The sequence below is a fragment of the Schistocerca gregaria genome, chromosome 8, assembly GCF_023897955.1.
Source record: "Schistocerca gregaria isolate iqSchGreg1 chromosome 8, iqSchGreg1.2, whole genome shotgun sequence".
In the NCBI taxonomy this organism is placed as follows: domain Eukaryota; kingdom Metazoa; phylum Arthropoda; class Insecta; order Orthoptera; family Acrididae; genus Schistocerca; species Schistocerca gregaria.
In genome coordinates this window covers 41655962-41728050 of record NC_064927.1, presented here as the reverse complement: position 1 = coordinate 41728050, position 72089 = coordinate 41655962, and the positions used below count along the sequence as shown (strand labels likewise).

The window sequence follows — 72089 nt, the reverse complement described above, 5'->3', positions numbered from 1 at the left end:
CCTTACGGTCGTCTGCATCATCAGACTTTAGCTGACAACACTTCATATTACCGGCTAATATTTGCAGCTATGGCGACAAATTACTGCTTGGCTACACATCTGACACGTAACCGATGTGCTCTCCAAACCACAACACTTGCATTTCAGATCATGTCTTTCACACATGTCTACAAAATCACCTTCACCTTCAAAAACAGTTTCCTTGCGACTGACAGAGACGTAGGCAAAGTTTAAAGTTGCTATTTCCATTAAATCTCGTTAATCAGAAAAACGGTAATTTACACCTGCAGCGGAACAAAATTCCGTTCTGCCCAGCGTCTGGCTCGAACCCACGACCCTGGGATTAAGAGTCTGACGCTCTACCGACTGAGCTAGCCGGCTACCTCGGTGAATACTTGCAGGGTAGCACAGTACTCGTTTGGGTTGGGTGGTCCCATACAGAATCTCTCCATGCTGCCTAATGTTTTCCTAACGCCACACTCGTCACGTACTTCACTTTTATGTCATAATCATTTCTGTGGGGCAAAGAAATTGCATGACAACAAGCAGAGCTAGTGGCGTCAAAATTAACACACATACTTTATGTGACTCAAAAGCCGAACGAGTTACTTTCCGACGTTGTTTTAGATGTGCAAGTGCCAGTCAAAACTCGCGGTGTCTGCACTCTGCCGACCATTTCGCTAGTTAACACCGGTCTTGCTGTGTGTGTTTCAAGCTCAAGAGCATCTCCAAGCAAAAAATGGTCAACAGCAACATTCAGACGGTTTCGTACTGCTCAATTGCTACATTAAAACGGTATGTTTCATTTTCAGAACTGGAAAAACACAAGCGTGACAGCATTCGAACCTGTAATCTTCAGATACGAAGTCCGACGCCTTATCCATTAGGCCACACTTTCACTGACGACCAACATTTACATGTATACGACTCATCTCGAAACGCTCACACCCCTGAGGATTTGTGTTTTCGTTCTACACAGCCGCTGCCCCTTGCTCTTTCCCACCCATCGCGAGAGGCTCTGAGATATGTGAGATATGTGAGAAATACATCTATAAAATGTAATTCAGACTGCCTCGTCCCACCTTATGCTGTACCGCTTTGGCAAATGCTTTATCTGCGCCATTCGCCTTAATCACATCTGAGAGTAATTCTTAAAAAAACGCCTGTCGCTAATTGTTCGTCATCACAGGTACTGTTTGTTATACGGCCACGACGCGCAACTGATTTCCAAAATTCATCTTTCTTCTGTGAGGATGGAACTTACGACCCCTGGTTTATTAGACCAGTGCTCTACCACTGAGCTAAAGAGGCGCGGCCTAGCGGTACTCTTGGGTACTTCGTCCTTACGGTCGTCTGCATCATCAGACTTTAGCTGACAACACTTCATATTACCGGTTAATATTTGCAGCTATGGCGACAAATTACTGCTTGGCTACACATCTGACACGTAACCGATGTGCTCTCCAAAAAACAAAACTTGCATTTCAGAACATGTCTTTCACACATGTCTACAAAATCACCTTCACCTTCAAATACAGTTTCCTTGCGACTGACAGAGACGTAGGCAAAGTTTAAAGTTGCTATTTCCATTAAATCTCATTAATCAGAAAAACGGTAATTTACTCATGCAGCGGAACAAAATTCCGCTCTGCCCAGCGTCTGGCTCGAACCCACGACCGTGGGATTAAGAGTCTGACGGTCTACCGACTGAGCTAGCCGGCTACCTCGGTGAATACTTGCAGGGTAGCACAGTACTCGTTTGGGTTGGGTGGTCCCATACAGAATCTCTCCATGCTGCCTAATGTTTTCCTAACGTCACACTCGTCACGTACTTCACTTTTATGTCACAATCATTTCTGTGAGGCAAAGAAATTGCATGACAACAAGCAGAGCTAGTGGCGTCAAAATTAACACACATTCTTTATGTGACTCAAAAGCCGAACGAGTTACTTTCCGACGTTGTTTTAGATGTGCAAGTGCCAGTCAAAACTCGCGGTGTCTGCACTCTGCCGACCATTTCGCTAGTTAACACCGGTCTTGCTGTGTGTGTTTCAAGCTCAAGAGCATCTCCAAGCAAAAAATGGTCAACAGCAACATTCAGACGGTTTCGTACTGCTCAATTGCTACATTAAAACGGTATGTTTCATTTTCAGAACTGGAAAAACACAAGCGTGACAGCATTCGAACCTGTAATCTTCAGATACGAAGTCCGACGCCTTATCCATTAGGCCACACTTTCACTGACGACCAACATTTACATGTATACGACTCATCTCGAAACGCTCACACCCCTGAGGATTTGTGTTTTCGTTCTACACAGCCGCTTCCCCTTGCTCTTTCCCACCCATTCGTTACATTCAACCTCTGACGAGACCGACCAAATATAGACTGAGAAACAAGACCACACACTTTGTGCATTCAGAATCGAAGGCAGGGCGTCCCTCGCCGCATTTGCTACGATGGCCATTTGCTACTTCTGCAGAAGCGGCGGCGGCGACGACGACGACGACGCCTTAATCACATCTGAGAGTAAATCTTAAAATAACGCCTGTCGCTAATTGTTCGTCATCACAGGTACTGTTTCCTATACGGCCACGACGCGCAACTGATTTCCAAAATTCATCTTTCTTCTGTGAGGATGGAACTTACGACCCCTGGTTTATTAGACCAGTGCTCTACCACTGAGCTAAAGAGGCGCGGCCTAGCGGTACTCTTGGTTACTTCGTCCTTACGGTCGTCTGCATCATCAGACTTTAGCTGACAACACTTCATATTACCGGTTAATATTTGCAGCTATGGCGACAAATTACTGCTTGGCTTCACATCTGACGCGTAACCGATGTGTTCTCCAAACCACAAAACTTGCATTTCAGAACATGTCTTTCACACATGTCTACAAAATCACCTTCACCTTCAAAAACAGTTTCCTTGCGACTGACAGAGACGTAGGCAAAGTTTAAAGTTGCTATTTCAATTAAATCTCGTTAATCAGAAAAACGGTAATTTACACCTGCAGCGGAACAAAATTCCGTTCCGCCCAGCGTCTGGCTCGAACCCACGACCCTGGGATTAAGTGTCTGACGCTCTACCGACTGAGCTAGCCGGCTACCTCGGAGAATACTTGCAGGGTAGCACGTCACACAGTACTCGTTTGGGTTGGGTGGTCCCATACAGAATCTCTCCATGCTGCCTAATGTTTTCCTAACGTCACACTCGTCACGTACTTCACTTTTATGTCATAATCATTTCTGAGAGGCAAAGAAATTGCATGACAACAAGCAGAGCTAGTGGCGTCAAAATTAACACACATACATTATGTGACTCAAAAGCCGAACGAGTTACTTTCCGACGTTGTTTTAGATGTGCAAGTGCCAGTCAAAACTCGCGGTGTCTGCACTCTGCCGACCATTTCGCTAGTTAACACCGGTCTTGCTGTGTGTGTTTCAAGCTCAAGAGCATCTCCAAGCAAAAAATGGTCAACATAACATTCAGACGGTTTCGTACTGCTCAATTGCTACATTAAAACGGTATGTTTCATTTTCAGAACTGGAAAAACACAAGCGTGACAGCATTCGAACCTGTAATCTTCAGATACGAAGTCCGACGCCTTATCCATTAGGCCACACTTTCACTGACGACCAACATTTACATGTATACGACTCATCTCGAAACGCTCACACCCCTGAGGATTTGTGTTTTCGTTCTACACAGCCGCTGCACCTTGCTCTTTCCCACCCATTCGTTACATTCAACCTCTGACGAGACCGGCCAAATATAGACTGAGAAACAAGACCACACACTTTGTGCATTCGGAATCGAAGGCAGGGCGTCCCTCGCCGCATTTGCTACGATGGCCATTTGCTACTTCTGCAGAAGCGGCATCGGCGACGACGACGACGACGACGAAGATCGCGAGAGGCTCTGAGATATGTGAGAAATACATCTATAAAATGTAATTCAGACTGCCTCGTCCCACCTTATGCTGTTCCGCTTTGGCAAACGCTTTATCTGCGCCATTCGCCTTAATCACATCTGAGAGTAAATCTTAAAATAACGCCTGTCACTAATTGTTCGTCATCACAGGTACTGTTTCCTATACGGCCACGACGCGCAACTGATTTCCAAAATTCATCTTTCTCCTGTGAGGATGGAACTCACGACCCCTGGTTTATTAGACCAGTGCTCTACCACTGAGCTAAAGAGGCGCGGCCTAGCGGTACTCTTGGGTACTTCGTCCTTCCGGTCGTCTGCATCATCAGACTTTAGCTGACAACACTTCATATTACCGGCTAATATTTGCAGCTATGGCGACAAATTACTGCTTGGCTACACATCTGACACGTAACCGATGTGCTCTCCAAACCACAACACTTGCATTTCAGAACATGTCTTTCACACATGTCTACAAAATCACCTTCACCTTCAAAAACAGTTTCCTTGCGACTGACAGAGACGTAGGCAAAGTTTAAAGTTGCTATTTCCATTAAATCTCGTTAATCAGAAAAACGGTAATTTACACCTGCAGCGGAACAAAATTCCGTTCCGCCCAGCGTCTGGCTCGAACCCACGACCCTGGGATTAAGTGTCTGACGCTCTACCGACTGAGCTAGCCGTCTACCTCGGTAAATACTTGCAGGGTAGCACGTCACACAGTACTCGTTTGGGTTGGGTGGTCCCATACAGAATCTCTCCATGCTGCCTAATGTTTTCCTAACGTCACACTCGTCACGTACTTCACTTTTATGTCATAATCATTTCTGAGAGGCAAAGAAATTGCATGACAACAAGCAGAGCTAGTGGCGTCAAAATTAACACACATACATTATGTGACTCAAAAGCCGAACGAGTTACTTTCCGACGTTGTTTTAGATGTGCAAGTGCCAGTCAAAACTCGCGGTGTCTGCACTCTGCCGACCATTTCGCTAGTTAACACCGGTCTTGCTGTGTGTGTTTCAAGCTCAAGAGCATCTCCAAGCAAAAAATGGTCAACATAACATTCAGACGGTTTCGTACTGCTCAATTGCTACATTAAAACGGTATGTTTCATTTTCAGAACTGGAAAAACACAAGCGTGACAGCATTCGAACCTGTAATCTTCAGATACGAAGTCCGACGCCTTATCCATTAGGCCACACTTTCACTGACGACCAACATTTACATGTATACGACTCATCTCGAAACGCTCACACCCCTGAGGATTTGTGTTTTCGTTCTACACAGCCGCTGCACCTTGCTCTTTCCCACCCATTCGTTACATTCAACCTCTGACGAGACCGGCCAAATATAGACTGAGAAACAAGACCACACACTTTGTGCATTCGGAATCGAAGGCAGGGCGTCCCTCGCCGCATTTGCTACGATGGCCATTTGCTACTTCTGCAGAAGCGGCATCGGCGACGACGACGACGACGACGACGACGAAGATCGCGAGAGGCTCTGAGATATCTGAGAAATACATCTATAAAATGTAATTCAGACTGCCTCGTCCCACCTTATGCTGTTCCGCTTTGGCAAACGCTTTATCTGCGCCATTCGCCTTAATCACATCTGAGAGTAAATCTTAAAATAACGCCTGTCGCTAATTGTTCGTCATCACAGGTACTGTTTCCTATACGGCCACGACGCGCAACTGATTTCCAAAATTCATCTTTCTCCTGTGAGGATGGAACTCACGACCCCTGGTTTATTAGACCAGTGCTCTACCACTGAGCTAAAGAGGCGCGGCCTAGCGGTACTCTTGGGTACTTCGTCCTTCCGGTCGTCTGCATCATCAGACTTTAGCTGACAACACTTCATATTACCGGCTAATATTTGCAGCTATGGCGACAAATTACTGCTTGGCTACACATCTGACACGTAACCGATGTGCTCTCCAAACCACAACACTTGCATTTCAGAACATGTCTTTCACACATGTCTACAAAATCACCTTCACCTTCAAAAACAGTTTCCTTGCGACTGACAGAGACGTAGGCAAAGTTTAAAGTTGCTATTTCCATTAAATCTCGTTAATCAGAAAAACGGTAATTTACACCTGCAGCGGAACAAAATTCCGTTCCGCCCAGCGTCTGGCTCGAACCCACGACCCTGGGATTAAGTGTCTGACGCTCTACCGACTGAGCTAGCCGTCTACCTCGGTAAATACTTGCCGGGTAGCACGTCACACAGTACTCGTTTGGGTTGGGTGGTCCCATACAGAATCTCTCCATGGTGCCTAATGTTTTCCTAACGTCACACTCGTCACGTACTTCACTTTTATGTCATAATCATTTCTGAGAGGCAAAGAAATTGCATGACAACAAGCAGAGCTAGTGGCGTCAAAATTAACACACATACTTTATGTGACTCAAAAGCCGAACGAGTTACTTTCCGACGTTGTTTTAGATGTGCAAGTGCCAGTCAAAACTCGCGGTGTCGGCACTCTGCCGACCATTTCGCTAGTTAACACCGGTCTTGCTGTGTGTGTTTCAAGCTCAAGAGCATCTCCAAGCAAAAAATGGTCAACAGCAACATTCAGACGGTTTCGTACTGCTCAATTGCTACATTAAAACGGCATGTTCCTTTTTCAGAACTGGAAAAACACAAGCGTGACAGCATTCGAACCTGTAATCTTCAGATACGAAGTCCGACGCCTTATCCATTAGGCCACACGGACACTGACGACCAACATTTACATGTATACGACTCATCTCGAAACGCTCACACCCCTGAGGATCTGTGTTTTCGTTCTACACAGCCGCTGCCCCTTGCTCTTTCCCACCCATCGCGAGAGGCTCTGAGATATGTGAGAAATACATCTATAAAATGTAATTCAGACTGCCTCGTCCCACCTTATGCTGTACCGCTTTGGCAAACGCTTTATCTGCGCCATTCGCCTTAATCACATCTGAGAGTAAATCTTAAAATAACGCCTGTTGCTAATTGTTCGTCATCACAGGTACTGTTTCCTATACGGCAACGACGCGCAACTGATTTCCAAAATTCATCTTTCTCCTGTGAGGATGGAACTCACGACCCCTGGTTTATTAGACCAGTACTCTACCACTGAGCTAAAGAGGCGCGGCCTAGCGGTACTCTTCGGTACTTCGTCCTTACGGTCGTCTGCATCATCAGACTTTAGCTGACAACACTTCATATTACCGGCTAATATTTGCAGCTATGGCGACAAATTACTGCTTGGCTACACATCTGACACGTAACCGATGTGCTCTCCAAACCACAACACTTGCATTTCAGAACATGTCTTTCACACATGTCTACAAAATCACCTTCACCTTCAAAAACAGTTTCCTTGCGACTGACAGAGACGTAGGCAAAGTTTAAAGTTGCTATTTCCATTATATCTCGTTAATCACAAAAACGGTAATTTACACCTGCAGCGGAACAAAATTCCGTTCCGCCCAGCGTCTGGCTCGAACCCACGACCCTGGGATTAAGAGTCTGACGCTCTACCGACTGAGCTAGCCGGCTACCTCGGTAAATAATTGCCGGGTAGCACGTCACACAGTACCCGTTTGGGTTGGGTGGTCCCATACAGAATCTCTCCATGGTGCCTAATGTTTTCCTAACGTCACACTCGTCACGTACTTCACTTTTATGTCATAATCATTTCTGAGAGGCAAAGAAATTGCATGACAACAAGCAGAGCTAGTGGCGTCAAAATTAACACACATACATTATGTGACTCAAAAGCCGAACGAGTTACTTTCCGACGTTGTTTTAGATGTGCAAGTGCCAGTCAAAACTCGCGGTGTCTGCACTCTGCCGACCATTTCGCTAGTTAACACCGGTCTTGCCGTGTGTGTTTCACGCTCAAGAGCATCTCCAAGCAAAAAATGGTCAACAGCAACATTCAGACGGTTTCGTACTGCTCAATTGCTACATTAAAACGGTATGTTTCATTTTCAAAACTGGAAAAACACAAGCGTGACAGCATTCGAACCTGTAATCTTCAGATACGAAGTCCGACGCCTTATCCATTAGGCCACACTTTCACTGACGACCAACATTTACATGTATACGACTCATCTCGAAACGCTCACACCCCTGAGGATTTGTGTTTTCGTTCTACACAGCCGCTGCCCCTTGCTCTTTCCCACCCATCGCGAGAGGCTCTGAGATATGTGAGAAATACATCAATAAAATGTAATTCAGACTGCCTCGTCCCACCTTATGCTGTACCGCTTTGGCAAACGCTTTATCTGCGCCATTCGCCTTAATCACATCTGAGAGTAAATCTTAAAATAACGCCTGTTGCTAATTGTTCGTCATCACAGGTACTGTTTCCTATACGGCAACGACGCGCAACTGATTTCCAAAATTCATCTTTCTCCTGTGAGGATGGAACTCACGACCCCTGGTTTATTAGACCAGTACTCTACCACTGAGCTAAAGAGGCGCGGCCTAGCGGTACTCTTCGGTACTTCGTCCTTACGGTCGTCTGCATCATCAGACTTTAGCTGACAACACTTCATATTACCGGCTAATATTTGCAGCTATGGCGACAAATTACTGCTTGGCTACACATCTGACACGTAACCGATGTGCTCTCCAAACCACAACACTTGCATTTCAGAACATGTCTTTCACACATGTCTACAAAATCACCTTCACCTTCAAAAACAGTTTCCTTGCGACTGACAGAGACGTAGGCAAAGTTTAAAGTTGCTATTTCCATTATATCTCGTTAATCAGAAAAACGGTAATTTACACCTGCAGCGGAACAAAATTCCATTCCGCCCAGCGTCTGGCTCGAACCCACGACCCTGGGATTAAGAGTCTGACGCTCTACCGACTGAGCTAGCCGGCTACCTCGGTAAATAATTGCCGGGTAGCACGTCACACAGTACCCGTTTGGGTTGGGTGGTCCCATACAGAATCTCTCCATGGTGCCTAATGTTTTCCTAACGTCACACTCGTCACGTACTTCACTTTTATGTCATAATCATTTCTGAGAGGCAAAGAAATTGCATGACAACAAGCAGAGCTAGTGGCGTCAAAATTAACACACATACTTTATGTGACTCAAAAGCCGAACGAGTTACTTTCCGACGTTGTTTTAGATGTGCAAGTGCCAGTCAAAACTCGCGGTGTCGGCACTCTGCCGACCATTTCGCTAGTTAACACCGGTCTTGCTGTGTGTGTTTCAAGCTCTTGAAACATCTTGAAGCATCTCCAAGCAAAAAATGGTCAACAGCAACATTCAGACGGTTTCGTACTGCTCAATTGCTACATTAAAACGGTATGTTTCTTTTTCAGAACTGGAAAAACACAAGCGTGACAGCATTCGAACCTGTAATCTTCAGATACGAAGTCCGACGCCTTATCCATTAGGCCACACGGACACTGACGACCAACATTTACATGTATACGACTCATCTCGAAACGCTCACACCCCTGAGGATTTGTGTTTTCGTTCTACACAGCCGCTGCCCCTTGCTCTTTCCCACCCATCGCGAGAGGCTCTGAGATATGTGAGAAATACATCTATAAAATGTAATTCAGACTGCCTCGTCCCACCTTATGCAGTAACGCTTTGGCAAATGCTTTATCTGCGCCATTCGCCTTAATCACATCTGAGAGTAATTTTTAAAAAAACGCCTGTCGCTAATTGTTCGTCATCACAGGTACTGTTTGTTATACGGCCACGACGCGCAACTGATTTCCAAAATTCATCTTTCTTCTGTGAGGATGGAACTTACGACCCCTGGTTTATTAGACCAGTGCTCTACCACTGAGCTAAAAAGGCGCGGCCTAGCGGTACTCTTCGGTACTTCGTCCATACGGTCGTCTGCTTCATCAGACTTTAGCTGACAACACTTCATATTACCGGTTAATATTTGCAGCTATGGAGACAAATTACTGCTTGGCTACACATCTGACACGTAACCGATGTGCTCTCCAAACCACAAAACTTGCATTTCAGAACATGTCTTTCACACATGTCTACAAAATCACCTTCACCTTCAAATACAGTTTCCTTGCGACTGACAGAGACGTAGGCAAAGTTTAAAGTTGCTATTTCCATTAAATCTCGTTAATCAGAAAAACGGTAATTTACACCTGCAGCGGAACAAAATTCCGTTCCGCCCAGCGTCTGGCTCGAACCCACGACCCTGGGATTAAGAGTCTGACGCTTTACCGACTGAGCTAGCCGGCTACCTCGGTGAATACTTGCAGGGTAGCACGTCACACAGTACTCGTTTGGGTTGGGTGGTCCCATACAGAATCTCTCCATGCTGCCTAATGTTTTCCTAACGTCACACTCGTCACGTACTTCACTTTTATGTCATAATCATTTCTGAGAGGCAAAGAAATTGCATGACAACAAGCAGAGCTAGTGGCGTCAAAATTAACACACATACTTTATGTGACTCAAAAGCCGAACGAGTTACTTTCCGACGTTGTTTTAGATGTGCAAGTGCCAGTCAAAACTCGCGGTGTCTGCACTCTGCCGACCATTTCGCTAGTTAACACCGGTCTTGCTGTGTGTGTTTCAAGCTCAAGAGCATCTCCAAGCAAAAAATGGTCAACATAACATTCAGACGGTTTCGTACTGCTCAATTGCTACATTAAAACGGTATGTTTCATTTTCAGAACTGGAAAAACACAAGCGTGACAGCATTCGAACCTGTAATCTTCAGATACGAAGTCCGACGCCTTATCCATTAGGCCACACTTTCACTGACGACCAACATTTACATGTATACGACTCATCTCGAAACGCTCACACCCCTGAGGATTTGTGTTTTCGTTCTACACAGCCGCTGCCCCTTGCTCTTTCCCACCCATTCGTTACGTTCAACCTCTGACGAGACCGACCAAATATAGACTGAGAAACAAGACCACACACTTTGTGCATTCGGAATCGAAGGCAGGGCGTCCCTCGCCGCATTTGCTACGATGGCCATTTGCTACTTCTGCAGAAGAGGCGGCGACGACGACGACGACGACGACGACGACGACGACGAAGATCGCGAGAGGCTCTGAGATATGTGAGAAATACATCTATAAAATGTAATTCAGACTGCCTCGTCCCACCTTATGCTGTACCGCTTTGGCAAACGCTTTATCTGCGCCATTCGCCTTAATCACATCTGAGAGTAAATCTTAAAATAACGCCTGTCGCTAATTGTTCGTCATCACAGGTACTGTTTCCTATACGGCCACGACGCGCAACTGATTTCCAAAATTCATCTTCCTCCTGTGAGGATGGAACTCACGACCCCTGGTTTATTAGACCAGTGCTCTACCACTGAGCTAAAGAGGCGCGGCCTAGCGGTACTCTTGGGTACTTCGTCCTTCCGGTCGTCTGCATCATCAGACTTTAGCTGACAACACTTCATATTACCGGCTAATATTTGCAGCTATGGCGACAAATTACTGCTTGGCTACACATCTGACACGTAACCGATGTGCTCTCCAAACCACAACACTTGCATTTCAGAACATGTCTTTCACACATGTCTACAAAATCACCTTCACCTTCAAAAACAGTTTCCTTGCGACTGACAGAGACGTAGGCAAAGTTTAAAGTTGCTATTTCCATTAAATCTCGTTAATCAGAAAAACGGTAATTTACACCTGCAGCGAAACAAAATTCCGTTCCGCCCAGCGTCTGGCTAGAACCCACGACCCTGGGATTAAGAGTCTGACGCTCTACCGACTGAGCTAGCCGGCTACCTCGGTGAATACTTGCCGGGTAGCACGTCACACAGTACTCGTTTGGGTTGGGTGGTCCCATACAGAATCTCTCCATGGTGCCTAATGTTTTCCTAACGTCACATTCGTCACGAACTTCACTTTTATGTCATAATCATTTCTGAGAGGCAAAGAAATTGCATGACAACAAGCAGAGCTAGTGGCGTCAAAATTAACACACATACTTTATGTGAGTCAAAAGCCGAACGAGTTACTTTCCGACGTTGTTTTAGATGTGCAAGTGCCAGTCAAAACTGGCGGTGTCGGCACTCTGCCGACCATTTCGCTAGTTAACACCGGTCTTGCTGTGTGTGTTTCAAGCTCAAGAGCATCTCCAAGCAAATAATGGTCAACAGCAACATTCAGACGGTTTCGTACTGCTCAATTGCTACATTAAAACGGTATGTTTCTTTTTCAGAACTGGAAAAACACAAGCGTGACAGCATTCGAACCTGTAATCTTCAGATACGAAGTCCGACGCCTTATCCATTAGGCCTCACGGTCACTGACGACCAACATTTACATGTATACGACTCATCTCGAAACGCTCACACCCCTGAGGATTTGTGTTTTCGTTCTACACAGCCGCTGCCCCTTGCTCTTTCCCACCCATTCGCTACATTCAACCTCTGACGAGACCGACCAAATATAGACTGACAAACAAGACCACACACTTTGTGCATTCGGAATCGAAGGCAGGGCGTCCCTCGCCGCATTTGCTACGATGGCCATTTGCTACTTCTGCAGAAGCGGCGGCGGCGACGACGACGACGACGACGACGACGACGACGACGACGACGACGACGACGACGACGACGACGACCGCGAGAGGCTCTGAGATATGTGAGAAATACATCTATAAAATGTAATTCAGACTGCCTCGTCCCACCTTATGCTGTACCGCTTTGGCAAATGCTTTATCTGCGCCATTCGCCTTAATCACATCTGAGAGTAAATCTTAAAAAAACGCCTGTCGCTAATTGTTCGTCATCACAGGTACTGTTTGCTATACGGCCACGACGCGCAACTGATTTCCAAAATTCATCTTTCTCCTGTGAGGATGGAACTTACGACCCCCGGTTAATTAGACCAGTGCTCTACCACTGAGCTAAAGAGGCGCAGCCTCGCGGTACTCATGGGTACTTCGTCCTTACGGTCGTCTGCATCATCAGACTTTAGCTGACAACACTTCATATTACCGGCTAATATTTGCAGCTATGGCGACAAATTACTGCTTGGCTACACATCTGACACGTAACCGATGTGCTCTCCAAACCACAACACTTGCATTTCAGAACATGTCTTTCACACATGTCTACAAAATCACCTTCACCTTCAAAAACAGTTTCCTTGCGACTGACAGAGACGTAGGCAAAGTTTAAAGTTGCTATTTCCATTAAATCTCGTTAATCAGAAAAACGGTAATTTACACCTGCAGCGGAACAAAATTCCGTTCCTCCCAGCGTCTTGCTCGAACCCACGACCCTGGGATTAACAGTCTGACGCTCTACCGACTGAGATAGCCGACTACCTCGGTGAATACTTGCCGGGTAGCACGTCACACAGTACTCGTTTGGGTTGGGTGGTCCCATACAGAATCTCTCCATGGTGCCTAATGTTTTCCTAACGTCACACTCGTCACGTACTTCACTTTTATGTCATAATCATTTCTGAGAGGCGAAGAAATTGCATGACAACAAGCAGAGCTAGTGGCGTCAAAAGTAACACACATACTTTATGTGACTCAAAAGCCGAACGAGTTACTTTCCGACGTTGTTTTAGATGTGCAAGTGCCAGTCAAAGCTCGCGGTGTCGGCACTCTGCCGACCATTTCGCTAGTTAACACCGGTCTTGCTGTGTGTGTTTCAAGCTCAAGAGCATCTCCAAGCAAAAAATGGTCAACAGCAACATTCAGACGGTTTCGTACTGCTCAATTGCTACATTAAAACGGTATGTTTCTTTTTCAGAACTGGAGAAACACAAGCGTGACAGCATTCGAACCTGTAATCTTCAGATACGAAGTCCGACGCCTTATCCATTAGGCCTCACGGTCACTGACGACCAACATTTACATGTATACGACTCATCTCGAAACGCTCACACCCCTGAGGATTTGTGTTTTCGTTCTACACAGCCGCTGCCCCTTGCTCTTTCCCACCCATTCGCTACATTCAACCTCTGACGAGACCGACCAAATATAGACTGAGATACAAGACCACACACTTTGTGCATTCGGAATCGAAGGCAGGGCGTCCCTCGCCGCATTTGGTACGATGGCCATTTGCTACTTCTGCAGAAGCGGCGGCGACGACGACGACGATGACGACGACGACGACGATGAAGATCGCGAGAGGCTCTGAGATATGTGAGAAATACATCTATAAAATGTAATTCAGACTGCCTCGTCCCACCTTATGCTGTACCGCTTTGGCAAATGCTTTATCTGCACCATTCGCCTTAATCACATCTGAGAGTAAATCTTAAAAAAACGCCTGTCGCTAATTGTTCGTCATCACAGGTACTGTTTGCTATACGGCCACGACGCGCAACTGATTTCCAAAATTCATCTTTCTCCTGTGAGGATGGAACTTACGACCCCCAGTTTATTAGACCAGTGCTCTACCACTGAGCTAAAGAGGCGCGGCCTAGCGGTACTCTTGGGTACTTCGTCCTTACGGTCGTCTGCATCATCAGACTTTAGCTGACAACACTTCATATTACCGGCTAATATTCGCAGCTATGGCGACAAATTACTGCTTGGCTACACATCTGACACGTAACCGATGTGCTCTCCAAACCACAACACTTGCATTTCAGAACATGTCTTTCACACATGTCTACAAAATCACCTTCACCTTCAAATACAGTTTCCTTGCGACTGACAGAGACGTAGGCAAAGTTTAAAGATGCTATTTCCATTAAATCTCGTTAATCAGAAAAACGGTAATTTACACCTGCAGCGGAACAAAATTCCATTCCGCCCAGCGTCTGGCTCGAACCCACGACCCTGAGATTAACAGTCTGACGCTCTACCGACTAAGAAAGCCGGCTACCTCGGTGAATACTTGCCGGGTAGCACGTCACACAGTACTCGTTTGGGTTGGGTGGTCCCATACAGAATCTCTCCATGCTGCCTAATGTTTTCCTAACGTCACACTCGTCACGTACTTCACTTTTATGTCATAATCATTTCTGAGAGGCAATGAAATTGCATGACAACAAGCAGAGCTAGTGGCGTCAAAATTAACACACATACTTTATGTGACTCAAAAGCCGAACGAGTTACTTTCCGACGTTGTTTTAGATGTGCAAGTGCCAGTCAAAACTCGCGGTGTCGGCACTCTGCCGACCATTTCGCTAGTTAACACCGGTCTTGCTGTGTGTGTTTCAAGCTCAAGAGCATCTCCAAGCAAAAAATGGTCAACAGCAACATTCAGACGGTTTCGTACTGCTCAATTGCTACATTAAAACGGTATGTTTCTTTTTCAGAACTGGAAAAACACAAGCGTGACAGCAATCGAACCTGTAATCTTCAGATACGAAGTCCGACGCCTTATCCATTAGGCCTCACGGTCACTGACGACCAACATTTACATGTATACGACTCATCTCGAAACGCTCACACCCCTGAGGATTTGTGTTTTCGTTCTACACAGCCGCTGCCCCTTGCTCTTTCCCACCCATTCGCTACATTCAACCTCTGACGAGACCGACCAAATATAGACTGACAAACAAGACCACACACTTTGTGCATTCGGAATCGAAGGCAGGGCGTCCCTCGCCGCATTTGCTACGATGGCCATTTGCTACTTCTGCAGAAGCGGCGGCGGCGACGACGACGACGACGACGACGACGACGACGACGACGACGACGACGACCGCGAGAGGCTCTGAGATATGTGAGAAATACATCTATAAAATGTAATTCAGACTGCCTCGTCCCACCTTATGCTGTACCGCTTTGGCAAATGCTTTATCTGCGCCATTCGCCTTAATCACATCTGAGAGTAAATCTTAAAAAAACGCCTGTCGCTAATTGTTCGTCATCACAGGTACTGTTTGCTATACGGCCACGACGCGCAACTGATTTCCAAAATTCATCTTTCTCCTGTGAGGATGGAACTTACGACCCCCGGTTTATTAGACCAGTGCTCTACCACTGAGCTAAAGAGGCGCGGCCTAGCAGTACTCTTGGGTACTTCGTCCTTACGTTCGTCTGCATCATCAGTCTTTAGCTGACAACACTTCATATTACCGGCTAATATTTGCAGCTATGGCGACAAATTACTGCTTGGCTACACATCTGACACGTAACCGATGTGCTCTCCAAACCACAACACTTGCATTTCAGAACATGTCTTTCACACATGTCTACAAAATCACCTTCACCTTCAAATACAGTTTCCTTGCGACTGACAGAGACGTAGGCAAAGTTTAAAGTTGCTATTTCCATTAAATCTCGTTAATCAGAAAAACGGTAATTTACACCTGCAGCGGAACAAAATTCCGTTCCGCCCAGCGTCTGGCTCGAACCCACGGCCCTGGGATTAAGAATCTGACGCTCTACCGACTGAGATAGCCGGCTACCTCGGTGAATACTTGCCGGGTAGCACGTCACACAGTACTCGTTTGGGTTGGGTGTTCCCATACAGAATCTCTCCATGCTGCCTAATGTTTTCCTAACGTCACACTCGTCACGTACTTCACTTTTATGTCATAATCATTTCTAAGAGGCAAAGAAATTGCGTGACAACAAGCAGAGCTAGTGGCGTCAAAATTAACACACATACTTTATGTGACTCAAAAGCCGAACGAGTTACTTTCCGACGTTGTTTTAGATGTGCAAGTGCCAGTCAAAACTCGCGGTGTCGGCACTCTGCCGACCATTTCGCTAGTTAACACCGGTCTTGCTGTGTGTGTTTCAAGCTCAAGAGCATCTCCAAGCAAAAAATGGTTAACAGCAACATTCAGACGGTTTCGTACTGCTCAATTGCTACATTAAAACGGTATGTTTCATTTTCAGAACTGGAAAAACACAAGCGTGACCGCATTCGAACCTGTAATCTTCAGATACGAAGTCCGACGCCTTATCCATTAGGCCACACGGTCACTGACGACCAACATTTACATGTATACGACTCATCTCGAAACGCTCACACCCCTGAGGATTTGTGTTTTCGTTCTACACAGCCGCTGCCCCTTGCTCTTTCCCAACCCCTCGCTACATTCAACCTCCGACGAGACCGACCAAATATAGACTGACAAAAAAGACCACACACTTTGTGCATTCGGAATCGAAGGCAGGGCGTCCCTCGCCGCATTTGCTACGATGGCCATTTGCTACTTCTGCAGAAGCGGCGGCGGCGACGACGACGACGACAACGACGACGACCGCGAGAGGCTCTGAGATATGTGAGAAATACATCTATAAAATGTAATTCAGACTGCCTCGTCCAACCTTATGCTGTACCGCTTTGGCAAATGCTTTATCTGCGCCATTCGCCTTAATCACATCTGAGAGTAAATCTTAAAAAAACGCCTGTCGCTAATTGTTCGTCATCACAGGTACTGTTTGCTATACGGCCACGACGCGCAACTGATTTCCAAAATTCATCTTTCTCCTGTGAGGATGGAACTTACGACCCCTGGTTTATTAGACCAGTGCTCTACCACTGAGCTAAAGAGGCGCAGCCTAGCGGTACTCTTGGGTACTTCGTCCTTACGGTCGTCTGCATCATCAGACTTTAGCTGACAACACTTCATATTACCGGCTAATATCTGCAGCTATGGCGACAAATTACTGCTTGGCTACACATCTGACACGTAACCGATGTGCTCTCCAAACCACAAAACTTGCATTTCAGAACATGTCTTTCACACATGTCTACAAAATCACCTTCACCTTCAAATAGAGTTTCCTTGCGACTGACAAAGACGTAGGCAAAGTTTAAAGTTGCTATTTCCATTAAATCTCGTTAATCAGAAAAACGGTAATTTACACCTTCAGCGGAACAAAATTCCGTTCCGCCCAGCGTCTGGCTCGAACCCACGACGCTGGGATTAAAAGTCTGACGCTCTACCGACTGAGATAGCCGGCTACCTCGGTGAATACTTGCCGGGTAGCACGTCACACAGTACTCGTTTGGGTTGGGTGGTCCCATACAGAATCTCTCCATGCTGCCTAATGTTTTCCTAACGTCACACTCGTCACGTACTTCACTTTTATGTCATAATCATTTCTGAGAGGCAAAGAAATTGCATGACAACAAGCAGAGCTAGTGGCGTCAAAATTAACACACATACTTTATGTGACTCAAAAGCCGAACGAGTTACCTTCCGACGTAGTTTTAGATGTGCAAGTGCCAGTCAAAACTCGCGGTGTCGGCAATCTGCTAACCATTTCGCTAGTTAACACCGGTCTTGCTGTGTGTGTTTCAAGCTCAAGAGCATCTCCAAGCAAAAAATGGTCAACAGCAACATTCAGACGGTTTCCTACTGCTCAATTGCTACATTAAAACGGTATGTTTCTTTTTCAGAACTGGAAAAACTCAAGCGTGACAGCAATCGAACCTGTAATCTTCAGATACGAAGTCCGACGCCTTATCCATTAGGCCACACGGTCACTGACGACCAACATTTACATGTATACGACTCATCTCGAAACGCTCACACCCGGAGGATTTGTGTTTTCGTTCTACACAGCCGCTGCCCCTTGCTCTTTCCCACCCATCGCGAGAGGCTCTGAGGTATGTGAGAAATACATCTATAAAATGTAATTCAGACTGCCTCGTCCCACCTTATGCTGTACCGCTTTGGCAAATGCTTTATCTGCGCCATTCGCCTTAATCACATCTGAGAGTAAATCTTAAAAAAACGCCTGTCGCTAATTGTTCGTCATCACAGGTACTGTTTGCTATACGGCCACGACGCGCAACTGATTTCCAAAATTCATCTTTCTCCTGTGAGGATGGAACTTACGACCCCTGGTTTATTAGACCAGTGCTCTACCACTGAGCTAAAGAGGCGCAGCCTAGCGGTACTCTTGGGTACTTCGTCCTTACGGTCGTCTGCATCATCAGACTTTAGCTGACAACACTTCATATTACCGGCTAATATCTGCAGCTATGGCGACAAATTACTGCTTGGCTACACATCTGACACGTAACCGATGTGCTCTCCAAACCACAACACTTGCATTTCAGAACATGTCTTTCACACATGTCTACAAAATCACCTTCACCTTCAAATAGAGTTTCCTTGCGACTGACAAAGACGTAGGCAAAGTTTAAAGTTGCTATTTCCATTAAATCTCGTTAGTCAGAAAAACGGTAATTTACACCTGCAACGGAACAAAATTCCGTTCCGCCCAGCGTCTGGCTCGAACCCACGACGCTGGGATTAAAAGTCTGACGCTCTACCGACTGAGATAGCCGGCTACCTCGGTGAATACTTGCCGGGTAGCACGTCACACAGTACTCGTTTGGGTTGGGTGGTCCCATACAGAATCTCTCCATGCTGCCTAATGTTTTCCTAACGTCACACTCGTCACGTACTTCACTTTTATGTCATAATCATTTCTGAGAGGCAAAGAAATTGCATGACAACAAGCAGAGCTAGCGGCGTCAAAATTAACACACATACTTTATGTGACTCAAAAGCCGAACGAGTTACCTTCCGACGTTGTTTTAGATGTGCAAGTGCCAGTCAAAACTCGCGGTGTCGGCAATCTGCTAACCATTTCGCTAGTTAACACCGGTCTTGCTGTGTGTGTTTCAAGCTCAAGGGCATCTCCAAGCAAAAAATGGTCAACAGCAACATTCAGACGGTTTCCTACTGCTCAATTGCTACATTAAAACGGTATGTTTCTTTTTCAGAACTGGAAAAACTCAAGCGTGACAGCAATCGAACCTGTACTCTTCAGATACGAAGTCCGACGCCTTATCCATTAGGCCACACGGTCACTGACGACCAACATTTACATGTATACGACTCATCTCGAAACGCTCACACCCGGAGGATTTGTGTTTTCGTTCTACACAGCCGCTGCCCCTTGCTCTTTCCCACCCATCGCGAGAGGCTCTGAGATATGTGAGAAATACATCTATAAAATGTAATTCAGACTGCCTCGTCCCACCTTATGCTGTACCGCTTTGGCAAATGCTTTATCTGCGCCATTCGCCTTAATCACATCTGAGAGTAAATCTTAAAAAAACGCCTGTCGCTAATTGTTCGACATCACAGGTACTGTTTGCTATACGGCCACGACGCGCAACTGATTTCCAAAATTCATCTTTCTCCTGTGAGGATGGAACTTACGACCCCCGGTTTATTAGACCAGTGCTCTACCACTGAGCTAAATAGGCGCGGCCTAGCGGTACTCTTGGGTACTTCGTCCTTACGGTCGTCTGCATCATCATACTTTAGCTGACAACACTTCATATTACCGGCTAATATTTGCAGCTATGGCGACAAATTACTGCTTGGCTACACATCTGACACGTAACCGATGTGCTCTCCAAACCACAACACTTGCATTTCAGAACATGTCTTTCACACATGTCTACAAAATCACCTTCACCTTCAAATAAAGTTTCCTTGCGACTGACAGAGACGTAGGCAAAGTTTAAAGTTGCTATTTCCATTAAATCTCGTTAATCAGAAAAACGGTAATTTACACCTGCAGCGGAACAAAATTCCGTTCCGCCCAGCGTCTGGCTCGAAACCACGACCCTGGGATTAAGAGTCTGACGCTCTACCGACTGAGATAGCCGGCTACCTCGGTGAATACTTGCCGGGTAGCACGTCACACAGTACTCGTTTGGGTTGGGTGGTCCCATACAGAATCTCTCCATGCTGCCTAATGTTTTCCTAACGTCACACTCGTCACGTACTTCACTTTTATGTCATAATCATTTCTGAGAGGCAAAGAAATTGCATGACAACAAGCAGAGCTAGTGGCGTCAAAATTAACACACATACTTTATGTGACTCAAAAGCCGAACGAGTTACTTTCCGACGTTGTTTTAGATGTGCAAGTGCCAGTCAAAACTCGCGGTGTTGGCACTCTGCCGACCATTTCGCTAGTTAACACCGGTCATGCTGTGTGTGTTTCAAGCTCAAGAGCATCTCCAAGCAAAAAATGGTCAACAGCAACATTCAGACGGTTTCGTACTGCTCAATTGCTACATTAAAACGGTATGTTTCTTTTTCAGAACTGGAAAAACACAAGCGTGACAGCATTCGAACCTGTAATCTTCAGATACGAAGTCCGACGCCTTATCCATTAGGCCTCATGATCACTGACGACCAACATTTACATGTATACGAATCATCTCGAAACGCTCACACCCCTGAGGATTTGTGTTTTCGTTCTACACAGCCGCTGCCCCTTGCTCTTTCCCACCCATTCGCTACATTCAACCTCTGACGAGACCGACCAAATATAGACTGACAAACAAGACCACACACTTTGTGCATTCGAAATCGAAGGCAGGGCGTCCCTCGCCGCATTTGCTACGATGGCCATTTGCTACTTCTGCAGAAGCGGCGGCGGCGACGACGACGACGACGACAACGACGACGACGACGACCGCGAGAGGCTCTGAGATATGTGAGAAATACATCTATAAAATGTAATTCAGACTGCCTCGTCCCACCTTATGCTGTACCGCTTTGGCAAATGCTTTATCTGCGCCATTCGCCTTAATCACATCTGAGAGTAAATCTTAAAAAAACGCCTGTCGCTAATTGTTCGTCATCACAGGTACTGTTTGCTATACGGCCACGACTTGCAACTGATTTCCAAAATTCATCTTTCTCCTGTGAGGATGGAACTTACGACCCCTGGTTTATTAGACCAGTGCTCTACCACTGAGCTAAAGAGGCGCAGCCTAGCGGTACTCTTGGGTACTTCGTCCTTACGGTCGTCTGCATCATCAGACTTTAGCTGACAACACTTCATATTACCGGCTAATATCTGCAGCTATGGCGACAAATTACTGCTTGGCTACACATCTGACACGTAACCGATGTGCTCTCCAAACCACAACACTTGCATTTCAGAACATGTCTTTCACACATGTCTACAAAATCACCTTCACCTTCAAATACAGTTTCCTTGCGACTGACAGAGACGTAGGCAAAGTTTAAAGTTGCTATTTCCATTAAATCTCGTTAATCAGAAAAACGGTAATTTACACCTGCAGCGGAACAAAATTCCGTTCCGCCCATCGTCTGGCTCGAACCCACGACGCTGCGATTAAAAGTCTGACGCTCTACCGACTGAGATAGCCGGCTACCTCGGTGAATACTTGCCGGGTAGCACGTCACACAGTACTCGTTTGGGTTGGGTGGTCCCATACAGAATCTCTCCATGCTGCCTAATGTTTTCCTAACGTCACACTCGTCACGTACTTCACTTTTATGTCATAATCATTTCTGAGAGGCAAAGAAATTGCATGACAACAAGCAGAGCTAGTGGCGTCAAAATTAACACACATACTTTATGTGACTCAAAAGCCGAACGAGTTACCTTCCGACGTTGTTTTAGATGTGCAAGTGCCAGTCAAAACTCGCGGTGTCGGCAATCTGCTAACCATTTCGCTAGTTAACACCGGTCTTGCTGTGTGTGTTTCAAGCTCAAGAGCATCTCCAAGCAAAAAATGGTCAACAGCAACATTCAGACGGTTTCCTACTGCTCAATTGCTACATTAAAACGGTATGTTTCTTTTTCAGAACTGGAAAAACTCAAGCGTGACAGCAATCGAACCTGTAATCTTCAGATACGAAGTCCGACGCCTTATCCATTAGGCCACACGGTCACTGACGACCAACATTTACATGTATACGACTCATCTCGAAACGCTCACACCCGGAGGATTTGTGTTTTCGTTCTACACAGCCGCTGCCCCTTGCTCTTTCCCACCCATCGCGAGAGGCTCTGAGATATGTGAGAAATACATCTATAAAATGTAATTCAGACTGCCTCGTCCCACCTTATGCTGTACCGCTTTGGCAAATGCTTTATCTGCGCCATTCGCCTTAATCACATCTGAGAGTAAATCTTAAAAAAACGCCTGTCGCTAATTGTTCGTCATCACAGGTACTGTTTGCTATACGGCCACGACGCGCAACTGATTTCCAAAATTCATCTTTCACCTGTGAGGATGGAACTTACGACCCCTGGTTTATTAGACCAGTGCTCTACCACTGAGCTAAAGAGGCGCAGCCTAGCGGTACTCTTGGGTACTTCGTCCTTACGGTCGTCTGCATCATCAGACTTTAGCTGACAACACTTCATATTACCGGCTAATATCTGCAGCTATGGCGACAAATTACTGCTTGGCTACACATCTGACACGTAACCGATGTGCTCTCCAAACCACAACACTTGCATTTCAGAACATGTCTTTCACACATGTCTACAAAATCACCTTCACCTTCAAATACAGTTTCCTTGCGACTGACAGAGACGTAGGCAAAGTTTAAAGTTGCTATTTCCATTAAATCTCGTTAATCAGAAAAACGGTAATTTACACCTGCAGCGGAACAAAATTCCGTTCCGCCCAGCGTCTTGCTCGAACCCACGACCCTGGGATTAACAGTCTGACGCTCTACCGACTGAGATAGCCGGCTACCTCGGTGAATACTTGCCGGGTAGCACGTCACACAGTACTCGTTTGGGTTGGGTGGTCCCATACAGAATCTCTCCATGGTGCCTAATGTTTTCCTAACGTCACACTCGTCACGTACTTCACTTTTATGTCATAATCATTTCTGAGAGGCAAAGAAATTGCATGACAACAAGCAGAGCTAGTGGCGTCAAAATTAACACACATACTTTATGTGACTCAAAAGCCGAACGAGTTACTTTCCGACGTTGTTTTAGATGTGCAAGTGCCAGTCAAAACTCGCGGTGTCGGCACTCTGCCGACCATTTCGCTAGTTAACACCGGTCTTGCTGTGTGTGTTTCAAGCTCAAGAGCATCTCCAAGCAAAAAATGGTCAACAGCAACATTCAGACGGTTTCGTACTGCTCAATTGCTACATTAAAACGGTATGTTTCTTTTTCAGAACTGGAAAAACACAAGCGTGACAGCATTCGAACCTGTAATCTTCAGATACGAAGTCCAACGCCTTATCCATTAGGCCTCACGGTCACTGACGACCAACATTTACATGTATATGACTCATCTCGAAACGCTCACACCCCTGAGGATTTGTGTTTTCGTTCTACACAGCCGCTGCCCCTTGCTCTTTCCCACCCATTCACTACATTCAACCTCTGACGAGACCGACCAAATATAGACTGACAAACAAGACCACACACTTTGTGCATTCGGAATCGAAGGCAGGGCGTCCCTCGCCGCATTTGCTACGATGGCCATTTGCTACTTCTGTAGAAGCGGCGGCGGCGACGACGACCGCGAGAGGCTCTGAGATATGTGAGAAATACATCTATAAAATGTAATTCAGACTGCCTCGTCCCACCTTATGCTGTACCGCTTTGGCAAATGCTTTATCTGCGCCATTCGCCTTAATCACATCTGAGAGTAAATCTTAAAAAAACGCCTGTCGCTAATTGTTCGTCATTACAGGTACTGTTTGCTATATGGCCACGACGCGCAACTGATTTCCAAAATTCATCTTTCTCCTGTGAGGATGGAACTTACGACCCCCGGTTTATTAGACCAGTGCTCTACCACTGAGCTAAAGAGGCGCGGCCTAGCGGTACTCTTGGGTACTTCGTCCTTACGGTCGTCTGCATCATCAGACTTTAGCTGACAACACTTCATATTACCGGCTAATATTTGCAGCTATGGCGACAAATTACTGCTTGGCTACACATCTGACACGTAACCGATGTGCTCTCCAAACCACAACACTTGCATTTCAGAACATGTCTTTCACACATGTCTACAAAATCACCTTCACCTTCAAATACAGTTTCCTTGCGACTGACAGAGACGTAGGCAAAGTTTAAAGTTGCTATTTCCATTAAATCTCGTTAATCAGAAAAACGGTAATTTACACCTGCAGCGGAACAAAAATCCGTTTCGCCCAGCGTCTGGCTCGAACCCACGACCCTGGGATTAAGAGTCTGACGCTCTACCGACTGAGATAGCCGGCTACCTCGGTGAATACTTGCCGGGTAGCACGTCACACAGTACTCGTTTGGGTTGGGTGGTCCCATACAGAATCTCTCCATGCTGCCTAATGTTTTCCTAACGTCACACTCGTCACGTACTTCACTTTTATGTCATAATCATTTCTGAGAGGCAAAGAAATTGCATGACAACAAGCAGAGCTAGTGGCGTCAAAATTAACACACATACTTTATGTGACTCAAAAGCCGAACGAGTTACTTTCTGACGTTGTTTTAGATGTGCAAGTGCCAGTCAAAACTCGCTGTGTCGGCACTCTGCCGACCATTTCGCTAGTTAACACCGGTCTTGCTGTGTGTGTTTCAAGCTCAAGAGCATCTCCAAGCAAAAAATGGTCAACAGCAACATTCAGACGGTTTCGTACTGCTCAATTGCTACATTAAAACGGTATGTTTCTTTTTCAGAACTGGAAAAACACAAGCGTGACAGCAATCGAACCTGTAATCTTCAGATACGAAGTCCGACGCCTTATCCATTAGGCCTCACGGTCACTGACGACCAACATTTACATGTATACGACTCATCTCGAAACGCTCACACCCCTGAGGATTTGTGTTTTCGTTCTACACAGCCGCTGCCCCTTGCTCTTTCCCACCCATTCGCTACATTCAACCTCTGACGAGACCGACCAAATATAGACTGACAAACAAGACCACACACTTTGTGCATTCGGAATCGAAGGCAGGGCGTCCCTCGCCGCATTTGCTACGATGGCCATTTGCTACTTCTGCAGAAGCGGCGGCGGCGACGACGACGACGACGACGACGACTGCGAGAGGCTCTGAGATATGTGAGAAATACATCTATAAAATGTAATTCAGACTGCCTCGTCCCACCTTATGCTGTACCGCTTTGGCAAATGCTTTATCTGCGCCATTCGCCTTAATCACATCTGAGAGTAAATCTTAAAAAAACGCCTGTCGCTAATTGATCGTCATCACAGGTACTGTTTGCTATACGGCCACGACTTGCAACTGATTTCCAAAATTCATCTTTCTCCTGTGAGGATGGAACTTACGACCCCCAGTTTATTAGACCAGTGCTCTACCACTGAGCTAAAGAGGCGCGGCCTCGCGGTACTCTTGGGTACTTCGTCCTTACGGTCGTCTGCATCATCAGACTTTAGCTGACAACACTTCATATTACCGGCTAATATTTGCAGCTATGGCGACAAATTACTGCTTGGCTACACATCTGACACGTAACCGATGTGCTCTCCAAACCACAACACTTGCATTTCAGAACATGTCTTTCACACATGTCTACAAAATCACCTTCACCTTCAAATACAGTTTCCTTGCGACTGACAGAGACGTAGGCAAAGTTTAAAGTTGCTATTTCCATTAAATCTCGTTAATCAGAAAAACGGTAATTTACACCTGCAGCGGAACAAAATTCCGTTCCGCCCAGCGTCTTGCTCGAAACCACGACCCTGGGATTAACAGTCTGACGCTCTATCGACTGAGATAGCCGGCTACCTCGGTGAATACTTGCCGGGTAGCACGTCACACAGTACTCGTTTGGGTTGGGTGGTCCCATACAGAATCTCTCCATGGTGCCTAATGTTTTCCTAACGTCACACTCGTCACGTACTTCACTTTTATGTCATAATCATTTCTGAGAGGCAAAGAAATTGCATGACAACAAGCAGAGCTAGTGGCGTCAAAATTAACACACATACTTTATGTGACTCAAAAGCCGAACGAGTTACTTTCCGACGTTGTTTTAGATGTGCAAGTGCCAGTCAAAACTCGCGGTGTCGGCACTCTGCCGACCATTTCGCTAGTTAACACCGGTCTTGCTGTGTGTGTTTCAAGCTCAAGAGCATCTCCAAGCAAAAAATGGTCAACAGCAACATTCAGACGGTTTCGTACTGCTCAATTGCTACATTAAAACGGTATGTTTCTTTTTCAGAACTGGAAAAACACAAGCGTGACAGCATTCGAACCTGTAATCTTCAGATACGAAGTCCAACGCCTTATCCATTAGGCCTCACGGTCACTGACGACCAACATTTACATGTATATGACTCATCTCGAAACGCTCACACCCCTGAGGATTTGTGTTTTCGTTCTACACAGCCGCTGCCCCTTGCTCTTTCCCACCCATTCACTACATTCAACCTCTGACGAGACCGACCAAATATAGACTGACAAACAAGACCACACACTTTGTGCATTCGGAATCGAAGGCAGGGCGTCCCTCGCCGCATTTGCTACGATGGCCATTTGCTACTTCTGCAGAAGCGGCGGCGGCGACGACGACCGCGAGAGGCTCTGAGATATGTGAGAAATACATCTATAAAATGTAATTCAGACTGCCTCGTCCCACCTTATGCTGTACCGCTTTGGCAAATGCTTTATCTGCGCCATTCGCCTTAATCACATCTGAGAGTAAATCTTAAAAAAACGCCTGTCGCTAATTGTTCGTCATTACAGGTACTGTTTGCTATATGGCCACGACGCGCAACTGATTTCCAAAATTCATCTTTCTCCTGTGAGGATGGAACTTACGACCACCGGTTTATTAGACCAGTGCTCTACCACTGAGCTAAAGAGGCGCGGCCTAGCGGTACTCTTGGGTACTTCGTCCTTACGGTCGTCTGCATCATCAGACTTTAGCTGACAACACTTCATATTACCGGCTAATATTTGCAGCTATGGCGACAAATTACTGCTTGGCTACACATCTGACACGTAACCGATGTGCTCTCCAAACCACAACACTTGCATTTCAGAACATGTCTTTCACACATGTCTACAAAATCACCTTCACCTTCAAATACAGTTTCCTTGCGACTGACAGAGACGTAGGCAAAGTTTAAAGTTGCTATTTCCATTAAATCTCGTTAATCAGAAAAACGGTAATTTACACCTGCAGCGGAACAAAAATCCGTTTCGCCCAGCGTCTGGCTCGAACCCACGACCCTGGGATTAAGAGTCTGACGCTCTACCGACTGAGATAGCCGGCTACCTCGGTGAATACTTGCCGGGTAGCACGTCACACAGTACTCGTTTGGGTTGGGTGGTCCCATACAGAATCTCTCCATGCTGCCTAATGTTTTCCTAACGTCACACTCGTCACGTACTTCACTTTGATGTCATAATCATTTCTGAGAGGCAAAGAAATTGCATGACAACAAGCAGAGCTAGTGGCGTCAAAATTAACACACATACTTTATGTGACTCAAAAGCCGAACGAGTTACTTTCTGACGTTGTTTTAGATGTGCAAGTGCCAGTCAAAACTCGCGGTGTCGGCACTCTGCCGACCATTTCGCTAGTTAACACCGGTCTTGCTGTGTGTGTTTCAAGCTCAAGAGCATCTCCAAGCAAAAAATGGTCAACAGCAACATTCAGACGGTTTCGTACTGCTCAATTGCTACATTAAAACGGTATGTTTCTTTTTCAGAACTGGAAAAACACAAGCGTGACAGCAATCGAACCTGTAATCTTCAGATACGAAGTCCGACGCCTTATCCATTAGGCCTCACGGTCACTGACGACCAACATTTACATGTATACGACTCATCTCGAAACGCTCACACCCCTGAGGATTTGTGTTTTCGTTCTACACAGCCGCTGCCCCTTGCTCTTTCCCACCCATTCGCTACATTCAACCTCTGACGAGACCGACCAAATATAGACTGACAAACAAGACCACACACTTTGTGCATTCGGAATCGAAGGCAGGGCGTCCCTCGCCGCATTTGCTACGATGGCCATTTGCTACTTCTGCAGAAGCGGCGGCGGCGACGACGACGACGACGACGACGACTGCGAGAGGCTCTGAGATATGTGAGAAATACATCTATAAAATGTAATTCAGACTGCCTCGTCCCACCTTATGCTGTACCGCTTTGGCAAATGCTTTATCTGCGCCATTCGCCTTAATCACATCTGAGAGTAAATCTTAAAAAAACGCCTGTCGCTAATTGATCGTCATCACAGGTACTGTTTGCTATACGGCCACGACTTGCAACTGATTTCCAAAATTCATCTTTCTCCTGTGAGGATGGAACTTACGACCCCCAGTTTATTAGACCAGTGCTCTACCACTGAGCTAAAGAGGCGCGGCCTCGCGGTACTCTTGGGTACTTCGTCCTTACGGTCGTCTGCATCATCAGACTTTAGCTGACAACACTTCATATTACCGGCTAATATTTGCAGCTATGGCGACAAATTACTGCTTGGCTACACATCTGACACGTAACCGATGTGCTCTCCAAACCACAACACTTGCATTTCAGAACATGTCTTTCACACATGTCTACAAAATCACCTTCACCTTCAAATACAGTTTCCTTGCGACTGACAGAGACGTAGGCAAAGTTTAAAGTTGCTATTTCCATTAAATCTCGTTAATCAGAAAAACGGTAATTTACACCTGCAGCGGAACAAAATTCCGTTCCGCCCAGCGTCTTGCCCGAACCCACGACCCTGGGATTAACAGTCTGACGCTCTACCGACTGAGATAGCCGGCTACCTCGGTGAATACTTGCCGGGTAGCACGTCACACAGTACTCGTTTGGGTTGGGTGGTCCCATACAGAATCTCTCCATGGTGCCTAATGTTTTCCTAACGTCACACTCGTCACGTACTTCACTTTTATGTCATAATCATTTCTGAGAGGCAAAGAAATTGCATGACAACAAGCAGAGCTAGTGGCGTCAAAATTAACACACATACATTATGTGACTCAAAAGCCGAACGAGTTACTTTCCGACGTTGTTTTAGATGTGCAAGTGCCAGTCAAAACTCGCGGTGTCGGCACTCTGCCGACCATTTCGCTAGTTAACACCGGTCTTGCTGTGTGTGTTTCAAGCTCAAGAGCATCTCCAAGCAAAAAATGGTCAACAGCAACATTCAGACGGTTTCGTACTGCTCAATTGCTACATTATAACGGTATGTTTCTTTTTCAGAACTGGAAAAACACAAGCGTGACAGCATTCGAACCTGTAATCTTCAGATACGAAGTCCGACGCCTTATCCATTAGGCCTCACGGTCACTGACGACCAACATTTACATGTATACGACTCATCTCGAAACGCTCACACCCCTGAGGATTTGTGTTTTCGTTCTACACAGCCGCTGCCCCTTGCTCTTTCCCACCCATTCACTACATTCAACCTCTGACGAGACCGACCAAATATAGACTGACAAACAAGACCACACACTTTGTGCATTCGGAATCGAAGGCAGGGCGTCCCTCGCCGCATTTGCTACGATGGCCATTTGCTACTTCTGCAGAAGCGGCGGCGGCGACGACGACAACGACGACGACGACGACGACCGCGAGAGGCTCTGAGATATGTGAGAAATACATCTATAAAATGTAATTCAGACTGCCTCGTCCCACCTTATGCTGTACCGCTTTGGCAAATGCTTTATCTGCGCCATTCGCCTTAATCACATCTGAGAGTAAATCTTAAAAAAACGCCTGTCGCTAATTGTTCGTCATCACAGGTACTGTTTGCTATACGGCCACGACGCGCAACTGTTTTCCAAAATTCATCTTTCTCCTGTGAGGATGGAACTTACGACCCCCAGTTTATTAGACCAGTGCTCTACCACTGAGCTAAAGAGGCGCGGCCTCGCGGTACTCTTGGGTACTTCGTCCTTACGGTCCTCTGCATCATCAGACTTTAGCTGACAACACTTCATATTACCGGCTAATATTTGCAGCTATGGCGACAAATTACTGCTTGGCTACACATCTGACACGTAACCGATGTGTTCTCCAAACCACAACACTTGCATTTCAGAACATGTCTTTCACACATGTCTACAAAATCACCTTCACCTTCAAATACAGTTTCCTTGCGACTGACAGAGACGTAGGCAAAGTTTAAGTTGCTATTTCCATTAAATCTCGTTAATCAGAAAAACGGTAATTTACACCTGCAGCGGAACAAAATTCCGTTCCGCCCAGCGTCTTGCTCGAACCCACGACCCTGGGATTAACAGTCTGACGCTCTACCGACTGAGATAGCCGGCTACCTCGGTGAATACTTGCCGGGTAGCACGTCACACAGTACTCGTTTGGGTTGGGTGGTCCCATACAGAATCTCTCCATGCTGCCTAATGCTTTCCTAACGTCACACTCGTCACGTACTTCACTTTTATGTCATAATCATTTCTGAGAGGCAAAGAAATTGCATGACAACAAGCAGAGCTAGTGGCGTCAAAATTAACACACATACATTATGTGACTCAAAAGCCGAACGAGTTACTTTCCGACGTTGTTTTAGATGTGCAAGTGCCAGTCAAAACTCGCGGTGTCGGCACTCTGCCGACCATTTCGCTAGTTAACACCGGTCTTGCTGTGTGTGTTTCAAGCTCAAGAGCATCTCCAAGCAAAAAATGGTCAACAGCAACATTCAGACGGTTTCGTACTGCTCATTTGCTACATTAAAACGGTATGTTTCTTTTTCAGAACTGGAAAAACACAAGCGTGACAGCATTCGAACCTGTAATCTTCAGATACGAAGTCCGACGCCTTATCCATTAGGCCTCACGGTCACTGACGACCAACATTTACATGTATACGACTGATCTCGAAACGCTCACACCCCTGAGGATTTGTGTTTTCGTTCTACACAGCCGCTGCCCCTTGCTCTTTCCCACCCATTCGCTACATTCAACCTCTGACGAGACCGACCAAATATAGACTGACAAACAAGACCACACACTTTGTGCATTCGGAATCGAAGGCAGGGCGTCCCTCGCCGCATTTGCTACGATGGCCATTTGCTACTTCTGCAGAAGCGGCGGCGGCGACGACGACGACGACGACGACGACGACGACGACGACGACGACGACGACCGCGAGAGGCTCTGAGATATGTGAGAAATACATCTATAAAATGTAATTCAGACTGCCTCGTCCCACCTTATGCTGTACCGCTTTGGCAAATGCTTTATCTGCGCCATTCGCCTTAATCACATCTGAGAGTAAATCTTAAAAAAACGCCTGTCGCTAATTGTTCGTCATCACAGGTACTGTTTGCTATACGGCCACGACTTGCAACTGATTTCCAAAATTCATCTTTCTCCTGTGAGGATGGAACTTACGACCCCCAGCTTATTAGACCAGTGCTCTACCACTGAGCTAAAGAGGCGCGGCCTCGCGGTACTCTTGGGTACTTCGTCCTTACGGTCGTCTGCATCATCAGACTTTAGCTGACAACACTTCATATTACCGGCTAATATTTGCAGCTATGGCGACAAATTACTGCTTGGCTACACATCTGACACGTAACCGATGTGCTCTCCAAACCACAACACTTGCATTTCAGAACATGTCTTTCACACATGTCTACAAAATCACCTTCACCTTCAAATACAGTTTCCTTGCGACTGACAGAGACGTAGGCAAAGTTTAAAGTTGCTATTTCCATTAAATCTCGTTAATCAGAAAAACGGTAATTTACACCTCCAGTGGAACAAAATTCCGTTCCGCCCAGCGTCTGGCTCGAACCCACGACCCTGGGATTAACAGTCTGACGCTCTACCGACTGAGATAGCCGGCTACCTCGGTGAATACTTGCCGGGTAGCACGTCACACAGTACTCGTTTTGGTTGGGTGGTCCCATAGAGAATCTCTCCATGGTGCCTAATGTTTTCCTAACGTCACACTCGTCACGTACTTCACTTTTATGTCATAATCATTTCTGAGAGGCAAAGAAATTGCATGACAACAAGCAGAGCTAGTAGCGTCAAAATTAACACACATACTTTATGTGACTCAAAAGCCGAACGAGTTACTTTCCGACGTTGTTTTAGATGTGCAAGTGCCAGTCAAAACTCGCGGTGTCGGCACTCTGCCGACCATTTCGCTAGTTAACACCGGTCTCGCTGTGTGTGTTTCAAGCTCAAGAGCATCTCCAAGCAAAAAATGGTCAACAGCAACATTCAGACTGTTTCGTACTGCTCAGTTGCTACATTAAAACGGTATGTTTCTTTTTCAGAACTGGAAAAACACAAGCGTGACAGCATTCGAACCTGTAATCTTCAGATACGAAGTCCGACGCCTTATCCATTAGGCCTCACGGTCACTGACGACCAACATTTACATGTATACGACTCATCTCGAAACGCTCACACCCCTGAGGATTTGTGTTTTCGTTCTACACATCCGCTGCCCCTTGCTCTTTCCCACCCATTCGCTACATTCAACCTCTGACGAGACCGACCAAATATAGACTGACAAACAAGACCACACACTTTGTGCATTCGGAATCGAAGGCAGGGCGTCCCTCGCCGCATTTGCTACGATGGCCATTTGCTACTTCTGCAGAAGCGGCGGCGGCGACGACGACGACGACGACGACGACGACCGCGAGAGGCTTTGAGATATGTGAGAAATACATCTATAAAATGTAATTCAGACTGCCTCGTCCCACCTTATGCTGTACCGCTTTGGCAAATGCTTTATCTGCGCCATTCGCCTTAATCACATCTGAGAGTAAATCTTAAAAAAACGCCTGTCGCTAATTGTTCGTCATCACAGGTACTGTTTGCTATACGGCCACGACGCGCAACTGTTTTCCAAAATTCATCTTTCTCCTGTGAGGATGGAACTTACGACCCCCGGTTTATTAGACCAGTGCTCTACCACTGAGCTAAAGAGGAGCGGCCTAGCGGTACTCTTGGGTACTTCGTCCTTACGGTCGTCTGCATCATCAGACTTTAGCTGACAACACTTCATATTACCGGCTAATATTTGCAGCTATGGCGACAAATTACTGCTTGGCTACACATCTGACACGTAACCGATGTGCTCTCCAAACCACAACACTTGCATTTCAGAACATGTCTTTCACACATGTCTACAAAATCACCTTCACCTTCAAATACAGTTTCCTTGCGACTGACAGAGACGTAGGCAAAGTTTAAAGTTGCTATTTCCATTAAATCTCGTTAATCAGAAAAACGGTAATTTTCACCTGCAGCGGAACAAAATTCCGTTCCGCCCAGCGTCTTGCTCGAAACAACGACCCTGGGATTAACAGTCTGACGCTCTACCGACTGAGATAGCCGGCTACCTCGGTGAATACTTGCCGGGTAGCACGTCACACAGTACTCGTTTGGGTTGGGTGGTCCCATACAGAATCTCTCCATGCTGCCTAATGTTTTCCTAACGTCACACTCGTCACGTACTTCACTTTTATGTCATAATCATTTCTGAGAGGCAAAGAAATTGCATGACAACAAGCAGAGCTAGTGGCGTCAAAATTAACACACATACTTTATGTGACTCAAAAGCCGAACGAGTTACTTTCCGACGTTGTTTTAGATGTGCAAGTGCCAGTCAAAACTCGCGGTGTCGGCACTCTGCCGACCATTTCGCTAGTTAACACCGGTCTTGCTGGTGTGTTTCAAGCTCAAGAGCATCTCCAAGCAAAAAATGGTCAACAGCAACATTCAGACGGTTTCGTACTGCTCAATTGCTACATTAAAACGGTATGTTTCTTTTTCAGAACTGGAAAAACACAAGCGTGACCGCATTCGAACCTGTAATCTTCAGATACGAAGTCCGACGCCTTATCCATTAGGCCTCACGGTCACTGACGACCAACATTTACATGTATACGACTCATCTCGAAACGCTCACACCCCTGAGGATTTCTGTTTTCGTTCTACACAGCCGCTGCCCCTTGCTCTTTCCCACCCATTCGCTACATTCAACCTCTGACGAGACCGACCAAATATAGACTGACAAACAAGACCACACACTTTGTGCATTCGGAATCGAAGGCAGGGCGTCCCTCGCCGCATTTGCTACGATGGCCATTTGCTACTTCTGCAGAAGCGGCGGCGGCGACGACGACGACGACGACGACGACGGCGACGACGGCGACGACGACGACGACGACGACCGCGAGAGGCTCTGAGATATGTGAGAAATACATCTATAAAATGTAATTCAGACTGCCTCGTCCCACCTTATGCTGTACCGCTTTGGCAAATGCTTTATCTGCGCCATTCGCCTTAATCACATCTGAGAGTAAATCTTAAAAAAACGCCTGTCGCTAATTGTTCGTCATCACAGGTACTGTTTGCTATACGGCCACGACGCGCAACTGTTTTCCAAAATTCATCTTTCTCCTGTGAGGATGGAACTTACGACCCCCAGTTTATTAGACCAGTGCTCTACCACTGAGCTAAAGAGGCGCGGCCTAGCGGTACTCTTGGGTACTTCGTCCTTACGGTCGTCTGCATCATCAGACTTTAGCTGACAACACTTCATATTACCGGCTAATATTTGCAGCTATGGCGACAAATTACTGCTTGGCTACACATCTGACACGTAACCGATGTGCTCTCCAAACCACAACACTTGCATTTCAGAACATGTCTTTCACAATTGTCTACAAAATCACCTTCACCTTCAAATACAGTTTCCTTGCGACTGACAGAGACGTAGGCAAAGTTTAAAGTTGCTATTTCCATTAAATCTCGTTAATCAGAAAAACGGTAATTTTCACCTGCAGCGGAACAAAATTCCGTTCCGCCCAGCGTCTTGCTCGAAACGACGACCCTGGGATTAACAGTCTGACGCTCTACCGACTGAGATAGCCGGCTACCTCGGTGAATACTTGCCGGGTAGCACGTCACACAGTACTCGTTTGGGTTGGGTGGTTCCATACAGAATCTCTCCATGGTGCCTAATGTTTTCCTAACGTCACACTCGTCACGTACTTCACTTTTATGTCATAATCATTTCTGAGAGGCAAAGAAATTGCATGACAACAAGCAGAGCTAGTGGCGTCAAAATTAACACACATACTTTATGTGACTCAAAAGCCGAACGAGTTACTTTCCGACGTTGTTTTAGATGTGCAAGTGCCAGTCAAAACTCGCGGTGTCGGCACTCTGCCGACCATTTCGCTAGTTAACACCGGTCTTGCTGTGTGTGTTTCAAGCTCAAGAGCATCTCCAAGCAAAAAATGGTCAACAGCAACATTCAGACGGTTTCGTACTGCTCAATTGCTACATTAAAACGGTATGTTTCTTTTTCAGAACTGGAAAAACACAAGCGTGACCGCATTCGAACCTGTAATCTTCAGATACGAAGTCCGACGCCTTATCCATTAGGCCTCACGGTCACTGACGACCAACATTTACATGTATACGACTCATCTCGAAACGCTCACAACCCTGAGGATTTGTGTTTTCGTTCTACACAGCCGCTGCCCCTTGCTCTTTCCCACCCATTCGCTACATTCAACCTCTGACGAGACCGACCAAATATAGACTGACAAACAAGACCACACACTTTGTGCATTCGGAATCGAAGGCAGGGCGTCCCTCGCCGCATTTGCTACGATGGCCATTTGCTACTTCTGCAGAAGCGGCGGCGGCGGCGACGACGACGACGACGACGACGACGACGACGACGACGACGACGACGACGACCGCGAGAGGCTCTGAGATATGTGAGAAATACATCTATAAAATGTAATTCAGACTGCCTCGTCCCACCTTATGCTGTACCGCTTTGGCAAATGCTTTATCTGCGCCATTCGCCTTAATCACATCTGAGAGTAAATCTTAAAAGAACGCCTGTCGCTAATTGTTCGTCATCACAGGTACTGTTTGCTATACGGCCACGACGCGCAACTGTTTTCCAAAATTCATCTTTCTCCTGTGAGGATGGAACTTACGACCCCCGGTTTATTAGACCAGTGCTCTACCACTGAGCTAAAGAGGAGCGGCCTAGCGGTACTCTTGGGTACTTCGTCCTTACGGTCGTCTGCATCATCAGACTTTAGCTGACAACACTTCATATTACCGGCTAATATTTGCAGCTATGGCGACAAATTACTGCTTGGCTACACATCTGACACGTAACCGATGTGCTCTCCAAACCACAACACTTGCATTTCAGAACATGTCTTTCACACATGTCTACAAAATCACCTTCACCTTCAAATACAGTTTCCTTGCGACTGACAGAGACGTAGGCAAAGTTTAAAGTTGCTATTTCCATTAAATCTCGTTAATCAGAAAAACGGTAATTTTCACCTGCAGCGGAACAAAATTCCGTTCCGCCCAGCGTCTTGCTCGAAACAACGACCCTGGGATTAACAGTCTGACGCTCTACCGACTGAGATAGCCGGCTACCTCGGTGAATACTTGCCGGGTAGCACGTCACACAGTACTCGTTTGGGTTGGGTGGTCCCATACAGAATCTCTCCATGCTGCCTAATGTTTTCCTAACGTCACACTCGTCACGTACTTCACTTTTATGTCATAATCATTTCTGAGAGGCAAAGAAATTGCATGACAACAAGCAGAGCTAGTGGCGTCAAAATTAACACACATACTTTATGTGACTCAAAAGCCGAACGAGTTACTTTCCGACGTTGTTTTAGATGTGCAAGTGCCAGTCAAAACTCGCGGTGTCGGCACTCTGCCGACCATTTCGCTAGTTAACACCGGTCTTGCTGTGTGTGTTTCAAGCTCAAGAGCATCTCCAAGCAAAAAATGGTCAACAGCAACATTCAGACGGTTTCGTACTGCTCAATTGCTACATTAAAACGGTATGTTTCTTTTTCAGAACTGGAAAAACACAAGCGTGACCGCATTCGAACCTGTAATCTTCAGATACGAAGTCCGACGCCTTATCCATTAGGCCTCACGGTCACTGACGACCAACATTTACATGTATACGACTCATCTCGAAACGCTCACACCCCTGAGGATTTCTGTTTTCGTTCTACACAGCCGCTGCCCCTTGCTCTTTCCCACCCATTCGCTACATTCAACCTCTGACGAGACCGACCAAATATAGACTGACAAACAAGACCACACACTTTGTGCATTCGGAATCGAAGGCAGGGCGTCCCTCGCCGCATTTGCTACGATGGCCATTTGCTACTTCTGCAGAAGCGGCGGCGGCGACGACGACGACGACGACGACGACGACCGCGAGAGGCTTTGAGATATGTGAGAAATACATCTATAAAATGTAATTCAGACTGCCTCGTCCCACCTTATGCTGTACCGCTTTGGCAAATGCTTTATCTGCGCCATTCGCCTTAATCACATCTGAGAGTAAATCTTAAAAAAACGCCTGTCGCTAATTGTTCGTCATCACAGGTACTGTTTGCTATACGGCCACGACGCGCAACTGTTTTCCAAAATTCATCTTTCTCCTGTGAGGATGGAACTTACGACCCCCGGTTTATTAGACCAGTGCTCTACCACTGAGCTAAAGAGGAGCGGCCTAGCGGTACTCTTGGGTACTTCGTCCTTACGGTCGTCTGCATCATCAGACTTTAGCTGACAACACTTCATATTACCGGCTAATATTTGCAGCTATGGCGACAAATTACTGCTTGGCTACACATCTGACACGTAACCGATGTGCTCTCCAAACCACAACACTTGCATTTCAGAACATGTCTTTCACACATGTCTACAAAATCACCTTCACCTTCAAATACAGTTTCCTTGCGACTGACAGAGACGTAGGCAAAGTTTAAAGTTGCTATTTCCATTAAATCTCGTTAATCAGAAAAACGGTAATTTTCACCTGCAGCGGAACAAAATTCCGTTCCGCCCAGCGTCTTGCTCGAAACAACGACCCTGGGATTAACAGTCTGACGCTCTACCGACTGAGATAGCCGGCTACCTCGGTGAATACTTGCCGGGTAGCACGTCACACAGTACTCGTTTGGGTTGGGTGGTCCCATACAGAATCTCTCCATGCTGCCTAATGTTTTCCTAACGTCACACTCGTCACGTACTTCACTTTTATGTCATAATCATTTCTGAGAGGCAAAGAAATTGCATGACAACAAGCAGAGCTAGTGGCGTCAAAATTAACACACATACTTTATGTGACTCAAAAGCCGAACGAGTTACTTTCCGACGTTGTTTTAGATGTGCAAGTGCCAGTCAAAACTCGCGGTGTCGGCACTCTGCCGACCATTTCGCTAGTTAACACCGGTCTTGCTGGTGTGTTTCAAGCTCAAGAGCATCTCCAAGCAAAAAATGGTCAACAGCAACATTCAGACGGTTTCGTACTGCTCAATTGCTACATTAAAACGGTATGTTTCTTTTTCAGAACTGGAAAAACACAAGCGTGACCGCATTCGAACCTGTAATCTTCAGATACGAAGTCCGACGCCTTATCCATTAGGCCTCACGGTCACTGACGACCAACATTTACATGTATACGACTCATCTCGAAACGCTCACACCCCTGAGGATTTCTGTTTTCGTTCTACACAGCCGCTGCCCCTTGCTCTTTCCCACCCATTCGCTACATTCAACCTCTGACGAGACCGACCAAATATAGACTGACAAACAAGACCACACACTTTGTGCATTCGGAATCGAAGGCAGGGCGTCCCTCGCCGCATTTGCTACGATGGCCATTTGCTACTTCTGCAGAAGCGGCGGCGGCGACGACGACGACGACGACGACGACGGCGACGACGGCGACGACGACGACGACGACGACCGCGAGAGGCTCTGAGATATGTGAGAAATACATCTATAAAATGTAATTCAGACTGCCTCGTCCCACCTTATGCTGTACCGCTTTGGCAAATGCTTTATCTGCGCCATTCGCCTTAATCACATCTGAGAGTAAATCTTAAAAAAACGCCTGTCGCTAATTGTTCGTCATCACAGGTACTGTTTGCTATACGGCCACGACGCGCAACTGTTTTCCAAAATTCATCTTTCTCCTGTGAGGATGGAACTTACGACCCCCAGTTTATTAGACCAGTGCTCTACCACTGAGCTAAAGAGGCGCGGCCTAGCGGTACTCTTGGGTACTTCGTCCTTACGGTCGTCTGCATCATCAGACTTTAGCTGACAACACTTCATATTACCGGCTAATATTTGCAGCTATGGCGACAAATTACTGCTTGGCTACACATCTGACACGTAACCGATGTGCTCTCCAAACCACAACACTTGCATTTCAGAACATGTCTTTCACAATTGTCTACAAAATCACCTTCACCTTCAAATACAGTTTCCTTGCGACTGACAGAGACGTAGGCAAAGTTTAAAGTTGCTATTTCCATTAAATCTCGTTAATCAGAAAAACGGTAATTTTCACCTGCAGCGGAACAAAATTCCGTTCCGCCCAGCGTCTTGCTCGAAACGACGACCCTGGGATTAACAGTCTGACGCTCTACCGACTGAGATAGCCGGCTACCTCGGTGAATACTTGCCGGGTAGCACGTCACACAGTACTCGTTTGGGTTGGGTGGTTCCATACAGAATCTCTCCATGGTGCCTAATGTTTTCCTAACGTCACACTCGTCACGTACTTCACTTTTATGTCATAATCATTTCTGAGAGGCAAAGAAATTGCATGACAACAAGCAGAGCTAGTGGCGTCAAAATTAACACACATACTTTATGTGACTCAAAAGCCGAACGAGTTACTTTCCGACGTTGTTTTAGATGTGCAAGTGCCAGTCAAAACTCGCGGTGTCGGCACTCTGCCGACCATTTCGCTAGTTAACACCGGTCTTGCTGTGTGTGTTTCAAGCTCAAGAGCATCTCCAAGCAAAAAATGGTCAACAGCAACATTCAGACGGTTTCGTACTGCTCAATTGCTACATTAAAACGGTATGTTTCTTTTTCAGAACTGGAAAAACACAAGCGTGACCGCATTCGAACCTGTAATCTTCAGATACGAAGTCCGACGCCTTATCCATTAGGCCTCACGGTCACTGACGACCAACATTTACATGTATACGACTCATCTCGAAACGCTCACAACCCTGAGGATTTGTGTTTTCGTTCTACACAGCCGCTGCCCCTTGCTCTTTCCCACCCATTCGCTACATTCAACCTCTGACGAGACCGACCAAATATAGACTGACAAACAAGACCACACACTTTGTGCATTCGGAATCGAAGGCAGGGCGTCCCTCGCCGCATTTGCTACGATGGCCATTTGCTACTTCTGCAGAAGCGGCGGCGGCGGCGACGACGACGACGACGACGACGACGACGACGACGACGACGACGACGACGACCGCGAGAGGCTCTGAGATATGTGAGAAATACATCTATAAAATGTAATTCAGACTGCCTCGTCCCACCTTATGCTGTACCGCTTTGGCAAATGCTTTATCTGCGCCATTCGCCTTAATCACATCTGAGAGTAAATCTTAAAAGAACGCCTGTCGCTAATTGTTCGTCATCACAGGTACTGTTTGCTATACGGCCACGACGCGCAACTGTTTTCCAAAATTCATCTTTCTCCTGTGAGGATGGAACTTACGACCCCCGGTTTATTAGACCAGTGCTCTACCACTGAGCTAAAGAGGAGCGGCCTAGCGGTACTCTTGGGTACTTCGTCCTTACGGTCGTCTGCATCATCAGACTTTAGCTGACAACACTTCATATTACCGGCTAATATTTGCAGCTATGGCGACAAATTACTGCTTGGCTACACATCTGACACGTAACCGATGTGCTCTCCAAACCACAACACTTGCATTTCAGAACATGTCTTTCACACATGTCTACAAAATCACCTTCACCTTCAAATACAGTTTCCTTGCGACTGACAGAGACGTAGGCAAAGTTTAAAGTTGCTATTTCCATTAAATCTCGTTAATCAGAAAAACGGTAATTTTCACCTGCAGCGGAACAAAATTCCGTTCCGCCCAGCGTCTTGCTCGAAACAACGACCCTGGGATTAACAGTCTGACGCTCTACCGACTGAGATAGCCGGCTACCTCGGTGAATACTTGCCGGGTAGCACGTCACACAGTACTCGTTTGGGTTGGGTGGTCCCATACAGAATCTCTCCATGCTGCCTAATGTTTTCCTAACGTCACACTCGTCACGTACTTCACTTTTATGTCATAATCATTTCTGAGAGGCAAAGAAATTGCATGACAACAAGCAGAGCTAGTGGCGTCAAAATTAACACACATACTTTATGTGACTCAAAAGCCGAACGAGTTACTTTCCGACGTTGTTTTAGATGTGCAAGTGCCAGTCAAAACTCGCGGTGTCGGCACTCTGCCGACCATTTCGCTAGTTAACACCGGTCTTGCTGTGTGTGTTTCAAGCTCAAGAGCATCTCCAAGCAAAAAATGGTCAACAGCAACATTCAGACGGTTTCGTACTGCTCAATTGCTACATTAAAACGGTATGTTTCTTTTTCAGAACTGGAAAAACACAAGCGTGACCGCATTCGAACCTGTAATCTTCAGATACGAAGTCCGACGCCTTATCCATTAGGCCTCACGGTCACTGACGACCAACATTTACATGTATACGACTCATCTCGAAACGCTCACACCCCTGAGGATTTCTGTTTTCGTTCTACACAGCCGCTGCCCCTTGCTCTTTCCCACCCATTCGCTACATTCAACCTCTGACGAGACCGACCAAATATAGACTGACAAACAAGACCACACACTTTGTGCATTCGGAATCGAAGGCAGGGCGTCCCTCGCCGCATTTGCTACGATGGCCATTTGCTACTTCTGCAGAAGCGGCGGCGGCGACGACGACGACGACGGCGACGACGACGACGACGACGACGACGACCGCGAGAGGCTCTGAGATATGTGAGAAATACATCTATAAAATGTAATTCAGACTGCCTCGTCCCACCTTATGCTGTACCGCTTTGGCAAATGCTTTATCTGCGCCATTCGCCTTAATCACATCTGAGAGTAAATCTTAAAAATACGCCTGTCGCTAATTGTTCGTCATCACAGGTACTGTTTGCTATACGGCCACGACTTGCAACTGATTTCCAAAATTCATCTTTCTCCTGTGAGGATGGAACTTACGACCCCCGGTTTATTAGACCAGTGCTCTACCACTGAGCTAAAGAGGCGCGGCCTAGCGGTACTCTTGGGTACTTCGTCCTTACGGTCGTCTGCATCATCAGACTTTAGCTGACAACACTTCATATTACCGGCTAATATTTGCAGCTATGGCGACAAATTACTGCTTGGCTACACATCTGACACGTAACCGATGTGCTCTCCAAACCACAACACTTGCATTTCAGAACATGTCTTTCACACATGTCTACAAAATCACCTTCACCTTCAAATACAGTTTCCTTGCGACTGACAGAGACGTAGGCAAAGTTTAAAGTTGCTATTTCCATTAAATCTCGTTAATCAGAAAAACGGTAATTTACACCTGCAGCGGAACAAAATTCCGTTCCGCCCAGCGTCTTGCTCGAAACCACGACCCTGGGATTAACAGTCTGACGCTCTACCAACTGAGATAGCCGGCTACCTCGGTGAATACTTGCCGGGTAGCACGTCACACAGTACTCGTTTGGGTTGGGTGGTCCCATACAGAATCTCTCCATGGTGCCTAATGTTTTCCTAACGTCACACTCGTCACGTACTTCACTTTTATGTCATAATCATTTCTGAGAGGCAAAGAAATTGCATGACAACAAGCAGAGCTAGTGGCGTCAAAATTAACACACATACTTTATGTGACTCAAAAGCCGAACGAGTTACTTTCCGACGTTGTTTTAGATGTGCAAGTGCCAGTCAAAACTCGCGGTGTCGGCACTCTGCCGACCACTTCGCTAGTTAACACCGGTCTTGCTGTGTGTGTTTCAAGCTCAAGAGCATCTCCAAACAAAAAATGGTCAACAGCAACATTCAGACGGTTTCGTACTGCTCAATTGCTACATTAAAACGGTATGTTTCTTTTTCAGATCTGGAAAAACACAAGCGTGACCGCATTCGAACCTGTAATCTTCAGATACGAAGTCCGACGCCTTATCCATTAGGCCTCACGGTCACTGACGACCAACATTTACATGTATACGACTCATCTCGAAACGCTCACACCCCTGAGGATTTGTGTTTTCGTTCTACACAGCCGCTGCCCCTTGCTCTTTCCCACCCATTCGCTACATTCAACCTCTGACGAGACCGACCAAATATAGACTGACAAACAAGACCACACACTTTGTGCATTCGGAATCGAAGGCAGGGCGTCCCTCGCCGCATTTGCTACGATGGCCATTTGCTACTTCTGCAGAAGCGACGGCGACGACGACGACGACGACCGCGAGAGGCTCTGAGATATGTGAGAAATACGTCTATAAAATGTAATTCAGACTGCCTCGTCCCACCTTATGCTGTACCGCTTTGGCAAATGCTTTATCTGCGCCATTCGCCTTAATCACATCTGAGAGTAAATCTTAAAAAAACGCCTGTCGCTAATTGTTCGTCATCACAGGTACTGTTTGCTATACGGCCACGACGCGCAACTGTTTTCCAAAATTCATCTTTCTCCTGTGAGGATGGAACTTACGACCCCCGGTTTATTAGAGCAGTGCTCTACCACTGAGCTAAAGAGGCGCGGCCTAGCGGTACTTTTAAGTACTTCGTCCTTACGGTCGTCTGCATCATGAGACTTTAGCTGACAACACATCATATTACCGTCTAATATTTGCAGCTATGGCGACAAATTACTGCTTGGCTACACATCTGACACGTAACCGATGTGCTCTCCAAACCACAACACTTGCATTTCAGAACATGTCTTTCACACATGTCTACAAAATCACCTTCACCTTCAAATACAGTTTCCTTGCGACTGACAGAGACGTAGGCAAAGTTTAAAGTTGCTATTTCCATTAAATCTCGTTAATCAGAAAAACGGTAATTTACACCTGCAGCGGAACAAAATTCCGTTCCGCCCAGCGTCTTGCTCGAAACCACGACCCTGGGATTAACAGTCTGACGCTCTACCGACTGAGATAGCCGGCTACCTCGGTGAATACTTGCCGGGTAGCACGTCACACAGTACTCGTTTGGGTTGGGTGGTCCCATACAGAATCTCTCCATGGTGCCTAATGTTTTCCTAACGTCACACTCGTCACGTACTTCACCTTTATGTCATAATCATTTCTGAGAGGCAAAGAAATTGCATGACAACAAGCAGAGCTAGTGGCGTCAAAATTAACACACATACTTTATGTGACTCAAAAGCCGAACGAGTTACTTTCCGACGTTGTTTTAGATGTGCAAGTGCCAGTCAAAACTCGCGGTGTCGGCACTCTGCCGACCATTTCGCTAGTTAACACCGGTCTTGCTGTGTGTGTTTCAAGCTCAAGAGCATCTCCAAGCAAAAAATGGTCAACAGCAACATTCAGACGGTTTCGTACTGCTCAATTGCTACATTAAAACTGTATGTTTCTTTTTCAGAACTGGAAAAACACAAGCGTGACCGCATTCGAACCTGTAATCTTCAGATACGAAGTCCGACGCCTTATCCATTAGGCCTCACGGTCACTGACGACCAACATTTACATGTATACGACTCATCTCGAAACGCTCACACCCCTGAGGATTTGTGTTTTCGTTCTACACAGCCGCTGCCCCTTGCTCTTTCCCACCCATTCGCTACATTCAACCTCTGACGAGACCGACCAAATATAGACTGACAAACAAGACCACACACTTTGTGCATTCGGAATCGAAGGCAGGGCGTCCCTCGCCGCATTTGCTACGATGGCCATTTGCTACTTCTGCAGAAGCGGCGGCGGCGACGGCGACGACGACGACGACGACGACCGCGAGAGGCTCTGAGATATGTGAGAAATACATCTATAAAATGTAATTCAGACTGCCTCGTCCCACCTTATGCTGTACCGCTTTGGCAAATGCTTTATCTGCGCCATTCGCCTTAATCACATCTGAGAGTAAATCTTAAAAAAACGCCTGTCGCTAATTGTTCGTCATCACAGGTACTGTTTGCTATACGGCCACGACGCGCAACTGTTTTTCAAAATTCATCTTTCTCCTGTGAGGATGGAACTTACGACCCCCGGTTTATTAGACCAGTGCTCTACCACTGAGCTAAAGAGGCGCGGCCTAGCGGTACTCTTGGGTACTTCGTCCTTACGGTCGTCTGCATCATCAGACTTTAGCTGACAACACTTCATATTACCGGCTAATATTTGCAGCTATGGCGACAAATTACTGCTTGGCTACACATCTGACACGTAACCGATGTGCTCTCCAAACCACAACACTTGCATTTCAGAACATGTCTTTCACACATGTCTACAAAATCACCTTCACCTTCAAATACAGTTTCCTTGCGACTGACAGAGACGTAGGCAAAGTTTAAAGTTGCTATTTCCATTAAATCTCGTTAATCAGAAAAACGGTAATTTACACCTGCAGCGGAACAAAATTCCGTTCCGCCCAGCGTCTTGCTCGAAACAACGACCCTGGGATTAACAGTCTGACGCTCTACCGACTGAGATAGCCGGCTACCTCGGTGAATACTTGCCGGGTAGCACGTCACACAGTACTCGTTTGGGTTGGGTGGTCCCATACAGAATCTCTCCATGCTGCCTAATGTTTTCCTAACGTCACACTCGTCACGTACTTCACTTTTATGTCATAATCATTTCTGAGAGGCAAAGAAATTGCATGACAACAAGCAGAGCTAGTGGCGTCAAAATTAACACACATACTTTATGTGACTCAAAAGCCGAACGAGTTACTTTCCGACGTTGTTTTAGATGTGCAAGTGCCAGTCAAAACTCGCGGTGTCGGCACTCTGCCGACCATTTCGCTAGTTAACACCGGTCTTGCTGTGTGTGTTTGAAGCTCAAGAGCATCTCCAAGCAAAAAATGGTCAACAGCAACATTCAGACGGTTTCGTACTGCTCAATTGCTACATTAAAACGGTATGTTTCTTTTTCAGAACTGGAAAAACACAAGCGTGACCGCATTCGAACCTGTAATCTTCAGATACGAAGTCCGACGCCTTATCCATTAGGCCTCACGGTCACTGACGACCAACATTTACATGTATACGACTCATCTCGAAACGCTCACACCCCTGAGGATTTGTGTTTTCGTTCTACACAGCCGCTGCCCCTTGCTCTTTCCCACCCATTCGCTACATTCAACCTCTGACGAGACCGACCAAATATAGACTGACAAACAAGACCACACACTTTGTGCATTCGGAATCGAAGGCAGGGCGTCCCTCGCCGCATTTGCTACGATGGCCATTTGCTACTTCTGCAGAAGCGACGGCGGCGACGGCGACGACGACGACGACGACCGCGAGAGGCTCTGAGATATGTGAGAAATACGTCTATAAAATGTAATTCAGACTGCCTCGTCCCACCTTATGCTGTACCGCTTTGGCAAATGCTTTATCTGCGCCATTCGCCTTAATCACATCTGAGAGTAAATCTTAAAAAAACGCCTGTCGCTAATTGTTCGTCATCACAGGTACTGTTTGCTATACGGCCACGACGCGCAACTGTTTTCCAAAATTCATCTTTCTCCTGCGAGGATGGAACTTACGACCCCCGGTTTATTAGACCAGTGCTCTACCACTGAGCTAAAGAGGCGCGGCCTAGCGGTACTTTTGGGTCCTTCGTCCTTACGGTCGTCTGCATCAAGAGACTTTAGCTGACAACACATCATATTACCGTCTAATATTTGCAGCTATGGCGACAAATTACTGCTTGGCTACACATCTGACACGTAACCGATGTGCTCTCCAAACCACAACACTTGCATTTCAGAACATGTCTTTCACACATGTCTACAAAATCACCTTCACCTTCAAATACAGTTTCCTTGCGACTGACAGAGACGTAGGCAAAGTTTAAAGTTGCTATTTCCATTAAATCTCGTTAATCAGAAAAACGGTAATTTACACCTGCAGCGGAACAAAATTCCGTTCCGCCCAGCGTCTTGCTCGAAACCACGACCCTGGGATTAACAGTCTGACGCTCTACCGACTGAGATAGCCGGCTACCTCGGTGAATACTTGCCGGGTAGCACGTCACACAGTACTCGTTTGGGTTGGGTGGTCCCATACAGAATCTCTCCATGGTGCCTAATGTTTTCCTAACGTCACACTCGTCACGTACTTCACCTTTATGTCATAATCATTTCTGAGAGGCAAAGAAATTGCATGACAACAAGCAGAGCTAGTGGCGTCAAAATTAACACACATACTTTATGTGACTCAAAAGCCGAACGAGTTACTTTCCGACGTTGTTTTAGATGTGCAAGTGCCAGTCAAAACTCGCGGTGTCGGCACTCTGCCGACCATTTCGCTAGTTAACACCGGTCTTGCTGTGTGTGTTTGAAGCTCAAGAGCATCTCCAAGCAAAAAATGGTCAACAGCAACATTCAGACGGTTTCGTACTGCTCAATTGCTACATTAAAACGGTATGTTTCTTTTTCAGAACTGGAAAAACACAAGCGTGACAGCATTCGAACCTGTAATCTTCAGATACGAAGTCCGACGCCTTATCCATTAGGCCTCACGGTCACTGACGACCAACATTTACATGTATACGACTCATCTCGAAACGCTCACACCCCTGAGGATTTGTGTTTTCGTTCTACACAGCCGCTGCCCCTTGCTCTTTCCCACCCATTCGCTACATTCAACCTCTGACGAGACCGACCAAATATAGACTGACAAACAAGACCACACACTTTGTGCATTCGGAATCGAAGGCAGGGCGTCCCTCGCCGCATTTGCTACGATGGCCATTTGCTACGTCTGCAGAAGCGACGGCGGCGACGGCGACGACGACGACGACGACGACCGCGAGAGGCTCTGAGATATGTGAGAAATACGTCTATAAAATGTAATTCAGACTGCCTCGTCCCACCTTATGCTGTACCGCTTTGGCAAATGCTTTATCTGCGCCATTCGCCTTAATCACATCTGAGAGTAAATCTTAAAAAAACGCCTGTCGCTAATTGTTCGTCATCACAGGTACTGTTTGCTATACGGCCACGACGCGCAACTGTTTTTCAAAATTCATCTTTCTCCTGTGAGGATGGAACTTACGACCCCCGGTTTATTAGACCAGTGCTCTACCACTGAGCTAAAGAGGCGCGGCCTAGCGGTACTCTTGGTTACTTCGTCTTTACGGTCGTCTGCATCATCAGACTTTAGCTGACAACACTTCATATTACCGGCTAATATTTGCAGCTATGGCGACAAATTACTGCTTGGCTACACATCTGACACGTAACCGATGTGCTCTCCAAACCACAACACTTGCATTTCAGAACATGTCTTTCACACATGTCTACAAAATCACCTTCACCTTCAAATACAGTTTCCTTGCGACTGACAGAGACGTAGGCAAAGTTTAAAGTTGCTATTTCCATTAAATCTCGTTAATCAGAAAAACGGTAATTTTCACCTGCAGCGGAACAAAATTCCGTTCCGCCCAGCGTCTTGCTCGAAACCACGACCCTGGGATTAACAGTCTGACGCTCTATCGACTGAGATAGCCGGCTACCTCGGTGAATACTTGCCGGGTAGCACGTCACACAGTACTCGTTTGGGTTGGGTGGTCCCATACAGAATCTCTCCATGGTGCCTAATGTTTTCCTAACGTCACACTCGTCACGTACTTCACTTTTATGTCATAATCATTTCTGAGAGGCAAAGAAATTGCATGACAACAAGCAGAGCTAGTGGCGTCAAAATTAACACACATACTTTATGTGACTCAAAAGCCGAACGAGTTACTTTCCGACGTTGTTTTAGATGTGCAAGTGCCAGTCAAAACTCGCGGTGTCGGCACTCTGCCGACCATTTCGCTAGTTAACACCGGTCTTGCTGTGTGTGTTTCAAGCTCAAGAGCATCTCCAAGCAAAAAATGGTCAACAGCAACATTCAGACGGTTTCGTACTGCTCAATTGCTACATTAAAACGGTATGTTTCTTTTTCAGAACTGGAAAAACACAAGCGTGACCGCATTCGAACCTGTAATCTTCAGATACGAAGTCCGACGCCTTATCCATTAGGCCTCACGGTCACTGACGACCAACATTTACATGTATACGACTCATCTCGAAACGCTCACACCCCTGAGGATTTGTGTTTTCGTTCTACACAGCCGCTGCCCCTTGCTCTTTCCCACCCATTCGCTACATTCAACCTCTGACGAGACCGACCAAATATAGACTGACAAACAAGACCACACACTTTGTGCATTCGGAATCGAAGGCAGGGCGTCCCTCGCCGCATTTGCTACGATGGCCATTTGCTACTTCTGCAGAAGCGGCGGCGGCGACGGCGACGACGACGACGACGACGACCGCGAGAGGCTCTGAGATATGTGAGAAATACGTCTATAAAATGTAATTCAGACTGCCTCGTCCCACCTTATGCTGTACCGCTTTGGCAAATGCTTTATCTGCGCCATTCGCCTTAATCACATCTGAGAGTAAATCTTAAAAAAACGCCTGTCGCTAATTGTTCGTCATCACAGGTACTGTTTGCTATACGGCCACGACGCGCAACTGTTTTCCAAAATTCATCTTTCTCCTGTGAGGATGGAACTTACGACCCCCGGTTTATTAGACCAGTGCTCTACCACTGAGCTAAAGAGGCGCGGCCTAGCGGTACTCTTGGGTACTTCGTCCTTACGGTCGTCTGCATCATGAGACTTTAGCTGACAACACTTCATATTACCGTCTAATATTTGCAGCTATGGCGACAAATTACTGCTTGGCTACACATCTGACACGTAACCGATGTGCTCTCCAAACCACAACACTTGCATTTCAGAACATGTCTTTCACACATGTCTACAAAATCACCTTCACCTTCAAATACAGTTTCCTTGCGACTGACAGAGACGTAGGCAAAGTTTAAAGTTGCTATTTCCATTAAATCTCGTTAATCAGAAAAACGGTAATTTACACCTGCAGCGGAACAAAATTCCGTTCCACCCAGCGTCTTGCTCGAAACCACGACCCTGGGATTAACAGTCTGACGCTCTACCGACTGAGATAGCCGGCTACCTCGGTGAATACTTGCCGGGTAGCACGTCACACAGTACTCGTTTGGGTTGGGTGGTCCCATACAGAATCTCTCCATGCTGCCTAATGTTTTCCTAACGTCACACTCGTCACGTACTTCACTTTTATGTCATAATCATTTCTGAGAGGCAAAGAAATTGCATGACAACAAGCAGAGCTAGTGGCGTCAAAATTAACACACATACTTTATGTGACTCAAAAGCCGAACGAGTTACTTTCCGACGTTGTTTTAGATGTTCAAGTGCCAGTCAAAACTCGCGGTGTCGGCACTCTGCCGACCATTTCGCTAGTTAACACCGGTCTTGCTGTGTGTGTTTCAGGCTCAAGAGCATCTCCAAGCAAAAAATGGTCAACAGCAACATTCAGACGGTTTCGTACTGCTCAATTGCTACATTAAAACGGTATGTTTCTTTTTCAGAACTGGAAAAACACAAGCGTGACCGCATTCGAACCTGTAATCTTCAGATACGAAGTCCGACGCCTTATCCATTAGGCCTCACGGTCACTGACGACCAACATTTACATGTATACGACTCATCTCGAAACGCTCACACCCCTGAGGATTTGTGTTTTCGTTCTACACAGCCGCTGCCCCTTGCTCTTTCCCACCCATTCGCTACATTCAACCTCTGACGAGACCGACCAAATATAGACTGACAAACAAGACCACACACTTTGTGCATTCGGAATCGAAGGCAGGGCGTCCCTCGCCGCATTTGCTACGATGGCCATTTGCTACTTCTGCAGAAGCGGCGGCGGCGACGGCGACGACGACGACGACGACGACGACCGCGAGAGGCTCTGAGATATGTGAGAAATACGTCTATAAAATGTAATTCAGACTGCCTCGTCCCACCTTATGCTGTACCGCTTTGGCAAATGCTTTATCTGCGCCATTCGCCTTAATCACATCTGAGAGTAAATCTTAAAAAAACGCCTGTCGCTAATTGTTCGTCATCACAGGTACTGTTTGCTATACGGCCACGACGCGCAACTGTTTTCCAAAATTCATCTTTCTCCTGTGAGGATGGAACTTACGACCCCCGGTTTATTAGACCAGTGCTCTACCACTGAGCTAAAGAGGCGCGGCCTAGCGGTACTCTTGGGTACTTCGTCCTTACGGTCGTCTGCATCATGAGACTTTAGCTGACAACACTTCATATTACCGGCTAATATTTGCAGCTATGGCGACAAATTACTGCTTGGCTACACATCTGACACGTAACCGATGTGCTCTCCAAACCACAACACTTGCATTTCAGAACATGTCTTTCACACATGTCTACAAAATCACCTTCACCTTCAAATACAGTTTCCTTGCGACTGACAGAGACGTAGGCAAAGTTTAAAGTTGCTATTTCCATTAAATCTCGTTAATCAGAAAAACGGTAATTTACACCTGCAGCGGAACAAAATTCCGTTCCGCCCAGCGTCTTGCTCGAAACCACGACCCTGGGATTAACAGTCTGACGCTCTACCGACTGAGATAGCCGGCTACCTCGGTGAATACTTGCCGGGTAGCACGTCACACAGTACTCGTTTGGGTTGGGTGGTCCCATACAGAATCTCTCCATGGTGCCTAATGTTTTCCTAACGTCACACTCGTCACGTACTTCACTTTTATGTCATAATCATTTCTGAGAGGCAAAGAAATTGCATGACAACAAGCAGAGCTAGTGGCGTCAAAATTAACACACATACTTTATGTGACTCAAAAGCCGAACGAGTTACTTTCCGACGTTGTTTTAGATGTGCAAGTGCCAGTCAAAACTCGCGGTGTCGGCACTCTGCCGACCATTTCGCTAGTTAACACCGGTCTTGCTGTGTGTGTTTCAAGCTCAAGAGCATCTCCAAGCAAAAAATGGTCAACAGCAACATTCAGACGGTTTCGTACTGCTCAATTGCTACATTAAAACGGTATGTTTCTTTTTCAGAACTGGAAAAACACAAGCGTGACCGCATTCGAACCTGTAATCTTCAGATACGAAGTCCGACGCCTTATCCATTAGGCCTCACGGTCACTGACGACCAACATTTACATGTATACGACTCATCTCGAAACGCTCACACCCCTGAGGATTTGTGTTTTCGTTCTACACAGCCGCTGCCCCTTGCTCTTTCCCACCCATTCGCTACATTCAACCTCTGACGAGACCGACCAAATATAGACTGACAAACAAGACCACACACTTTGTGCATTCGGAATCGAAGGCAGGGCGTCCCTCGCCGCATTTGCTACGATGGCCATTTGCTACTTCTGCAGAAGCGGCGGCGGCGACGACGACGACGACGACGACGACGACGACGACGACGACGACGACGACGACGACGACGACCGCGAGAGGCTCTGAGATATGTGAGAAATACATCTATAAAATGTAATTCAGACTGCCTCGTCCCACCTTATGCTGTACCGCTTTGGCAAATGCTTTATCTGCGCCATTCGCCTTAATCACATCTGAGAGTAAATCTTAAACAAACGCCTGTCGCTAATTGTTCGTCATCACAGGTACTGTTTGCTATACGGCCACGACGCGCAACTGATTTCCAAAATTCATCTTTCTCCTGTGAGGATGGAACTTACGACGCCCGGTTTATTAGACCAGTGCTCTACCACTGAGCTAAAGAGGTGCGGCCTAGCGGTACTCCTGGGTACTTCGTCCTTACAGTCGTCTGCATCATCAGACATTAGCTGACAACACTTCATATTACCGGCTAATATTTGCAGCTATGGCGACAAATTACTGCTTGGCTACACATCTGACACGTAACCGATGTGCTCTCCAAACCACAACACTTGCATTTCAGAACATGTCTTTCACACATGTCTACAAAATCACCTTCACCTTCAAATACAGTTTCCTTGCGACTGACAGAGACGTAGGCAAAGTTTAAAGTTGCTATTTCCATTAAATCTCGTTAATCAGAAAAACGGTAATTTACACCTGCAGCGGAACAAAATTCCGTTCCGCCCAGCGTCTGGCTCGAACCCACGACCATGGGATTAAGAGTCTGACGCTCTACCGACTGAGATAGCCGGCTACCTCAGTGAATACTTGCCGGGTAGCACGTCACACAGTACTCGTTTGGGTTGGGTGGTCCCATACAGAATCTCTCCATGCTGCCTAATGTTTTCCTAACGTCACACTCGTCACGTACTTCACTTTTATGTCATAATCATTTCTGAGAGGCAAAGAAATTGCATGACAACAAGCAGAGCTAGTGGCGTCAAAATTAACACACATACTTTATGTGACTCAAAAGCCGAACGAGTTACTTTCCGACGTTGTTTTAGATGTGCAAGTGCCAGTCAAAACTCGCGGTGTCGGCACTCTGCCGACCATTTCGCTAGTTTACACCGGTCTTGCAGTGTGTGTTTCAAGCTCAAGAGCATCTCCAAGCAAAAAATGGTCAACAGCAACATTCAGACGGTTTCGTACTGCTCAATTGCTACATTAAAACGGTATGTTTCTTTTTCAGAACTGGAAAAACACAAGCGTGACCGCATTCGAACCTGTAATCTTCAGATACGAAGTCCGACGCCTTATCCATTAGGCCTCACGGTCACTGACGACCAACATTTACATGTATACGACTCATCTCGAAACGCTCACACCCCTGAGGATTTGTGTTTTCGTTCTACACAGCCGCTGCCCCTTGCTCTTTCCCACCCATTCGCTACATTCAACCTCTGACGTGACTGACCAAATATTGACTGACAAACAAGACCACACACTTTGTGCATTCGGAATCGAAGGCAGGGCGTCCCTCTCCGCATTTGATACGATGGCCATTTGCTACTTCTGCAGAAGCGGCGGCGGCGACGACGACGACGACGACGACGACGACGACGACGACGACCGCGAGAGGCTCTGAGATATGTGAGAAATACGTCTATAAAATGTAATTCAGACTGCCTCGTCCCACCTTATGCTGTACCGCTTTGGCAAATGCTTTATCTGCGCCATTCGCCTTAATCACATCTGAGAGTAAATCTTAAAAAAACGCCTGTCGCTAATTGTTCGTCATCACAGGTACTGTTTGCTATACGGCCACGACGCGCAACTGTTTTTCAAAATTCATCTTTCTCCTGTGAGGATGGAACTTACGACCCCCGGTTTATTAGACCAGTGCTCTACCACTGAGCTAAAGAGGCGCGGCCTAGCGGTACTCTTGGTTACTTCGTCCTTACGGTCGTCTGCATCATCAGACTTTAGCTGACAACACTTCATATTACCGGCTAATATTTGCAGCTATGGCGACAAATTACTGCTTGGCTACACATCTGACACGTAACCGATGTGCTCTCCAAACCACAACACTTGCATTTCAGAACATGTCTTTCACACATGTCTACAAAATCACCTTCACCTTCAAATACAGTTTCCTTGCGACTGACAGAGACGTAGGCAAAGTTTAAAGTTGCTATTTCCATTAAATCTCGTTAATCAGAAAAACGGTAATTTTCACCTGCAGCGGAACAAAATTCCGTTCCGCCCAGCGTCTTGCTCGAAACCACGACCCTGGGATTAACAGTCTGACGCTCTATCGACTGAGATAGCCGGCTACCTCGGTGAATACTTGCCGGGTAGCACGTCACACAGTACTCGTTTGGGTTGGGTGGTCCCATACAGAATCTCTCCATGGTGCCTAATGTTTTCCTAACGTCACACTCGTCACGTACTTCACTTTTATGTCATAATCATTTCTGAGAGGCAAAGAAATTGCATGACAACAAGCAGAGCTAGTGGCGTCAAAATTAACACACATACTTTATGTGACTCAAAAGCCGAACGAGTTACTTTCCGACGTTGTTTTAGATGTGCAAGTGCCAGTCAAAACTCGCGGTGTCGGCACTCTGCCGACCATTTCGCTAGTTAACACCGGTCTTGCTGTGTGTGTTTCAAGCTCAAGAGCATCTCCAAGCAAAAAATGGTCAACAGCAACATTCAGACGGTTTCGTACTGCTCAATTGCTACATTAAAACGGTATGTTTCTTTTTCAGAACTGGAAAAACACAAGCGTGACCGCATTCGAACCTGTAATCTTCAGATACGAAGTCCGACGCCTTATCCATTAGGCCTCACGGTCACTGACGACCAACATTTACATGTATACGACTCATCTCGAAACGCTCACACCCCTGAGGATTTGTGTTTTCGTTCTACACAGCCGCTGCCCCTTGCTCTTTCCCACCCATTCGCTACATTCAACCTCTGACGAGACCGACCAAATATAGACTGACAAACAAGACCACACACTTTGTGCATTCGGAATCGAAGGCAGGGCGTCCCTCGCCGCATTTGCTACGATGGCCATTTGCTACTTCTGCAGAAGCGGCGGCGGCGACGACGACGACGACGACGACGACGACGACGACGACGACGACGACGACGACCGCGAGAGGCTCTGAGATATGTGAGAAATACATCTATAAAATGTAATTCAGACTGCCTCGTCCCACCTTATGCTGTACCGCTTTGGCAAATGCTTTATCTGCGCCATTCGCCTTAATCACATCTGAGAGTAAATCTTAAACAAACGCCTGTCGCTAATTGTTCGTCATCACAGGTACTGTTTGCTATACGGCCACGACGCGCAACTGTTTTCCAAAATTCATCTTTCTCCTGTGAGGATGGAACTTACGACGCCCGGTTTATTAGACCAGTGCTCTACCACTGAGCTAAAGAGGTGCGGCCTAGCGGTACTCCTGGGTACTTCGTCCTTACAGTCGTCTGCATCATCAGACATTAGCTGACAACACTTCATATTACCGGCTAATATTTGCAGCTATGGCGACAAATTACTGCTTGGCTACACATCTGACACGTAACCGATGTGCTCTCCAAACCACAACACTTGCATTTCAGAACATGTCTTTCACACATGTCTACAAAATCACCTTCACCTTCAAATACAGTTTCCTTGCGACTGACAGAGACGTAGGCAAAGTTTAAAGTTGCTATTTCCATTAAATCTCGTTAATCAGAAAAACGGTAATTTACACCTGCAGCGGAACAAAATTCCGTTCCGCCCAGCGTCTGGCTCGAACCCACGACCATGGGATTAAGAGTCTGACGCTCTACCGACTGAGATAGCCGGCTACCTCAGTGAATACTTGCCGGGTAGCACGTCACACAGTACTCGTTTGGGTTGGGTGGTCCCATACAGAATCTCTCCATGCTGCCTAATGTTTTCCTAACGTCACACTCGTCACGTACTTCACTTTTATGTCATAATCATTTCTGAGAGGCAAAGAAATTGCATGACAACAAGCAGAGCTAGTGGCGTCAAAATTAACACACATACTTTATGTGACTCAAAAGCCGAACGAGTTACTTTCCGACGTTGTTTTAGATGTGCAAGTGCCAGTCAAAACTCGCGGTGTCGGCACTCTGCCGACCATTTCGCTAGTTTACACCGGTCTTGCAGTGTGTGTTTCAAGCTCAAGAGCATCTCCAAGCAAAAAATGGTCAACAGCAACATTCAGACGGTTTCGTACTGCTCAATTGCTACATTAAAACGGTATGTTTCTTTTTCAGAACTGGAAAAACACAAGCGTAACCGCATTCGAACCTGTAATCTTCAGATACGAAGTCCGACGCCTTATCCATTAGGCCTCACGGTCACTGACGACCAACATTTACATGTATACGACTCATCTCGAAACGCTCACACCCCTGAGGATTTGTGTTTTCGTTCTACACAGCCGCTGCCCCTTGCTCTTTCCCACCCATTCGCTACATTCAACCTCTGACGTGACTGACCAAATATTGACTGACAAACAAGACCACACACTTTGTGCATTCGGAATCGAAGGCAGGGCGTCCCTCGCCGCATTTGCTACGATGGCCATTTGCTACTTCTGCAGAAGCGGAGGCGGCGACGGCGACGACGACGACGACGACGACGACGACCGCGAGAGGCTCTGAGATATGTGAGAAATACATCTATAAAATGTAATTCAGACTGCCTCGTCCCACCTTATGCTGTACCGCTTTGGCAAATGCTTTATCTGCGCCATTCGCCTTAATCACATCTGAGAGTAAATCTTAAAAAAACGCCTGTCGCTAATTGTTCGTCATCACAGGTACTGTTTGCTATACGGCCACGACGCGCAACTGTTTTCCAAAATTCATCTTTCTCCTGTGAAGATGGAACTTACGACCCCCGGTTTATTAGACCAGTGCTCTACCACTGAGCTAAAGAGGCGCGGCCTAGCGGTACTCTTGGGTACTTCGTCCTTACGGTCGTCTGCATCATGAGACTTTAGCTGACAACACTTCATATTACCGTCTAATATTTGCAGCTATGGCGACAAATTACTGCTTGGCTACACATCTGACACGTAACCGATGTGCTCTCCAAACCACAACACTTGCATTTCAGAACATGTCTTTCACACATGTCTACAAAATCACCTTCACCTTCAAATACAGTTTCCTTGCGACTGACAGAGACGTAGGCAAAGTTTAAAGTTGCTATTTCCATTAAATCTCGTTAATCAGAAAAACGGTAACTTAGACCTGCAGCGGAACAAAATTCCGTTCCGCCCAGCGTCTTGCTCGAAACCACGACCCTGGGATTAACAGTCTGACGCTCTACCGACTGAGATAGCCGGCTACCTCGGTGGATACTTGCCGGGTAGCACGTCACACAGTACTCGTTTGGGTTGGGTGGTCCCATACAGAATCTCTCCATGGTGCCTAATGTTTTCCTAACGTCACACTCGTCACGTACTTCACTTTTATGTCATAATCATTTCTGAGAGGCAAAGAAATTGCATGACAACAAGCAGAGCTAGTGGCGTCAAAATTAACACACATACTTTATGTGACTCAAAAGCCGAACGAGTTACTTTCCGACGTTGTTTTAGATGTGCAAGTGCCAGTCAAAACTCGCGGTGTCGGCACTCTGCCGACCATTTCGCTAGTTAACACCGGTCTTGCTGTGTGTGTTTCAAGCTCAAGAGCATCTCCAAGCAAAAAATGGTCAACAGCAACATTCAGACGGTTTCGTACTGCTCAATTGCTACATTAAAACGGTATGTTTCTTTTTCATAACTGGAAAAACACAAGCGTGACCGCATTCGAACCTGTAATCTTCAGATACGAAGTCCGACGCCTTATCCATTAGGCCTCACGGTCACTGACGACCAACATTTACATGTATACGACTCATCTCGAAACGCTCACACCCCTGAGGATTTGTGTTTTCGTTCTACACAGCCGCTGCCCCTTGCTCTTTCCCACCCATTCGCTACATTCAACCTCTGACGAGACCGACCAAATATAGACTGACAAACAAGACCACACACTTTGTGCATTCGGAATCGAAGGCAGGGCGTCCCTCGCCGCATTTGCTACGATGGCCATTTGCTACTTCTGCAGAAGCGGCGGCGGCGACGGCGACGACGACGACGACGACGACGACGACCGCGAGAGGCTCTGAGATATGTGAGAAATACGTCTATAAAATGTAATTCAGACTGCCTCGTCCCACCTTATGCTGTACCGCTTTGGCAAATGCTTTATCTGCGCCATTCGCCTTAATCACATCTGAGAGTAAATCTTAAAAAAACGCCTGTCGCTAATTGTTCGTCATCACAGGTACTGTTTGCTATACGGCCACGACGCGCAACTGTTTTCCAAAATTCATCTTTCTCCTGTGAAGATGGAACTTACGACCCCCGGTTTATTAGACCAGTGCTCTACCACTGAGCTAAAGAGGCGCGGCCTAGCGGTACTCTTGGGTACTTCGTCCTTACGGTCGTCTGCATCATGAGACTTTAGCTGACAACACTTCATATTACCGTCTAATATTTGCAGCTATGGCGACAAATTACTGCTTGGCTACACATCTGACACGTAACCGATGTGCTCTCCAAACCACAACACTTGCATTTCAGAACATGTCTTTCACACATGTCTACAAAATCACCTTCACCTTCAAATACAGTTTCCTTGCGACTGACAGAGACGTAGGCAAAGTTTAAAGTTGCTATTTCCATTAAATCTCGTTAATCAGAAAAACGGTAATTTACACCTGCAGCGGAACAAAATTCCGTTCCGCCCAGCGTCTTGCTCGAAACCACGACCCTGGGATTAACAGTCTGACGCTCTACCGACTGAGATAGCCGGCTACCTCGGTGAATACTTGCCGGGTAGCACGTCACACAGTACTCGTTTGGGTTGGGTGGTCCCATACAGAATCTCTCCATGGTGCCTAATGTTTTCCTAACGTCACACTCGTCACGTACTTCACTTTTATGTCATAATCATTTCTGAGAGGCAAAGAAATTGCATGACAACAAGCAGAGCTAGTGGCGTCAAAATTAACACACATACTTTATGTGACTCAAAAGCCGAACGAGTTACTTTCCGACGTTGTTTTAGATGTGCAAGTGCCAGTCAAAACTCGCGGTGTCGGCACTCTGCCGACCATTTCGCTAGTTAACACCGGTCTTGCTGTGTGTGTTTCAAGCTCAAGAGCATCTCCAAGCAAAAAATGGTCAACAGCAACATTCAGACGGTTTCGTACTGCTCAATTGCTACATTAAAACGGTATGTTTCTTTTTCAGAACTGGAAAAACACAAGCGTGACCGCATTCGAACCTGTAATCTTCAGATACGAAGTCCGACGCCTTATCCATTAGGCCTCACGGTCACTGACGACCAACATTTACATGTATACGACTCATCTCGAAACGCTCACACCCCTGAGGATTTGTGTTTTCGTTCTACACAGCCGCTGCCCCTTGCTCTTTCCCACCCATTCGCTACATTCAACCTCTGACGAGACCGACCAAATATAGACTGACAAACAAGACCACACACTTTGTGCATTCGGAATCGAAGGCAGGGCGTCCCTCGCCGCATTTGCTACGATGGCCATTTGCTACTTCGGCAGAAGCGGCGGCGGCGACGGCGACGACGACGACGACGACGACGACCGCGAGAGGCTCTGAGATATGTGAGAAATACGTCCATAAAATGTAATTCAGACTGCCTCGTCCCACCTTATGCTGTACCGCTTTGGCAAATGCTTTATCTGCGCCATTCGCCTTAATCACATCTGAGAGTAAATCTTAAAAAAACGCCTGTCGCTAATTGTTCGTCATCACAGGTACTGTTTGCTATACGGCCACGACGCGCAACTGTTTTCCAAAATTCATCTTTCTCCTGTGAGGATGGAACTTACGACCCCCGGTTTATTAGACCAGTGCTCTACCACTGAGCTAAAGAGGCGCGGCCTAGCGGTACTCTTGGGTACTTCGTCCTTACGGTCGTCTGCATCATGAGACTTTAGCTGACAACACTTCATATTACCGGCTAATATTTGCAGCTATGGCGACAAATTACTTATTGGCTACACATCTGACACGTAACCGATGTGCTCTCCAAACCACAACACTTGCATTTCAGAACATGTCTTTCACACATGTCTACAAAATCACCTTCACCTTCAAATACAGTTTCCTTGCGACTGACAGAGACGTAGGCAAAGTTTAAAGTTGCTATTTCCATTAAATCTCGTTAATCAGAAAAACGGTAATTTACACCTGCAGCGGAACAAAATTCCGTTCCGCCCAGCGTCTTGCTCGAAACGACGACCCTGGGATTAACAGTCTGACGCTCTACCGACTGAGATAGCCAGCTACCTCGGTGAATACTTGCCGGGTAGCACGTCACACAGTACTCGTTTGGGTTGGGTGGTCCCATACAGAATCTCTCCATGCTGCCTAATGTTTTCCTAACGTCACACTCGTCACGTACTTCACTTTTATGTCATAATCATTTCTGAGAGGCAAAGAAATTGCATGACAACAAGCAGAGCTAGTGGCGTCAAAATTAACACACATACTTTATGTGACTCAAAAGCCGAACGAGTTACTTTCCGACGTTGTTTTAGATGTGCAAGTGCCAGTCAAAACTCGCGGTGTCGGCACTCTGCCGACCATTTCGCTAGTTAACACCGGTCTTGCAGTGTGTGTTTCAAGCTCAAGAGCATCTCCAAGCAAAAAATGGTCAACAGCAACATTCAGACGGTTTCGTACTGCTCAATTGCTACATTAAAACGGTATGTTTCTTTTTCAGAACTGGAAAAACACAAGCGTGACCGCATTCGAACCTGTAATCTTCAGATACGAAGTCCGACGCCTTATCCATTAGGCCTCACGGTCACTGACGACCAACATTTACATGTATACGACTCATCTCGAAACGCTCACACCCCTGAGGATTTGTGTTTTCGTTCTACACAGCCGCTGCCCCTTGCTCTTTCCCACCCATTCGCTACATTCAACCTCTGACGAGACCGACCAAATATAGACTGACAAACAAGACCACACACTTTGTGCATTCGGAATCGAAGGCAGGGCGTCCCTCGCCGCATTTGCTACGATGGCCATTTGCTACTTCTGCAGAAGCGGCGGCGGCGACGACGACGACGACGACGACGACCGCGAGAGGCTCTGAGATATGTGAGAAATACATCTATAAAATGTAATTCAGACTGCCTCGTCCCACCTTATGCTGTACCGCTTTGGCAAATGCTTTATCTGCGCCATTCGCCTTAATCACATCTGAGAGTAAATCTTAAAAAAACGCCTGTCGCTAATTGTTCGTCATCACAGGTACTGTTTGCTATACGGCCACGACGCGCAACTGTTTTCCAAAATTCATCTTTCTCCTGTGAGGATGGAACTTACGACCCCCGGTTTATTAGACCAGTGCTCTACCACTGAGCTAAAGAGGCGCGGCCTAGCGGTACTCTTGGGTACTTCGTCCTTACGGTCGTCTGCATCATGAGACTTTAGCTGACAACACTTCATATTACCGTCTAATATTTGCAGCTATGGCGACAAATTACTGCTTGGCTACACATCTGACACGTAACCGATGTGCTCTCCAAACCACAACACTTGCATTTCAGAACATGTCTTTCACACATGTCTACAAAATCACCTTCACCTTCAAATACAGTTTCCTTGCGAATGACAGAGACGTAGGCAAAGTTTAAAGTTGCTATTTCCATTAAATCTCGTTAATCAGAAAAACGGTAATTTACACCTGCAGCGGAACAAAATTCCGTTCCGCCCAGCGTCTTGCTCGAAACCACGACCCTGGGATTAACAGTCTGACGCTCTACCGACTGAGATAGCCGGCTACCTCGGTGAATACTTGCCGGGTAGCACGTCACACAGTACTCGTTTGGGTTGGGTGGTCCCATACAGAATCTCTCCATGGTGCCTAATGTTTTCCTAACGTCACACTCGTCACGTACTTCACTTTTATGTCATAATCATTTCTGAGAGGCAAAGAAATTGCATGACAACAAGCAGAGCTAGTGGCGTCAAAATTAACACACATACTTTATGTGACTCAAAAGCCGAACGAGTTACTTTCCGACGTTGTTTTAGATGTGCAAGTGCCAGTCAAAACTCGCGGTGTCGGCACTCTGCCGACCATTTCGCTAGTTAACACCGGTCTTGCTGTGTGTGTTTCAAGCTCAAGAGCATCTCCAAGCAAAAAATGGTCAACAGCAACATTCAGACGGTTTCGTACTGCTCAATTTCTACATTAAAACGGTATGTTTCTTTTTCAGAACTGGAAAAACACAAGCGTGACCGCATTCGAACCTGTAATCTTCAGATACGAAGTCCGACGCCTTATCCATTAGGCCTCATGGTCACTGACGACCAACATTTACATGTATACGACTCATCTCGAAACGCTCACACCCCTGAGGATTTGTGTTTTCGTTCTACACAGCCGCTGCCCCTTGCTCTTTCCCACCCATTCGCTACATTCAACCTCTGACGAGACCGACCAAATATAGACTGACAAACAAGACCACACACTTTGTGCATTCGGAATCGAAGGCAGGGCGTCCCTCGCCGCATTTGCTACGATGGCCATTTGCTACTTCTGCAGAAGCGGCGGCGGCGACGGCGACGACGACGACGACGACGACCGCGAGAGGCTCTGAGATATGTGAGAAATACGTCTATAAAATGTAATTCAGACTGCCTCGTCCCACCTTATGCTGTACCGCTTTGGCAAATGCTTTATCTGCGCCATTCGCCTTAATCACATCTGAGAGTAAATCTTAAAAAAACGCCTGTCGCTAATTGTTCGTCATCACAGGTACTGTTTGCTATACGGCCACGACGCGCAACTGTTTTCCAAAATTCATCTTTCTCCTGTGAGGATGGAACTTACGACCCCCGGTTTATTAGACCAGTGCTCTACCACTGAGCTAAAGAGGCGCGGCCTAGCGGTACTCTTGGGTACTTCGTCCTTACGGTCGTCTGCATCATGAGACTTTAGCTGACAACACTTCATATTACCGGCTAATATTTGCAGCTATGGCGACAAATTACTGCTTGGCTACACATCTGACACGTAACCGATGTGCTCTCCAAACCACAACACTTGCATTTCAGAACATGTCTTTCACACATGTCTACAAAATCACCTTCTGCTTCAAATACAGTTTCCTTGCGACTGACAGAGACGTAGGCAAAGTTTAAAGTTGCTATTTCCATTAAATCTCGTTAATCAGAAAAACGGTAATTTACACCTGCAGCGGAACAAAATTCCGTTCCGCCCAGCGTCTTGCTCGAAACCACGACCCTGGGATTAACAGTGTGACGCTCTACCGACTGAGATAGCCGGCTACCTCGGTGAATACTTGCCGGGTAGCACGTCACACAGTACTCGTTTGGGTTGGGTGGTCCCATACAGAATCTCTCCATGGTGCCTAATGTTTTCCTAACGTCACACTCGTCACGTACTTCACTTTTATGTCATAATCATTTCTGAGAGGCAAAGAAATTGCATGACAACAAGCAGAGCTAGTGGCGTCAAAATTAACACACATACTTTATGTGACTCAAAAGCCGAACGAGTTACTTTCCGACGTTGTTTTAGATGTGCAAGTGCCAGTCAAAACTCGCGGTGTCGGCACTCTGCCGACCATTTCGCTAGTTAACACCGGTCTTGCAGTGTGTGTTTCAAGCTCAAGAGCATCTCCAAGCAAAAAATGGTCAACAGCAACATTCAGACGGTTTCGTACTGCTCAATTGCTACATTAAAACGGTATGTTTCTTTTTCAGAACTGGAAAAACACAAGCGTGACCGCATTCGAACCTGTAATCTTCAGATACGAAGTCCGACGCCTTATCCATTAGGCCTCACGGTCACTGACGACAAACATTTACATGTATACGACTCATCTCGAAACGCTCACACCCCTGAGGATTTGTGTTTTCGTTCTACACAGCCGCTGCCCCTTGCTCTTTCCCACCCATTCGCTACATTCAACCTCTGACGAGACCGACCAAATATAGACTGACAAACAAGACCACACACTTTGTGCATTCGGAATCGAAGGCAGGGCGTCCCTCGCCGCATTTGCTACGATGGCCATTTGCTACTTCTGCAGAAGCGGCGGCGGCGACGGCGACGGCGACGACGACGACGACGACCGCGAGAGGCTCTGAGATATGTGAGAAATACGTCTATAAAATGTAATTCAGACTGCCTCGTCCCACCTTATGCTGTACCGCTTTGGCAAATGCTTTATCTGCGCCATTCGCCTTAATCACATCTGAGAGTAAATCTTAAAAAAACGCCTGTCGCTAATTGTTCGTCATCACAGGTACTGTTTGCTATACGGCCACGACGCGCAACTGTTTTCCAAAATTCATCTTTCTCCTGTGAGGATGGAACTTACGACCCCCGGTTTATTAGACCAGTGCTCTACCACTGAGCTAAAGAGGCGCGGCCTAGCGGTACTCTTGGGTACTTCGTCCTTACGGTCGTCTGCATCATGAGACTTTAGCTGACAACACTTCATATTACCGGCTAATATTTGCAGCTATGGCGACAAATTACTGCTTGGCTACACATCTGACACGTAACCGATGTGCTCTCCAAACCACAACACTTGCATTTCAGAACATGTCTTTCACACATGTCTACAAAATCACCTTCACCTTCAAATACAGTTTCCTTGCGACTGACAGAGACGTAGGCAAAGTTTAAAGTTGCTATTTCCATTAAATCTCGTTAATCAGAAAAACGGTAATTTACACCTGCAGCGGAACAAAATTCCGTTCCGCCCAGCGTCTTGCTCGAAACCACGACCCTGGGATTAACAGTCTGACGCTCTACCGACTGAGATAGCCGGCTACCTCGGTGAATACTTGCCGGGTAGCACGTCACACAGTACTCGTTTGGGTTGGGTGGTCCCATACAGAATCTCTCCATGCTGCCTAATGTTTTCCTAACGTCACACTCGTCACGTACTTCACTTTTATGTCATAATCATTTCTGAGAGGCAAAGAAATTGCATGACAACAAGCAGAGCTAGTGGCGTCAAAATTAACACACATACTTTATGTGACTCAAAAGCCGAACGAGTTACTTTCCGACGTTGTTTTAGATGTGCAAGTGCCAGTCAAAACTCGCGGTGTCGGCACTCTGCCGACCATTTCGCTAGTTAACACCGGTCTTGCAGTGTGTGTTTCAAGCTCAAGAGCATCTCCAAGCAAAAAATGGTCAACAGCAACATTCAGACGGTTTCGTACTGCTCAATTGCTACATTAAAACGGTATGTTTCTTTTTCAGAACTGGAAAAACACAAGCGTGACCGCATTCGAACCTGTAATCTTCAGATACGAAGTCCGACGCCTTATCCATTAGGCCTCACGGTCACTGACGACCAACATTTACATGTATACGACTCATCTCGAAACGCTCACACCCCTGAGGATTTGTGTTTTCGTTCTACACAGCCGCTGCCCCTTGCTCTTTCCCACCCATTCGCTACATTCAACCTCTGACGAGACCGACCAAATATAGACTGACAAACAAGACCACACACTTTGTGCATTCGGAATCGAAGGCAGGGCGTCCCTCTCCGCATTTGATACGATGGCCATTTGCTACTTCTGCAGAAGCGGCGGCGGCGGCGACGACGACGACGACGACGACGACGACGACGACGACGACGACGACGACCGCGAGAGGCTCTGAGATATGTGAGAAATACATCTATAAAATGTAATTCAGACTGCCTCGTCCCACCTTATGCTGTACCGCTTTGGCAAATGCTTTATCTGCGCCATTCGCCTTAATCACATCTGAGAGTAAATCTTAAAAAAACGCCTGTCGCTAATTGTTCGTCATCACAGGTACTGTTTGCTACACGGCCACGACGCGCAACTGTTTTTCAAAATTCATCTTTCTCCTGTGAGGATGGAACTTACGACCCCCGGTTTATTAGACCAGTGCTCTACCACTGAGCTAAGGAGGCGCGGCCTAGCGGTACTCTTGGTTACTTCGTCCTTACGGTCGTCTGCATCATCAGACTTTAGCTGACAACACTTCATATTACCGGCTAATATTTGCAGCTATGGCGACAAATTACTGCTTGGCTACACATCTGACACGTAACCGATGTGCTCTCCAAACCACAACACTTGCATTTCAGAACATGTCTTTCACACATGTCTACAAAATCACCTTCACCTTCAAATACAGTTTCCTTGCGACTGACAGAGACGTAGGCAAAGTTTAAAGTTGCTATTTCCATTAAATCTCGTTAATCAGAAAAACGGTAATTTACACCTGCAGCGGAACAAAATTCCGTTCCGCCCAGCGTCTTGCTCGAAACCACGACCCTGGGATTAACAGTCTGACGCTCTACCGACTGAGATAGCCGGCTACCTCGGTGAATACTTGCCGGGTAGCACGTCACACAGTACTCGTTTGGGTTGGGTGGTCCCATACAGAATCTCTCCATGCTGCCTAATGTTTTCCTAACGTCACACTCGTCACGTACTTCACTTTTATGTCATAATCATTTCTGAGAGGCAAAGAAATTGCATGACAACAAGCAGAGCTAGTGGCGTCAAAATTAACACACATACTTTATGTGACTCAAAAGCCGAACGAGTTACTTTCCGACGTTGTTTTAGATGTGCAAGTGCCAGTCAAAACTCGCGGTGTCGGCACTCTGCCGACCATTTCGCTAGTTAACACCGGTCTTGCAGTGTGTGTTTCAAGCTCAAGAGCATCTCCAAGCAAAAAATGGTCAACAGCAACATTCAGACGGTTTCGTACTGCTCAATTGCTACATTAAAACGGTATGTTTCTTTTTCAGAACTGGAAAAACACAAGCGTGACCGCATTCGAACCTGTAATCTTCAGATACGAAGTCCGACGCCTTATCCATTAGGCCTCACGGTCACTGACGACCAACATTTACATGTATACGACTCATCTCGAAACGCTCACACCCCTGAGGATTTGTGTTTTCGTTCTACACAGCCGCTGCCCCTTGCTCTTTCCCACCCATTCGCTACATTCAACCTCTGACGAGACCGACCAAATATAGACTGACAAACAAGACCACACACTTTGTGCATTCGGAATCGAAGGCAGGGCGTCCCTCGCCGCATTTGCTACGATGGCCATTTGCTACTTCTGCAGAAGCGGCGGCGGTGACGGCGACGACGACGACGACGACGACGACGACCGCGAGAGGCTCTGAGATATGTGAGAAATACGTCTATAAAATGTAATTCAGACTGCCTCGTCCCACCTTATGCTGTACCGCTTTGGCAAATGCTTTATCTGCGCCATTCGCCTTAATCACATCTGAGAGTAAATCTTAAAAAAACGCCTGTCGCTAATTGTTCGTCATCACAGGTACTGTTTGCTATACGGCCACGACGCGCAACTGTTTTCCAAAATTCATCTTTCTCCTGTGAGAATGGAACTTACGACCCCCGGTTTATTAGACCAGTGCTCTACCACTGAGCTAAAGAGGCGCGGCCTAGCGGTACTCTTGGGTACTTCGTCCTTACGGTCGTCTGCATCATGAGACTTTAGCTGACAACACTTCATATTACCGGCTAATATTTGCAGCTATGGCGACAAATTACTGCTTGGCTACACATCTGACACGTAACCGATGTGCTCTCCAAACCACAACACTTGCATTTCAGAACATGTCTTTCACACATGTCTACAAAATCACCTTCACCTTCAAATACAGTTTCCTTGCGACTGACAGAGACGTAGGCAAAGTTTAAAGTTGCTATTTCCATTAAATCTCGTTAATCAGAAAAACGGTAATTTACAACTGCAGCGGAACAAAATTCCGTTCCGCCCAGCGTCTTGCTCGAAACCACGACCCTGGGATTAACAGTCTGACGCTCTACCGACTGAGATAGCCGGCTACCTCGGTGAATACTTGCCGGGTAGCACGTCACACAGTACTCGTTTGGGTTGGGTGGTCCCATACAGAATCTCTCCATGGTGCCTAATGTTTTCCTAACGTCACACTCGTCACGTACTTCACTTTTATGTCATAATCATTTCTGAGAGGCAAAGAAATTGCATGACAACAAGCAGAGCTAGTGGCGTCAAAATTAACACACATACTTTATGTGACTCAAAAGCCGAACGAGTTACTTTCCGACGTTGTTTTAGATGTGCAAGTGCCAGTCAAAACTCGCGGTGTCGGCACTCTGCCGACCATTTCGCTAGTTAACACCGGTCTTGCTGTGTGTGTTTCAAGCTCAAGAGCATCTCCAAGCAAAAAATGGTCAACAGCAACATTCAGACGGTTTCGTACTGCTCAATTGCTACATTAAAACGGTATGTTTCTTTTTCAGAACTGGAAAAACACAAGCGTGACCGCATTCGAACCTGTAATCTTCAGATACGAAGTCCGACGCCTTATCCATTAGGCCTCACGGTCACTGACGACCAACATTTACATGTATACGACTCATCTCGAAACGCTCACACCCCTGAGGATTTGTGTTTTCGTTCTACACAGCCGCTGCCCCTTGCTCTTTCCCACCCATTCGCTACATTCAACCTCTGACGAGACCGACCAAATATAGACTGACAAACAAGACCACACACTTTGTGCATTCGGAATCGAAGGCAGGGCGTCCCTCGCCGCATTTGCTACGATGGCCATTTGCTACTTCTGCAGAAGCGGCGACGACGACGACGACGACGACGACGACGACGACGACGACGACCGCGAGAGGCTCTGAGATATGTGAGACATACATCTATAAAATGTAATTCAGACTGCCTCGTCCCACCTTATGCTGTACCGCTTTGGCAAATGCTTTATCTGCGCCATTCGCCTTAATCACATCTGAGAGTAAATCTTAAAAAAACGCCTGTCGCTAATTGTTCGTCATCACAGGTACTGTTTGCTATACGGCCACGACGCGCAACTGATTTCCAAAATTCATCTTTCTCCTGTGAGGATGGAACTTACGACCCCCGGTTTATTAGACCAGTGCTCTACCACTGAGCTAAAGAGGCGCGGCCTAGCGGTACTCTTGGGAACTTCGTCCTTACGGTCGTCTGCATCATCAGACTTTAGCTGACAACACTTCATATTACCGGCTAATATTTGCAGCTATGGCGACAAATTACTGCTTGGCTACACATCTGACACGTAACCGATGTGCTCTCCAAACCACAACACTTGCATTTCAGAACATGTCTTTCACACATGTCTACAAAATCACCTTCACCTTCAAATACAGTTTCCTTGCGACTGACAGAGACGTAGGCAAAGTTTAAAGTTGCTATTTCCATTAAATCTCGTTAATCAGAAAAACGGTAATTTACACCTGCAGCGGAACAAAATTCCGTTCCGCCCAGCGTCTTGCTCGAAACCACGACCCTGGGATTAACAGTCTGACGCTCTATCGACTGAGATAGCCGGCTACCTCGGTGAATACTTGCCGGGTAGCACGTCACACAGTACTCGTTTGGGTTGGGTGGTCCCATACAGAATCTCTCCATGGTGCCTAATGTTTTCCTAACGTCACACTCGTCACGTACTTCACTTTTATGTCATAATCATTTCTGAGAGGCAAAGAAATTGCATGACAACAAGCAGAGCTAGTGGCGTCAAAATTAACACACATACTTTATGTGACTCAAAAGCCGAACGAGTTACTTTCCGACGTTGTTTTAGATGTGCAAGTGCCAGTCAAAACTCGCGGTGTCGGCACTCTGCCGACCATTTCGCTAGTTAACACCGGTCTTGCTGTGTGTGTTTCAAGCTCAAGAGCATCTCCAAGCAAAAAATGGTCAACAGCAACATTCAGACGGTTTCGTACTGCTCAATTGCTACATTAAAACGGTATGTTTCTTTTTCAGAACTGGAAAAACACAAGCGTGACCGCATTCGAACCTGTAATCTTCAGATACGAAGTCCGACGCCTTATCCATTAGGCCTCACGGTCACTGACGACCAACATTTACATGTATACGACTCATCTCGAAACGCTCACACCCCTGAGGATTTGTGTTTTCGTTCTACACAGCCGCTGCCCCTTGCTCTTTCCCACCCATTCGCTACATTCAACCTCTGACGAGACCGACCAAATATAGACTGACAAACAAGACCACACACTTTGTGCATTCGGAATCGAAGGCAGGGCGTCCCTCGCCGCATTTGCTACGATGGCCATTTGCTACTTCTGCAGAAGCGGCGGCGGCGACGACGACGACGACGACGACGACGACGACGACGACGACGACGACCGCGAGAGGCTCTGAGATATGTGAGAAATACATCTATAAAATGTAATTCAGACTGCCTCGTCCCACCTTATGCTGTACCGCTTTGGCAAATGCTTTATCTGCGCCATTCGCCTTAATCACATCTGAGAGTAAATCTTAAACAAACGCCTGTCGCTAATTGTTCGTCATCACAGGTACTGTTTGCTATACGGCCACGACGCGCAACTGATTTCCAAAATTCATCTTTCTCCTGTGAGGATGGAACTTACGAAGACCGGTTTATTAGACCAGTGCTCTACCACTGAGCTAAAGAGGTGCGGCCTAGCGGTACTCCTGGGTACTTCGTCCTTACAGTCGTCTGCATCATCAGACATTAGCTGACAACACTTCATATTACCGGCTAATATTTGCAGCTATGGCGACAAATTACTGCTTGGCTACACATCTGACACGTAACCGATGTGCTCTCCAAACCACAACACTTGCATTTCAGAACATGTCTTTCACACATGTCTACAAAATCACCTTCACCTTCAAATACAGTTTCCTTGCGACTGACAGAGACGTAGGCAAAGTTTAAAGTTGCTATTTCCATTAAATCTCGTTAATCAGAAAAACGGTAATTTACACCTGCAGCGGAACAAAATTCCGTTACGCCCAGCGTCTGGCTCGAACCCACGACCATGGGATTAAGAGTCTGACGCTCTACCGACTGAGATAGCCGGCTACCTCAGTGAATACTTGCCGGGTAGCACGTCACACAGTACTCGTTTGGGTTGGGTGGTCCCATACAGAATCTCTCCATGCTGCCTAATGTTTTCCTAAC

At 46.6% G+C, this 72089-nt stretch overlaps 9 non-coding genes across 9 annotated transcripts; all 9 read right to left on the bottom strand.

Annotated features, from left to right (window-relative positions):
- Positions 1–4133: 4133 nt before the first annotated feature.
- Trnai-aau (transfer RNA isoleucine (anticodon AAU)) lies at positions 4134–4205 on the bottom strand. Its single transcript has one exon. It is a non-coding gene; the product is annotated as a tRNA-Ile (tRNA).
- Positions 4206–5648: 1443 nt separating this feature from the next.
- Trnai-aau (transfer RNA isoleucine (anticodon AAU)) lies at positions 5649–5720 on the bottom strand. The gene has a single exon. It is a non-coding gene; the product is annotated as a tRNA-Ile (tRNA).
- Positions 5721–6987: 1267 nt separating this feature from the next.
- Trnai-aau (transfer RNA isoleucine (anticodon AAU)) lies at positions 6988–7059 on the bottom strand. Its single transcript has one exon. It is a non-coding gene; the product is annotated as a tRNA-Ile (tRNA).
- Positions 7060–8326: 1267 nt separating this feature from the next.
- On the bottom strand, positions 8327–8398 carry Trnai-aau (transfer RNA isoleucine (anticodon AAU)). The gene has a single exon. It is a non-coding gene; the product is annotated as a tRNA-Ile (tRNA).
- Positions 8399–11197: 2799 nt separating this feature from the next.
- On the bottom strand, positions 11198–11269 carry Trnai-aau (transfer RNA isoleucine (anticodon AAU)). Its single transcript has one exon. It is a non-coding gene; the product is annotated as a tRNA-Ile (tRNA).
- A 22154-nt stretch (positions 11270–33423) lies between these two features.
- On the bottom strand, positions 33424–33495 carry Trnai-aau (transfer RNA isoleucine (anticodon AAU)). The gene has a single exon. It is a non-coding gene; the product is annotated as a tRNA-Ile (tRNA).
- Positions 33496–36505: 3010 nt separating this feature from the next.
- Trnai-aau (transfer RNA isoleucine (anticodon AAU)) lies at positions 36506–36577 on the bottom strand. The gene has a single exon. It is a non-coding gene; the product is annotated as a tRNA-Ile (tRNA).
- Positions 36578–38018: 1441 nt separating this feature from the next.
- On the bottom strand, positions 38019–38090 carry Trnai-aau (transfer RNA isoleucine (anticodon AAU)). The gene has a single exon. It is a non-coding gene; the product is annotated as a tRNA-Ile (tRNA).
- Positions 38091–41100: 3010 nt separating this feature from the next.
- Trnai-aau (transfer RNA isoleucine (anticodon AAU)) lies at positions 41101–41172 on the bottom strand. Its single transcript has one exon. It is a non-coding gene; the product is annotated as a tRNA-Ile (tRNA).
- Between the last annotated feature and the right edge of the window lie 30917 nt (positions 41173–72089).